The 69,125-nt window shown below is 40.5% G+C and overlaps 2 protein-coding genes across 2 annotated transcripts; one reads left to right on the top strand and one right to left on the bottom strand.

The window, feature by feature from the left end:
- The first annotated feature begins 9,027 nt into the window (after nt 1–9,027).
- Nucleotides 9,028–60,685, top strand: adcy2b (adenylate cyclase 2b (brain)). Its single transcript, XM_073463002.1, has 25 exons — nt 9,028–9,735; nt 18,989–19,186; nt 25,919–26,080; nt 27,116–27,265; nt 32,227–32,375; nt 33,327–33,438; nt 36,442–36,569; nt 38,165–38,323; nt 39,808–39,936; nt 43,192–43,372; nt 43,458–43,498; nt 43,591–43,671; nt 44,320–44,389; nt 44,671–44,768; nt 45,467–45,551; nt 47,731–47,871; nt 48,577–48,729; nt 49,443–49,627; nt 52,448–52,532; nt 54,522–54,680; nt 56,395–56,541; nt 56,740–56,847; nt 59,361–59,475; nt 59,589–59,713; nt 59,798–60,685. The coding sequence occupies exons 1-25, from the start codon at nt 9,472–9,474 to the stop codon at nt 59,948–59,950; spliced, it is 3,378 nt and encodes a 1,125-aa protein (XP_073319103.1). The 5' UTR covers nt 9,028–9,471; the 3' UTR covers nt 59,951–60,685.
- Nucleotides 60,686–62,763: 2,078 nt separating this feature from the next.
- On the bottom strand, nt 62,764–68,186 carry cfap90 (cilia and flagella associated protein 90). The gene is made up of 3 exons (XM_073463584.1): nt 68,014–68,186; nt 67,168–67,284; nt 62,764–63,641 (listed from the first exon to the last, which is right to left on the bottom strand). Exons 1-3 carry the CDS (start codon nt 68,128–68,130, stop codon nt 63,462–63,464), a joined length of 414 nt encoding a protein of 137 aa, XP_073319685.1. The 5' UTR covers nt 68,131–68,186; the 3' UTR covers nt 62,764–63,461.
- Nucleotides 68,187–69,125: the final 939 nt, after the last annotated feature.

Raw genomic sequence — 69,125 nt, 5'->3', positions numbered from 1 at the left:
TGCTAGAATCCAATCGTAATGCTCTCTGTTCTTCCTGAGCTCACGCTGCTTTCTATTTAAAAAAGTGACAAGCTGCAGATTTCTCTCAGCAGGCCTGCCAGCAGCGTGCATCCTAATTATTTGATTACCCAAGACAAGCTAAAAAAAAATAAAAAATTGATTCTTAAACACAGAAGAAATGTCTTGGAGCCAGTCATTAAAACAACACAGTGACAGGCGCATGTGCAGCAGAGCAGAACATACAAATACAATTTATCTCCATCACAATGCACATGTGCAGGTCAGATGTCGCTGTCATTTTGCTCCTCAGGCTTCACTGTTTTTCTTCCTGTTCCCTTTCTATAAATAAAACTTGTTACTGTCAGCAGGCATTTTCAATTTGGAATAGACCATTACCATGACCACTACACCGTATCCATCATGGATCCTGTGACAGTCATTCTTTGTATTTCTGTTTTGATGCAACAATGAAGAGTTTCTTTCTTTCTTTCTTTCTTTGTTTTTTGCAAATAGTTAGTTAGTTTCGGCACTAGGTAGAGAAAAAAAATTGTTAAATGTTAAATGCATTGTTAAATGCCAGGTTTAAATAAATGTAACCTTGTAAAACCGACTGCTCACTACATGTCCAGTCCTGGTTTGTCAACATAGTGGAGCTTTTAGCAGCTAAAGAGCCTGCTCTTTAATACAGGAGTTGGTGGAGACCAAAACAGAGCCAAAAGAAGAGGGAATATTACAATCATCGGTTATTCAGAAACACAATTTCAAATAAATGATAACATGAGTTTGTGTCTGCTGAATGTGTAAATCATGGATGTTTAATGAGAACTTGATAGAGCAGTGATGGTGGGCCCTGTTCAGTCCCATAAAAGCTGCTCAGTGGTGCATGAAGCCACAAAAGTTTGGATTTATCTAAATCATTGGTTTCTTCAAGACTTCAAGAGTTATTTTGTGGGGGGTTACAGCTGCTTCTTTCACAATGTAAGCCTGTAGGGAAAAAGTCGCTTTGGTCCGCTGCGCATCACGTGAAAAATGACACTATGTCAAATTGGCTTCAAAAGCTCTTCCCGGGGGCTTGGTGTAAATAGGCAACTGTTACTATAGCTTACATGCCAGCATAACTCATAAGCAGATGCCATATATGTGGACAAAATCTATGCTTTCTATAAAAATATTTGCTGACTTTATCTGAAAATTTTCATAGAATATTGTTTTAGCAGTTAACAGCTAGCATACAGGTGATATGGACTAAAAATATAAATCATTCATGCGTTACTGCCAAAAGAACTTTTTTTTTATTTCAAAGATATACCAATAAAACTTAATCAGGTGATAATATGTAAGATTGTGTTTTCAGTTTGTTCAAGTGCCCCCCAATTGTCCAAAAAAATGTATAAATGCACCTTTAACAAAAATGTGTTTTGTCTAGGTAGGAAATTCTCAGAAACAGTAGTAGTAGCAGTAAAGATATTCACAGTCTTAACCTTTAAATGAGTATTTGCCACTATATTAAGGGGTTATCTCATAGTTGCAGTATTTCCCGCAGCACGTGAAGGCAGCATAGCTCCATCGTCCTCTCTCCATCTGCTTCCTCGTCTTCTACCCTGACACCGTGCCTCTGTCTGTATGTGGGAGGGTGTTGATGCAGAATTAGTGTGTTAAGGCCACTCTTCCTCAATGTGCTCTCATTCTGTCACCGCCTTTAGCGCTGGGTGTGTGTGTGTGTGTGTGTGCTCGTGTGGAGTGGGTAGCAGGTGGTCAACACAACCACACCTGTTGTTAATGTGATGGAGTATCAGAGCTTATATAGAATACTCCATTTATAGCACATCGGACACACACATGGATGATGAATGGGATGTGGTTTGACAACATGACACAAACAGGCGTTGTTTGTCTGTGGCTGTCTGTGTCTCGCACACACTTGCTCATATCCGCCGGTCAGTGTGTGAGTGTGTGTATGTGTGTGTGTGTTTTTGTTTTTGTGTGTGATATCTTTGGGGGTTGTTTCCTCAAGTTTTATCTCCCACCTCCTCTTCCTCCCCTCGCAGTCTAAGTTACACTTAACAGATTAGTTCCACAGTGACGCTCCCCCCACATGGGGAAGGTTGTGTGTGTGTGTGTGTGTGTGTGTGTGTGTGTGTGTGTGTGTGTGTGTGTGTGTGTGTGTGTGTGTGTGTGTGTTGATCTTGGTAAATACTGGGATTCCCCTAAATTTGAGTTACAAGGACTCATGAAAAACAACATTTATCAGACTGATCGAAAGACAAGTTGAATTAAGGAAAATAGCTCACAGTTCAAGCACACACACGCACACACACACACACACACACACACACACACACACACACACACACACACACTCCTAAACTATCATGGGGGTTATGTGTGTGTTTGTATGCAAGGAGCTCAGCTCAGTTCATTAATCTTTCTTTGTTGTGTCAAGGCAGACCTAATTAGATTACATTACACACACTTATTCAAGGCAACCAAGCAGGAAACATATGAAATGTTGCAATATGGTTTGAGCACACACACACACACACACACACACACACACACACACACACACACACACACACACACACACACACACACACACACACACACACACACACACAGACACAGACACCAAACACTGCAGATTTAGACTTCATCACTCGTTTGTCAAATGCCTCTGTTACCACCAGAAGGGTGATTTGATGTGACAATGAAACACAGATTCGCACCAATTTCCGCGGGGTCAAAAAGCCGCTGCGGCGACGACGCAGACTGGCAGTCACAGGAGGCAGAATGAGCAACACTGAATGGCTGTAAATACATCACACTTCATGTCATACAGCTATCAGCTTGTCAGGGGGAATCTGGGTTATTGCGATGCGTGACTCCTGGCGTCAGTCATTCCTTCTTCTATCTCGCTGCCGTCTTTCCTGTTACTAAAATAAATATTTGGGCTTCGGCTGTTCCAGAAGGCCTCATCTTTCTGCTGTCTTTGACAGCAGAGCCCTGCTTTACATTCAGGAGGTTACTGACACTGAGAACTTGATCCTCTTCTGAGCAACCACTGGAGCATCTGAAGTTCAGACTATTTAGTGTCATTTTGAGACTGCAGTTAGTGGTGGTGTTGAAATGGAGTCAGGGTTTTAAAACCTCTGTGGAATAATTCTGCACAATTAATTTGAACTTTTGCAGAATATGTTTTTATCATTACTCCATTACTTAAACTATTAATTATATTGTAGCCATGCAACACTTAAACTCAGGGGTCTCTCAAACAAAACAAAACAAAAGATGTAAGTAGCGTAGGATAATGGGAGTTGTGCACAATGTTAGTGCACAACTCAACAGAATGCACAGCAATGGTCTAGTTGTTTTTGCCTCAGACTAGTTGTAGTTTCAAACCAGTGTTGTTTTAGAGGGAAAACAGCCTGAAACAGCAAATTTGGGTGTGTTTTAATGTTTTGTCATTGATTAATTAAAGATTATTCAAAGAGTGATGTAGGCCACTTATTACCTGCAGCCCAAAGTGACTGTAACACTTTAAAAGTCCTACATTATGCTCATTTTGGGTTTTTAATGTTCAAAAAACCCATCATATTTGTCATACTGTCCTACCTGCAGCCTCTTAATTCACCCTCTTTCTGAAAGCCTCATTTTAGTGCCTGTCTCTTTAAGGCTCCCCCTCCCGAAAAGCTCACTCTGCTCTGATTGGTTACCTCTCACAGGCCTGAGCCGGCACCTGTTATCCTGTTTCTGCTTCCATTCTGCCTTTGTTTTTACAACCACCATGAGGGCAGTAACTGTATAGCTTTGACATCACATCAGGTCCTGACAGCTTGTTTGAAGACACAGTTTCTGAATATGGTCTGTGTGAAATGTCACATTCTATAATATGGGCCCTTTAAAAGTCAAGAATTACAATGTGATAGTATGATAAAAAACATTTTTACAAAATGCATAATTTTAATAAAAAAAATAGATATTTTTATTAATTTAGATCTGCATTAAATTATATTCTTTATATTAACACTGAATTAAGCCCACTGAGAATTAACAGCCGACTGCCTCATTGAGTCTCAAGGTTCTCATTAACTCCACTATAAACAGATGGCGGCCATTTTCTCACACATACTTGCCATCCTGCCCAGCAGCAGAAGAGAGAGTGAGCTGGAGTAAATGACTAGTGGGTGAAGAAAGTTGGACACCTACCAAGCCAAAGACCAGATATCGTTCTGAGGGACTGGCTGAGACTAAAAACGGAGCTAAAAGGTGAGTGTTATTGTTGTCAGTTGGCTAAAAGTCAAAGCTAAGCTAATGATGCTGTGTGGTAGCTAACAGGTTCTGTAAGAGGGCAACTGGCAACTGTTTGCACGTAGCAAAATGCTTATTCTATAAAGTAAACACCGAGTCCATGTACAATTTTTAGAGTGTACTGCCTTGGCAGTTAACATCTAACATCCAAAACAAAACATTAACAGAGGGAGGGATAGTAAGTAATACTGGGGCACTGACATGCTAATGTTAACGTTGCTGCTAAAGTAAAATGTGCACTCATAAGAAATAAACTGTTGGCCCAAAGATTGCTTTTATTTTCTGTTTGTGTAAATGTTTTTCTGGATCCTTCTCAACAACTAATTTATCTTTTACACCAGCGAGTAGCTGCTTATATCTCTGTGTATATTCCCTTGTGTAACAGCACAGCTTTTAATGGCAGACATTTTTTACTCTAAATACATAGTGAAAAAAGCACAGGTGCAGCTAAGAGCCATAAATCAGGCACACCTGAATGGAAATAAATAGTGTCGTTAGAGCCAGCTGTGTCGTTCCTGTTGTGGCTTGTCAAAATATCTGCCCTGAAAAAGCTCCACAGTATCCATCAACAGCTCAACACCCATACTGACACTTTTCAGTATGATTAATATTGCCATTTTCGCTATATAAATATGTTACATTCACACTCGTGCACTTAAGCCACTGTGGACAAAAGGTAGACTCAGTATTGAATATTTTATTAGACATTATTGTATTTGAATTTTTTTTTATGCAGCCTTGGTTAAAGGTATGTTGTTCGATCAAAATCAACTAGTAAACGGCACCGACAGCATTTTAATCAAGGCAGTTGATCATTTGTTATTGATCTGCATGGAGGTTTGTTTTTGTACAGTACAATATGACTGAAGTGGGAGAATCTTCCTTTTAAAAGGTCACTTATCTGACAAAACATGTAGATGATCAATACGTTGAGTTTGAGGGTTAATGTACAGCAGGACATGATGATAATGTCATTAGCATTATTTCTGTCACTATTGTCATTACCCAACTAGATTGTGATTCTTTATGCATTTTTCACCCTGCCCTTTTCTCTACAGTGATTGATTTGCCTGCTCTGCACTTTTATGAAAATTGATGTTAAAGGTTCTCTTTCTTGGCGTCTTTTTCTTTCTCCAGTCAGACGAACATTGAACGGTCACAGCCGCTTTGAGCTCAGCACACTGGATTTCCAGCTGTTTGTACTGCTGTTGGACCAAAAACTGAAGTTCCATATACTCCATAATCTCCAAGAGTACGAAGCTATGAATCCTGAGTAAGTCCATTCATGTGTCTATCTCTTATATACTAAATTCTCACATATTGCTAATCAGGTTTTTATAACACACTCACTGTTGCATTCTGGGATTTTCAAAGTTGGACTGAATGTCTGAAGGGGGTGGACAGTTGAAATAAGATGAAATATGGTGAACCCAGGTGTCCTTGTTGTAATGATCTGCCCTCAGGACCTTTGCATTTATGTACTGACTGTATCATGTGCACAATCAATCAAAACAAGACAACACAAATGCTGTAAATAGACTGTCACATTGCATTTGTGTTGCCAAGCTAGCAGCAGGGTTCTATGTATTGTTCTGTTGTGTTGGTTTTGTGATTGTTAAGACCAAATGTCATAACAATTGCCATGAAAATGTGTACATATGCTGAGACAGCGTGCCCCAATGACATTTGTTTTTTTTGTTTTTTTTTAAAAACTAAAACTAAAACAAGCACAATACTCAGGATGCAGTGATGTTGCCCCTGCCAAATAATGCTGGGGTGAACTTGTTTTGCATGTGGGAAAGCGAGCCCTGGCACTTAACTGGCTAAATCCCCACAAAAGAAAAAGTAAACGCTGCTAGCCCTTTTAGTTTCCTACCATTAGGTTAAGGTTAGGACAGCTTGCCATTTTCAGCGTGTAGGTTACTAGCCTGGAGGCTTTTGTTGTTCTTTTTCATAGCAATTTAAAAAAATGGTAACAAGCAGAGGGCAGAAGGGGAAGAGAATTTTGATTAAAAGATTCTCTCAATGGCAGGTTTGTACCAACAGTCTCCATCCGATGATTCAGACTACCACAAGGTTGACATTTTGGTTTTGTAATGAAAGTCTCAACAACAGCTAGATCGATTGTCAGGAAATTTGGTGCAGACATTCAAGGTCCCCTGAGAAATAATCCTTTTGAGCGGGTTAAAGATTTCACCTGTTAGTACGGTTCATCAGTAATGATTGCCTGATTGTCCCGAGCAAGTCAAATGCCACACCAGGGTGATAAATCTTGCAACTCACCTGCCTGATTCTGCAAGTTGTAAAAAAAATAAAAAAATTTAAAAAAAATTAAACACAGATTTTTTTCCCCAGAGTTGATGATGGAAGTTGTGAAGGAGTGAGCCACCTCACTTTCTTGTCATCTCTTTTTAGAAAATGGCATGAGAAAACGGTTCAGCATTGATGATGATGATGATAATAATAATAAAAAAATATATATTTTATTTATATAGCGCTTTTCATGATACTCAAAGAAACTTTGCAAAATTACATTTAAAAAGTGCATTATAAAGGAAACCAACACTTTAAAAACATATAGAAAAACAGCATCATCACACATAAAAAGCAGTTCTGAAAAAATGTGTTTTGATGTGGTCAGGTTGGTGCAGTGTCAGGAGAGAGAGGTCCAGAGGGAGGGGGCAGCTATGGAGAAGGCTTTGTTAATTTAGTTAATGTTGAACCCTGGCTAGATATGTCAGTCAGTTGAGTACAGTCTTTCAGGTTCCCTTCAGAATGAACTGGGATGATTCCCAGACTTTTCATCTCATGCAGTTTAGCAAAAAGCCCATTAGCCCCTTTACTCACTCTGATTGGCTGTTCAGCTAAAGGGGAAAGCCCCTCGAACCTTTCACTGTAGTTTCCATTCATTTGATCCTTTTAGCATGGTTTTCCCCCTTTTTTCCTCCTCTGCCTCTTTGCCAGTGCCATTTGCAACTTTTTAACAGATGTATTCTCCATTAGGAGTGGCTATATTTGCAAGAGTGGTGTCAAAACATAATGCTTAATCATTACAACGGTTTGTATATCAGCAGAGAGGTATTTCCTTTCATGCAGGTGCAGAACATATGAGCTTGTTGGCCACCAGCTGTAGTCGTTGCAATGTGTTCAAGTGCAGCTTTTTGGCTGAGACACAGGAGACATGAGGCGACACAAGAGTCAGCCTTCTGTGCAGCTAGTTCTTTTATGTCAGTTTTGTATATAGGGGCCTGAACACGCTAAACTAAGATAGTAAGCGTGGTTAACATTTGCAGGTAAATATTGCTATTTTAACACACTTATTGTAAGAATTTTAGCAGGCCAATTTTAGAGCACAGCCCCACAGAGCTGCTTGCATGTCTGTACAGTCTGTTCCATCTGTATAAGTTGGTAACAGTTTGCCACAGGCTGGGTGCATTATTCACTGGGGATGAGATGTTTGTTGCTTCATTTATGGCTGCTTGTAATTTTGTGTGCTCTGGGACGGAGGTTTATTCTGTTGCCTTCACTTTCACACTGGATAAGTTCAACACTCAGCTGTTATCTGACGACGTGACGCCTATTTCTAAAGATGACCTTCAATTCTATGGACAGTATTTATCATTATCAGAAACACTACATGCTTTGCCTTAGCGTACACACTCTTTCTCTCTCTCTTGCTCTCTGGTTAGCATGCTTCAGAGGCAACTGTGGGTTTGACACATCGAAGTGGCATGGCCGTTTTCACACTTCACAGATCATCACATGTAGCATGGCAAGAGCTGAGAGAGGAAGCCCGCCATGGCAGAATGCGAGTGGAGATGAAAGAGAGAAATGAAAGCTGGGAGGAGGAGGAGAGGAATATTTGGATTTTGGTTTGTCAGATCTTATTTTACTCTCACCAAGACGGCACACACAGACACACACTGTCGCTCTAAAACTTTCACTCATTACCAGCTCTCTCTTCCCTCTCCTTCCCCCCCGTTTGAAGCACCAATCTCTCTTCCTCCCACACTCTCTCTGTCTCTGGAGGTTTTTCCTTCCTGACTTTGTTTCTTCTTCCTCTTCCTCCCCGTCCTTCCCCCTTCTGTGTGTGTTTTTCTTGCCCGTCTTTTTATCTCGTCACCGGCTGCTGGATGGCATTTTATTCTCTTTCCCTCCACACTCTGCTGCTCTTCTTGGTTTGGCACAGCTGTTACAACCCTTCTCACTCACTCACTTTCACTCTGCTTTTTACACACGCATGCGCACACACGCACACACACACACACACACACACACACACACACACACACACACACACACACACACACACACACAGTTCTTCTTCCTCTCTTCTCTTCTGCCAACCTTACACTGTCTTCTGTTTCTCTCTTATGTAAATGTCTAACTCTTCTCTTTTCTGCACCTTGCAAACACACACACACACAGTCTTGAGTCATATACCAGTTCTCTCCACATTAGCTAATCTCACACATCACCATTCTCACATTTCCACTCGCTCTGATAGGTACAGCACACACACACACACACACACACACACACACACACACACACACACACACACACACACACACACACACTCTTTTACCCACTAGCTCTCCCCACCACACACATTGGTACACACCCTCTCTCCTCTTGCTCTCTCTTCTCCCTCCCAGTTATACACATTCTCTCTCTCCCTCAGTCCTCATCTGCACCTCAGCAGAGTTACATGTTGCCTCGTCGCAGCCAGAGAGCAGAGCGGCGAGCAGAGACTGCCTGACCAAACATCAAGAAGGAGAAGCAAGGAAGGGAAGTCTCTCTTTCTCCTCTCCGGTGTCCAACCACCTTTTCTGAGAGGAAGAGGAGGAGGTGGAGGAGAAGGAGGAAGAGCAGTTTTCACACTGTCCTGACTCAGTTTGTCGCCTCGAGCGGAGGGAGCGGTAGAGGATGCAAGGCAAACCGGAGGAGCTGAAAAGTTGGCTCTCTCTCACTCCACTGTCCATCCATCCCACACGACTGATCAAACTTTTTTAAACCAGGAGGAGGAGGAGGAGGAGGTGGAGGTGGACTTTTGAGGGTGAGGAGGAAGGGGAGAGAAAGCATCTCTCACACTGTTCACTTTTGTGCACACGTGTTTCGGTCGGTCAGCAAGCAGGACCGTCCTTCCAGAGGCAGCTACCCATGTGGCAGGAGGCTCTGTGGACCCGAGGACGCTACCTGCTGGAGAAGAGCGATGGCGGCGAGGGCGGCGAGGGCCCCGAGATCCTGGGAGACGGGTGTCCAGGGTTTCAGGGTGAGGTGTGCGTGGAGGGCGAGAAGCCCCAGGACTGGCTGTACGAGTCCTACTACAGAATGAGCCAGCAGCATCCGCTGATCGTGTTCCTGCTGTTGATCGTCATGGGAACCTGCCTCGCACTGCTGGCCGTGTTCTTTGCTTCAGGACTGGTGAGTGAGTGTGTGTTTACAGTGTGTGTGTGTGTGTGTGCAGAGGTGAGTGTTTAGACAGGTGTTTATTGGTGTGGGTAAGTTTATCCATCCAGAAGGAAGAGGTTATTGTAGCTTGATGTGAAATATAAAAGCAGCACATCGGCGCCAATAAACAGTGACAATTTCAAAATTTTGTCACATTTTGCAATCACTTCTTCAGGGTTTTAAGAATAAATAGAAGAAGACCTTTGTAGTTAAAGGAATAGTTGCACATTTTGGAAAATGTCCTTATTTGCTTTTATCCAGAGAGCTACTAAGAGACGGATACTGCTCAATCATCATAAAGGTGGAGCAGGCATACAGTAAGCTTAGCATAAAGACTGAAAACAAGAGGAAGCAGTTAGCCTGTCTTTGTCCAAAACATACAAAATTCCCCTTTTCAGCACGTCGACAAGTTCTATAATTGCACATTTCATATTTTTTACACATATTTATTCAATCTCTATGCACGGGATGTTAGTAAACTGTTTGTAGTCCAATTAGTATTGGCTTATCACAACTGAGAGGGCTTTGATTGCATGCAGGTAAAAGGTAGAATGCATTGGCCGAAATGCATTCTCGGAAACCCTTGGCTATTGTCTCATGACAACAGTTTGAGTTTTTTGAAGAAATTATGTGCATTAGTCATATGCAGACATCTATTTATAGAGATTAGTCATCTCTCAACTCCAACTCCATTCTCATATTTTAAGTTGCTAATTGGACTATAAACAATGACCGGCACACAGAAGATGTATTCTTGGCCCAGATATCCATTCTCTGTAATCCAGGTATCTGCTGGCCGTTCCCCAGACAATAGCCGGTGGGTTCCAAGATTGGTATTTATTTAACATGAGCTGCAATAACCAGCAAAAAGAAAAGCATACCACCCACAGAAACTCAAACAAGTGGACATGACAGTAATGCATACACTGAGTAAGAGATGATACCTGGGAAATGTAGTGTAAAAATTTGTGTTTGAACCTTCCACCGAAAACATTTTTTTTTGCCTCGTTCCTCTTTGCTTCTCTCTATTACAAGTGATCATCAGAATTGCAGTCATAGAGCAAGACCATAGTAAAATTTGTTTTTATAATGAACCTCCATTGATCAAAAAAAAAAAAATCAAAGTGCACTTCAAAAAAGTCAGAATAAAGGTCAGCGTGTGTTTTAAATGTGGTGGAATGCTGCACTCTTCATTACATTACCATAAAAGATTCTGCAACATGGCTACATCAAGCTGTATATTCCATTAGATAGAAATGTTCTCGTTACAATCACAGATAAGTGTTATATAGAATAATAGAAGAAGAGTTTCTGTTAAAGCATGAGACTGAATGAGACAGGGAGGCCCATGTGCATGTGTATGAATATGTGTGACAAGATAAGTGGCCGTGAAGCGGCACTTTAATTGCGACACCGGGTTTGCAGAGTGGATCAAGAGCGGGATGAGAGTTTAGTTCGCAGCTGTGTGGGTGTTGGTGCTTTTGTCAAGTGAAAAGTGTTGTTTTGGCCACAAACACTCCACCACAAACACAAGCTATTGTTTCTCAAGTACTGCTTTTGTGTTTTTATGAAATAGCTGTACAAAAGGAAGCCCACTCGTTGCTGTGGTTGTTGTTTCAAAATGATTGTTTTGCTGCTATATGTTCCACGGGATCTACAGACTTGCCGTGCTTTTCTCTCTGTGTGCGTCATGTACGCTCAGAGAAGCACATGGAGGTCAAGGGTGAAACCATCAGTCAGACATCGGGGGGTAGGTGGAATCCTCAAAAACAATACAAAAAAGAATAGATACATTTGTGAGTGAGAGTGATCAGCTGTACATGATGCGTTGCTGTTGTGTTCTCTGGTTAACATGTAAACGAATATGAACATGGAGGAGTTCACTGACCCTTATGGAATTGGAAAATTTCCTTCTTCTTTTTTTTTAGCTTTTGGAGGCATTTAATGACTGGCCATGATGACAAATCCGGGGGGGATAGATTTCCATTTTTCATATTCTGGGAGTGGGGGGACGTGAACCCCTGCCTCCACCCCTCGTTCCCGTTCCTTGCTTGCTTACTGGAGGCTCTGAAGTCCTGATACATTCAATTAAACTCCCTAACAGGGTCGTTCCCGGGGGAACCTCCACCTAAATCGATCCCTTTACTCGTATTTAAGACAAATCAATAGCTCTTATTGCCCCAGCCAGTCGATTTAATTCTCCAGGTTCTTCTCTTCTTCTCGGGCTGTGTTCACAGGTTACATTACAATCTCCTCTAATAATTTCCCATCATTCATAATTTTAATCTTTTTTTTTCCCAATGTGTTCCTATTAGATGAAAGATATACCTGTCTATAGTTATGGAGTGGTTGTTCAGTGAGCCGTGTGTATTTATTGCTGCTGGAAGAAGAAGAATGGCAGGAATAAATAGAGGGTAGGTTTGGAGCTGGGGGCTGGGCAGCAGAGGGAGAGGAGGATGTTGTTCTAAGTGTACTGGCTTTATCAGTGAGCCGGCAGAAACCCGACCAAAGCAGCACTAATGCTCCTAAAATTACAGCAGACTTTTATCTTTCTCCTCAGATCGGGCCTGGAGTGGGTGAATGTGGTGTTTCTAAGGCTCCTCCACCCATATTATACAGTATGTGTGTGTGTGTGTGTGTGTGTGTGTGTGTGTGCTTGTGTGTATTGCTACGTACATGTATGTGCTTGCATGCATGTTAATTTTGTGACCGTGGGTGTTGTTTGGGTGTGTTTGTCTGAGGAAGTCTCTCATTTCCTTAGGCTTATCTGAAATTTTTAGAGAAAATAATTCCTGTTTGTTCTTGTTGGCTTGAAGTTGTATTGATTGGAAAGTGTGTAGGTATATATGTGTATGCGTGTGTATTTTTATGCTCAAATGTCTGTACAGTACCAGCAATTACATGTCAGTATGTTAACCGAAAGACATTTGACAGTTTTAATAGAGATCAATATTATTATCTGTTAATGAAACGTCGGAAATCTTTAAATCGGACAAAGGAGTTCCCTTTCTTTTAATGATTTATAGCAATTGATTACATCAGTACATGTTCAATTATTGATTTCAACGATTGTTACAGTTCTTGTTTTTACAGTTTATTGTCATTTTCAACACATTTTTAGTCTTTGCATTTCAAGAAGTTGTTGATATTATATAAATAGCATTTGCAAACACTTATTCCGCACCACCTTTCTGAGTTTGATTGATGCAGGGCAGTGAGAGCAGGGTGTTTTTGTAATGATGGATCACATATCCATTACTTGGGGGCAGGAAGGTGAATGAATGAGGCGAAATATATGTTGTGACATCACTGACTGACCCACCAAAACATTTTGAGTTTAATCTGGAAAAAATGGGACATCTTGTTAGTTTTCCACAATTCTGTTCTCATGATTTTATTCTAATTTAAATTTTTAGATAAATCTTTAGTTTGTGGTGCTCTTTTAACAGCCAAGTTCATTTGTTTTACTGCTTGGAGAACAGTTTTTTATGTGATGGTTACCTCAGATTAAAAAAGCCAAACAACAAGTCCTCTGCAATTAGATGGCAAATCGAAATCCCAAAAATCCCCCTGTCCCCTGTCAGCAGAACAACATAATTTCTCTGCGCCTCACTGAACCATAACAAATCACTTTTGAAAAGTTAAGCATGGTTTGGGCAAAGTAAGTACTACTTTGTTGAATTTGAAGGGACCTTTGTTACAAAAATAAACACATGGTTAAGGTTAGATTTGTCTGACTCTGATTTAAGCTTTCAAGCTAACATTCAGATTTCTGTAAAAGTCTTACCATTGATAGAATACCCACTTTCTCAGTTACAGTTTCACAGCAATGTTACCATTTTCTCATGGCCTATCTTTAGTTAATCATTATTTGGCTTGGTTTTTGCTTGTATGATTGCGTTTCATACTGGTTCGATCCACTCAGCAGCTTGGTGCCCCTGCTGTCCCCTCAGGCATCTTTTTTGTCTGGTTATGAAACCAGCATTTCTTCATCCTGTGCTGATGAAGTCCCCCCCCCAGCAGAGCTGTCTAACTTTAGCCCTCCGCTAACTTGAATGGGGATGAAAGCTTTAATCGTGTGGCTCTTCTAGACTTACGAAATACGGTTATCAGACCAAATAGAATAAATTATGATAATCAAACAAGTCATTTCATAGGGGTTGTGATGCTTAAAAAATGTATCCACTGTTTTACAGTCGCTTCTTTCACAATGTAAGCTCATGTGAAAAAGTCTTTTCAGACTTCTGTTCATCACATGCCGTTGTAATTACACGATGGCCACTATGTCAAATTGGGTTGAGAGCCAGGGGGCTTGATTCTGACGTTTATTCAATGGTATCAGTCAAGCTCCTTAAAGGTTAACTACTACACTTCCCATGATAGATATCATTTGCGTCTTTTTTGTTTGAAGCTGCCTGTCCGGTAAACAGCCATGACTTTCTAACTGAAGCCTCAGCTTGTAACACAGACTGTCTTTTAAGTCTTTATTATACAAATTTCCCCCAGAGCAACACAACCATGTTCACAGGGCGAGTCCTACTTCCCATGACAACTAAACTGTCTTTGATGTGTGAAATATGTAGAGTGTCTCTTTTTAGGTTGCAAAATAGTTTCAGAGTTCCACATGATCGTGACTTTTAGTTCAGGAGTCATTTCTCTTGCTTTGTATTAGTGCTGATTAACCCTTTAAGCCTTCAGGTTAAATTGTAGATTTCCCCAACATTTTTATTGTTCATAGAATACCCACGTCAGTTACAATGTCACAAGTGACCATGTAACCATTCGCCCATGGCCTGTCCTCACATATGTGTCACATATGTTATTTATTATTTGGCTGGTGGGGATCTTTGCTTGTATGAATGTGATTCAAACAAATGTCACTGCTGTGACCGCTGACATCTTTCATCTCTGAAATACAAATAACCACAATTCATGATAAGCAAGTTTGTATTTTGAAATATTACATATTCAATTTACTCACATTTTAGGGCTGATATAAAAACTGTATCACAGATTTTACCACTTGAACTTTTTTTTTTTAGAACTTTTTATTTAAACATTTTAATCATTTTACATAACATTTTAAAAAACATTTCCTGACATATGACTTCATATAACAAAATTGAGTGACAGGCAGTATAGCAGTATTAATAATAGTAACAATACCAATAACAATGACAGGCAGAGGAGCAATATATCCTTAGACAGTGGCTAAGCAAGATTTTCCAAAGAGGAATTAGATAGGCATCTCTTCCCAACAGTATTCCATCACATCTTCCCATCCGTCAAACACCCAGGTACCTTGAAATACCAGTCCATCTTTGCACAAAAGTGTCCCTAGTCAGCTACAGACAAGTGCTGCAGACACTTGAACTTTTATTTGCACTTTTAGCACTTGAAGTAGTATCAAACTGTTCCTTTCATAACAGTGAGTTCTCTGTAAAAGTTATTTGGCTTCTGAATTCACTTCAGAGTAAATCTTATATTGATTTCATAATCTTTTGGGTCAAACATTGGACGCTCTGCAACCTTTGACCTGTTTTAACTGAATGCATCAACGCTCCTCTACACTGCAAATGGAGCGCTTGAGGAAAGGTTTGTTGATTATTGATGATTTTTCTCACCAATCTGAGAGCAGAGTGAAGAAATCTGCCATGAGTGCTGCTTTATCAGGCAGGATACATTTTAAACCAGAACATGGAAAGTGCATACACTGGCATGATTTCAACATAAGCATTTGTACCACGTCTCCCCTTCTCTTCACTTTTTGAATTTTTTTTTATGTGTATTTGGTGTGTTTGTGTCATTTCATTGCTGAATAATTAGATTACTGCATCACTCTGTCTCTTTCTGCTGCTGCTGCTGCTGCTGCTGCTGCTGCTGCCACGTCTCCCTGTTCCCCCCTTTTTCCTCCCAGTATAATAGCTGGATAAGCCAGACTGGGCTAAAAAAGGAAATAATTGTTCTGGATGACAATGCAGTATATTATGGCAGGCAGGCACTACTCCCGCCCTCTATGCCATGTCGAGGGAAATGGCATTAAATGGGTTCAAAAGGGTTTTAACAGGATTAGATGGCCTACAATCAGAAATGTGCAAAGTGCAAATGCTTCTTTTTTTCTTACCACAAATACATGAAAACACAGAGCAGCCTCATCCCTCTGTAACCTGTGTGTACATGGTTGTGTGTGAGCATACAGCCAAAGGAAGGGTCTTTGTCCACTCAGGTATCCCTGCGGTGTTTAGAGTTTGCAGCCTTGCTTACATCCTCATTGGGATTCAATCTGCGCTCCAGGCTGACTGTATAGTTGGCATGGCGTCAGTAGCTGGATCCCATGGGATCCAAGCACTAGACCCTGACTCACACCACCTCTGCAACACTGTGCTGCTACACTAATACACAGCAAAAAGCTCTCTTCCTGCACTCTGGCCAAATAGCTTCTGCTATACTCAACAAGTCAACAAACTGTCAAATCAGCCACAAATTCAAGCTTGAGTGTGTTGCATGTTTTCATTCTGTTACATAAAACCTGCTCCAGTGAAGAGAATCCAACACATCTATATGCCCACTCTGATGTTTGGTGACATCTAATCACACAGTGGCTTGCTAATTTAACATTTACAGCTGCTGGACCTGTCAGTGCAATCATGACTTTGGAATAACTTAATATGGTTTACGTGGGTGTCGGGCAGGAAAGTGCGCTCAGTGTGTGGAAGCTCTCAGTCCTCTCCTTGAGCAAATGATGGTGATTTGGCTGCTGTTCCATAATTTACACAGCATGTAGAGGGCAAAAGGGCGTAGAGAGTGTTTTATTCTCACCATCAAACACATTTGTGTGTGTGTGTGTGTGTGTGTGTGTGTGTGTGTGTGTGTGTGTGTGTGTGTGTGTGTGTGTGTGTTGGTGGGTTGTGCTTGTGTGTGCTGTTTTTTTTTTTGCATGATTGCAAGTATTTTTTCTGTCAAAATCAGAAGAGGTACTTTGGTCACAGAATGTATGATTAGAAATGTTCCGAGCACACACACATGCAGAGGTTATGGACAGGTCAAAGGGATGTAAGTGCTCAGGTTGAGCTAACACAAATAATTTATCTCAAAGACACAGATGAATCTATCTTACTTGAATGTTGGCACAAATTATGGGTCATATTGTGTCCATATTTCCGACATTTCATTGACCCACGAAATATGTATATATATATGTATATAATATATAGAAATATGGTTTAAGCTGTAAAAAGCTTTCACTAGTCATTTTGTCTGATGTGAAGTCATTTTTTCCTGGAACAAATGAAAAACTCTATGTGAGATCATTTGCACTTGATTCTGGTCATTTAAAAAGGAACAAGAATATCTTCACCAGCTAGAGTGAAGCAGATAATGGCACCAAGATATGACAAAATCCTTGAAAAAAGCTGAAATCTGCCTCGTGAGGAAAAACTACCACCAGCTTTATGTCTTTTTTTAAGAGGACTGACCTGTTAGGATGAACAGTTTTGTTGTGCAAGTCCTTCTGACCTGTAAACATTACAAAGTGTGAGTGGCGAAGAGGCAGTAGAGGTTGAGGAGGTGGGTGAGGGAGGTCTGCTCAGTGACAAAGAGATCAAGATTGTGAGCGTGCATGTGTTGACAGCGTTTAAATGCTGACTTTGACTGTGTGAGTGCAGAAGTGATGCAGTAGCACATTCTCTGGGCTCAGACTGTCTGTCTGCCAATCTGTGTGCTGTCTGTTCGTGTGTGTGTGTGTGTGTGTGTGTGTGTGTGTGTGTGTGTGTGCGCGCGCACACACATCTGCACCTCTATCCTTACCAGGACTGTGAGTGTCCTCACTAGTACACAGCAATCATATTATTTCTGTATTAATATGCCAGCTAAAATTATCAACAGAGTGTGAGGAAATATGGAAGCCCTAAAGGGCCATGCATTCATACATTTTATTTCCTCCGTTTTCCCGTGATAACGAGTTAATTTCATTTGTTTTCTCGAGATCTCGAGTATTTATCTCGAAATAACTGCCATTTTCCCGAGATAACAGGATAATTTTCTCGAGATAACGAAACTTTGTTTTCCTGAGATAACAATATAATTAATTCGAGATCTCGAGATAATGACTGTCATATGATAGGCCTGAGATTATTGAGACGCCCGGGACCTCGTAGCTGGTCAGCTATGTAGTTAACGACAACATCAGGCTCGCTTAGATTGCGCTGCTGATATAGCTGAAGCTTTGCTAACCGTCTTTTCAGATTACGCACACTAATGTGTATATTATCTGTAATAGCAAGGCATAATGCTATTTCAGCCTGTGTCAGGCCTTGATTGAAAAGATATGTGACGCGTTGATCGATATGCTCATGCTCCTCTGACATTGCTACACTGAATGATGTTTCCTGCAATGATTTAATATACTACACTATCGTTTTGTTTTCTCAAGATCACGAATTAATTATATCGTTATCTCGGGAAAACAAAGTTTCGTTATCTCGAGAAAATGATCCTGTTATCTCGGGAAAACACAGTTGTTATTTCGAGATAATAACTTGAGATCTCGAGAAAACAAATGAAATTAACTCGTTATCACAGGAAAACAGAGGAAATAAAATGTACGAATGCATGGCCCTTTAGGGCTTCCGTAAGGAAACAACAGGGCAGATGTTGTGTCAAATACTATTGTGTCTATGTATTGTGTTGAAGAGATGTCTGCTGAAGTTAGCGTGCTAACCAGCTAGCCTTGTGCCTGAAAATTTCATTCTACCAGTGGTCCAAAGGTCCTGTGCTAGCAGTGTAAACACCAACACTCCCCTGAAGTCCAGCTAGATACATGGCTAACTGAGCTAACAAGCTAATGGTAGCTAAAGTCAAGGATGTATAGACAAAAGTTAGCAGCAGTTAGCAGTCCCCTATTTGTTGGAATGAATTCAAGGAGCCCAATTCTTATGTACTGCACATTTAAAGCATACTCAGAACTCCAAGTGTCTTTGGTAGATCTTTCTGTGGTCCTCCATGCTAACTCTGGAGCGTACACAGTGCTGAGGTCCTGCAGAGTTCATAACTTTATAGAGTTGCTAGATGTTTCCACAGTCATACCAAGTGTATATGTGTGTGCGAGTTGCCTACCGAATACCGAATATGCAAAATGCACATCAGTATGTTTGTGTTCAGCCAAACTCACCAACCCTGAAATTGTATAAACCAATAATCTTATCTCTCTCTGTCTCTCTCTCCCCAGAATACAGAGGACCACTTGACGTTCTTGATCACGGTTCCCGCTGCTCTCTTCCTCTTCCTGTCCATCTTCATCCTTGTCTGCATTGAGTCAGTCTTCAAGCGGATGCTCGGCCTCTTCTCACTCCTTATATGGGCCTGTCTGGTCACCATGGGTTACCTGTTCATGTTCTCAGGAGGGTTACTCAGCCCCTGGGACCAGGTAGATAAATCTGTGTGTTTGTTTTATATATATATATATATATATATATATATATATATATATATATATATATATATATATACATATGTGTGTGTGTGTGTGTGTGTGTGTGTGTCTAAAAGCCAACAAGTCTAAAAGAACATGCAGACTGTGCCATACTGTATATACAAAAGCAATATTGTATGTCTGCAATCAATATGATTGATTTTTTCTTTTAGCTCCACCCCCCCTTAGTTACAGTTGTCAAGCTTTATGCTGAATACAATGATAACAGTGATGACAGACTGACCATTGAAATTCTTATTCATTTCTCAAACAATGGGTTTTTGATTTCAGACAGTGGAAAACAAAAGCAGGCTTTATATTTCTAGCTAGCGACCGTCAGATTTGCTCTCTGAAATGACAAGTGTTGCTGGACAATTTTGGCGATTTTATAGCCAATTAAGTTAATGACATCATCGCCAGCTTTTTTTTTAACATTTCTGTCTGACTCGTTCTGGCTCACTGGATGGCTACACGCAGCCTATCATGGTATTATGAAAGGCCAGGGCTAAAGCTGCATGTTCCATTTCAAAAGTCAGCCTCCTCGCAATGTACATTGTGCAATGGAGAGCATGATAGCCTTAGTATCATGAGTATGATGAGGATAAACTTAAGATCAGACTGTTATCTCAGGCTGCTGTGTTCATATTTTCCGAATTTGGTTTGGGGTTGCTGCAGTGTAAAGTCCCCCAAATATAAGGAGAAGTGGGACAAGTCACTAAAAATTGACGACAGCACAATAAATTTGGTACCTTGAGACATATAGAGCTCCTGTGACTAAACACATTCAAAAGCTCTTTGAGAAGAAGAAGGATGTGCTAAAAATCAAGCTAGCCAGGGCAGACAAGCCAACGTTAGCTCTGAAAAGCGACTGCTGGACAGCTCTCACAAAAAAATGTAACTTCGCAACTACATGTAACTTCATCAGTGCTGACTGGAAGATTCAGTCCAGTGTGCTCCTTTCTCCTGTGCTGACAAGGCGAAAATTATTTTTCCTGGAAATTGGTCCAGCTATGTGAGACTGTGCTCCTCACTCAGAGCTCTCCATCTGGCACAGGTCAGACAGCCTCGCCGAGAAGTTGACGCAGTGCGAGGGAGCTCATTGAGTCAGTGGAGCGCCAGACTAAAAGGAAAGCGCCTTTTGTATTTCAAGTCTTCTTGCGTTTTTGTTTTTCTTAATAATGGACCTGTTAGTTACCGGTTAATGGATGTCTGGCTCTTTAAAGAAAGATGAACCAGAACTGACATCTCTGCTAGATACGGTTACTGCTTTGATTAAACAATCACTGTTCAAGGTATGAGGGTGAGCAAATAGTCAGGTAATAGTCAGAGAAAAGTTATGAACCACAGCGTAGAGTGAGGCAATTCACCAGTCAAAATAAATGCAAGGACCAAGCCAACAAAATGACTGTGCATACATACTGAATGAGTGTTAATGTGCATAGGTGTGTGTGTGTGTGTGTGTGTGTGTGTGTGTGTGTGTGTGTGTGTGTGTGTGTGTGTGTGTGTGTGTGTGTGTGTGATTTTTGTTACACTTCTGTCCATCAGTGCCTTTTGTATATGTGGGCATGGTTGTGTATGTGTATGTGTGCAACTGTGCTTGCACGCGCTCAGGTGTGCAAGCACACGTGTGACAAGTGTTAATGAGGCCTGATGAAAGCTGGAGGTGAGCAGATCAGCAGACAGACACATTAGTTTTCGGTGCCAGACTCCTTCTCTCTCTGTCTCAGGAATCCTATTTTCTCATGCTACCGCCCTGTCTCCCCCAATTCATCAAATCCCATTTTCTCTACCCGACTTCTCCACCTGCCCCCTCCTCTCCTGTTAAGACCTCCCCTCTTTGTACCCCATCCACTCCTTCCCTCCTTCCTCTGCGGTGGAGATATTTTTACCATCAGCCACCTGTGAGAGCATAATCATTCTGCATTATTAATCCCGCTCTTCTGTTCCCATGACTCTCCCACTTATCTATCTATCTATCTATCTATCTATCTATCTATCTATCTATCTATCTATCTATCTATCTATCTATCTATCTATCTATCTATCTATCTATCTGTCTACATAGAGAAGGAAAGAAAGAAAGAAAGAAAGAAAGAAAGAAACTTGTACTTGTAGGGAAGCAGAAATCCGGTGAAAAGAGAACAGCTGGAAATGCAGCTTGCTCTCAGTGGGTTGGATTGATTGTGATTACTGAGAGAACAGCGTGTCTGATGGAGCACACAGAGCTAATAACAGCGAGAGCCTAAAAAACAGAGGGAGGCAGGGAGACAGAGAAAGGGAGAGAAACTGTTTCTCTGCTTGGTCATTCACTTTTAACCCCTCCACCCTCCCCAAAGGCTTTTTGTACACACGCACCCAAAAATATCTTGTCCTCATTCAGAAAAAGCCATGTCTGCCACCATCTAGCTGCATTACCCTATTAGTCTGGCCTTTATTCAATTCCTCTGAAGGCCACGGCACTCTCCAGAAGGCAGATTGAACACACCTGGTACCCCAGAATCAAGACTGACCTGTGTTTGAGTGTGTGTTGGCACAAACATGCAAAAGACGAGGGTGTGCTTGCATCCAAAAATGCTGCTTACACTCATAAATGCTAAAATGAGCGTAGAGCAAAACATTTTTGATGCGGGTATTCAAGCGTGCATATGTGCGCATCTGTGTGTGTTTGGAGGCAACTGAGCGTGTGCTGCTTCCATCTGAAACACAGAGGAGGGATGAGCACTGGGAACAAGGCAGAGAGAGGGGAAAAAAAGTCATCGAAGAAGTGAGATGATTGCAGGCGCTCCCATCTGGAGGTGTTTGAGGGTGTATTAGGATTCAGGCCAGAGTGCTGTGGAGATGGAGTGTGTCTGGCTGCCTGCGTAGCAGACAGAAGCAGGTGACGCACCTGAAATTGGACTGCCATATTCTATTCTCACAGCCACCCAAACAGACCTGACGTCACACACACCAACTGCCCTATGTCCTCCTTTTTTTTTCCCAAAGGTGGGAGTTCGGGTCAGCGGTTGAAGGTTATGGCTAAATATACAAGACCTTCAAAACACCATATCTACTCCGATGATCAGCATCCTTCCCTATAATGGTTCCCTTAGCAACACAAGTCAAGTCTAAGCCTACACAAAACACCTCTCTCTCTGCCCTCTCTGTTCAGGTCTTCTATTAGAAGGAACTTCTCCAGCGAACAATCACTTACGTACATCCAATGTTCTAGTCTTGATATGTATGAAACCTGTGTTTTTGCTTGATAACACACTACATGTCAGTGGCAGGAGTAATAATATCTTCTTAACGCGTCACTGAGTACCCTGTCACTTCGAATAATGTGCTTGCTCAACTTGCTCAAAGGAAGCAAAGGACTTAAAAAAGTAAGACAAAAGTATTTCAATTAACATCTATTTTTTGAATTTTATGTGTATAATACAGCCTGTTCTCACTCAAATACAGCAGCTTGATCAGCCACTCAACACTTTAAACTATGACGCAGTAAGTCCTCTCCAGCACCATTTCTGAAGGCGCCCCTCTAGTGAAGTAGTAGAAAGAGCCAGAAAAGATAATTCTAGGAAGAGGCTGGGTGGGTCAAACACAGGGCTTTCATTCAGGAAACCTCAGTTCAAGTACTGTGTGTAACTAAAAGTCGATGTTGACTGACTTTTAAGCAGAGACGTGGACTGAAGTCACTGTAACTTGAGACTCAAATCAACTCAAGTCACTGTTTTGATGACTTGCAACTTAAAGGCTCGGTAGGCAGGAATCCTAGAAAAAAGGTGATCATTGAGTCTACACGGGTCTCATCTCCTCAGCTCTGACCCGAGCTCCTCCCATCAGACAAGCACGGGCATCTGATGCACGCGCTTCATACACGCAACCGACAGTCCCTGCCCGAGGCAATCGCCAACTAGCCAAAGCTTTTTTTTTTACGTTATCATATGTTCACCTGTATGAGTATGCTTACGTGTCACTCATTTCAATCGTCCCGATCATGATTGCGATTTTTAAAATTATAGAAGGGAATTTACTGTCACTCTTAGCAAACTTGTAGGTATGTGAAGACGTTTGAGGTGGAATAGTATGATTCGGGACTCTAACGTAGCAACATAAACTTGATCTTGTATTAGCAGCAGCCGTATGCCTTTGGCTACGGTTAGCAGAAGGCTAACATATTAGCAACTTCCGACAATGCGTTATCGGTAGCCGCTGTCACCTGGCTGTTTACATGGTAAATCAGCCCACACAACCTAACCACCATCACAGCAACTGTAGTTGTTAGAGGAAAAATAATTTAGCAGTTTACCTGTCCAAGAGAAGAACAGCGAGCTCCGAGTCCAACTTCAAACCAATGTTACCCCGAACTTCTCTCAATCTTTGAAACGCAACGCCGATATTGATACGCGTTTTATTGCATTTGTTGTCAGACTGTCTTTTAGACTCCCTTTTTGACGAATCCGTCTTCCTCTTCTTAGATTGTTTTGCACTGAAAGCGGGTGTTTCCAACCGTGGAATCGCAATCTTTCCTGTCCGGTCATCCGCCATTGCTGCAGACTGGGTTTCCACCGAAGAGACGTGAACGCGCATCTGCTTTAGTAGAACAGCCAATCACAGGGCTCGCTCTCTCAGCTGCTCTGTGATTGGTCAAAGTCTTCCGTCACGGGGCAGATTCTTTGCAGGCTGAAAACAGAGACTAGAGGAGGTGCAGAGGTCTGCTCTTCTCTCACATCACTTCATTTACATTATCCCCAAGGTTATTATGGAAGTTTTGCCCAATATTGCCAAAAATAAGCTGCCTACCGAGCCTTTAAGTGACTTGAGATTTGACTTGGACTTGGATGTTAAAGACACTTGACTTCACTTGAGACTTAACAACAGTTTTCAGTTTGGTTTTTTAGTTTAGGTTTTAGTCTGGCTGTCTCACATCACTGCCTGCCAGGTTTAAAAGTGTCCCACATGTCCATAATTTAGCTGTGTTCAGCCTCAGAACCATACAACTAAGTTAACTGGCTAGCTATACTGAGGATGCTAAGCTAAGAAAACACAACGGCACGATTCAGAGAATTAACAGAAAAGAAACACCGCTGCCACCAATGTAATTAAGCGTCTTGGGTTTGCCTAACTGAGCTGGTTTAACAAGAAAATAATAAACGGGACAGGGAGATGTGAGATTAGTGCATTGAGCAGCAACACATTTCTGTCTCCCACATGTCACAAATGCCAACAATTCCTGCCTGACAGCAACTTTAAAGGGACACGCTATGTTTATGTGCTGTCTGTTTTAAATCACAATTTTACGATGGTACAAGACTCAGAAGCTAATGACCTTCAGCCATCTGCAATAGACGATAACATCTTCTATTGGCTCAGCCCTATTACATACTTATTTTAACCCAAACTACGATCTTTTATGGAATCTAACCAAGCAGTTTTGACCACAATGTTGACATATTTTTCAAGTCTAACCGTGCGTTACATCTTTATTATTTCTAAAATGACCGTGCAGCTCTGCACCTGCAAAGCTGACATTACAGGGGTCCCTACAGTGTGATATTTTGAAGCATAGGGCCACAAACCAAGGCTGCTGTAGTTGATATAGCTGGGAATGTGGTCCAGGTATGAGCAACATCAGTTCCTGTCAAAGTTTGTCTTCTGATTCGCTCCAAGCTGTCACTCTCAGTGGACTCTCTGAACCTGAAAGACACAGGAAATAAACAGACAGGCAGGAAGGTCAGAGTTCATCTGGTGTCCCAGTTGAAACTGTGACCCACTCGCACTGGTCGCCACCATAACAGGAAGGGGTGGACTCACAGCAGGGGAAGTGGACAGGGACGAAGCAGGAGGTCGTGGCGCAAGGTATCAATTAACAAAGGAAACACCCGCACAGGAACGTGCACGCACACACACGTCCACAGTCAAATCAGATTGGAGGTCAGAGTTGGAGGCTTTGATGGAAACCTGGAAAGAGCAGGCATGGGTTACAGTAAACAAGCAGGAAACACCATCTAAATATGTGTCACAGTACTACACTGTCTTATTAAAAAGAAACCTTTGAACAGTCATTGTATTATACATCAGTGTTTGTGTGATGCTGTGATGTGTTGTGCTTAATCTTGAAGGCAGGTTTTAGTTTTTTGTAATGCCGAGTGTGCAGCCCCCTCATCTCTCATAATTTATTGTAGGATCAACAGTTAAACGTTGGATCTGTTCGCAAAGAAGATTGGGATGCCCACTTAAATCATAAAAACTCTATTCTGTATTTATACAAAAGGCAGATACAGAGAGAAGATACAGAACATAAATCTCTGCAGGCATTTTTATGATCTATATTTGGATGGTTCTGTGGTAATTTTGGCACTGCTGTTGCACTGTATGACTGTGCATATCAGCCCAGAATTGACAGACATGTGATGCTGACTTAGATAATGTTAAGGAATATTTTTACTGTCCACTTACTGTGCTCACATTTCTTTAAACCAGACTACTGCTTAACAAACGTTTTTTTGCCTGTATATCTCTCAAACAGCTGCCAAATTATTTAATGTTTCTCTCTGTTTACTTGGGTTTTCAGACCTAAGAAGCTACAAACATGAGAGAAGTCTAAAAAGTTTCCAGAGTGTATTTCAAAACATTGAGGTCTGGTTTCTTTTGGAAAAATCTGCCCCTTTTACCTATCTACATCTTCCTGTTTCCTGTGTCCAGGTGTCCTTCTTCCTGTTCATCGTGTTTGTTGTGTACACCATGCTGCCCTTCTCCATGAGAGGGGCCATTATCGCCAGCGCCATCACCTGCTCCTCACACACCGTCACCCTCAGCATCTGTCTGGCCTCCAAAGTGTCAGAACTGGAACCTTTAGTCTGGCAGGTAAGACAGATAATTGTTCATGTTGACACACAAACTTTTGAACACACAACTCAATATGGAACAGTTGAAGTCGACAATTTACACAACTTCCGCAGATTCAGCAGATGAGCTTCCCTTTTTATTTTTCTGGAGGCCTAAATGATTGCCTCACCTGATTTAGTGTCTAAAAAAAAGAAATTGGTAAGGCTGTTCCACACGCTATTAAAAATGATGAGGTACAATATTTTGATAAGGACTGGGTTGTAAAACAGTGAACCTGTCCTGTATCACGATGACACGGCACATTCAGCAGAGTCCCCAGAGTCAAATGAACTTCCTTTTAATGTACTCAGCTCAACACTGGCTCGAAATGAATGGACTCTTGATACAGCAGCACAAAGCAGTCTCACCACAAAACAGAGAACTCATAGTGCTTCAATGACGGCACCAAACAACAAACATCACACAGCAATAAGATAAGCAAAAAATCTGTCAGATTGTTTATAGAATTGATTTTTGCACCACATGCAAGTCTGAGGCTGACACACACACTCACTCACACACACACGCACGAGCACACACACACACACACACACACACGTATGCACCCTTGGTGACTCTTTCTAATTGCCCACCAAAGTAAACACAATGATAACACTCAAACCATGATGCCCTCTTCTCACTCACACACACACACACACACACACACACACACACACACACACACACACACACACACACACACACGCTCAGTGGAAAAGCACACCAACAATAAAATATGAGATATAAGACATTCATTGCCCTTGGATACAGCACGAAGGACAACCTATTGATATGCAAGGACGCATTTTAAAGAGCCCGAGGTTGACATGGTGTTGTAAAAGCGCAGTCCAAGTGTGTGCTGTGGTCTGCTTTTACGAGGTAATAATGTAGACTTAAGTGGAAGCAGGCAGATAGTGGGGTGATTACACGTACAGGCATATCTGGAACATGCGTCACCTCCTGACATTATTTTAATGCCTTATTATTTGTGTGTGCATGTGGTGTATGTGGCAGATCTTAGCCAATGTGATCATCTTCACCTGTGGAAACCTTGCCGGGGCATACCACAAACACCTGATGGACCTGGCTCTCAAACAGACTTATCAGGACACCTGCAACTGCATCAAGTCCCCCATTAAACTGGAGTTTGAGAAGCACCAACAGGTACACACACAACCAGACTGATCTGAATCTAGCCAATGACAATCTTAACACCTTAGTTAGAACTGTATGTGACGTTCGATTACCAATGCGTCTGTGTACTCAGTGCAAACACTCCATTGTTCTTTAGCTCTCAGGATGGCTTTGGTCTTGACTGAAATGAATCAATAACTAATAGATGGATTGCTTTAAAATTTGGTAAAGGTGTCCCCCAGAAAGAAGTGAGGAACTGACTCCTCATGTAGCACTATCTCCAGGTCCTCAAGTATTTCATTTTCAATAAAAACCTGAAACCTGCTATTGATAGTGTTAGCATAGTCAGTGTGAGTATGTTACCATGCTAACACACTAAACTATGTTGAACAAACATTTTTTGTAGTGTTAGCCTGGTCATTGTGAGTAAGTTAGCATGTAGACATTAGCAGTTAGCATAAAGCACAGTTGTACAACCCAAAGGCTGTACATAAAGATGGAAGATGTGTCTTCATTTTCTGGATAAGAGCGCTGCTGTCGATGCGATGGTGATGCCATTTGGAGCCAGAGTATGGGTAGTAGTGATTGGGTGTTTGAGCCTTGGTGTCGAAACTCCCGCCCATACATTAGCATCAAATAGAGATTTAAAACCAAACCTATTAGAAGAATGAACACTAAAGAATACATGAGCATGACAAGAATGACCTAAAATGACAGAAAGCATCATAGGGAATAATTTATTTGAGTTTTTAGTTTGGCCCATGTCCCTTCTGCTAACACAGAGGGCGTAGGGTTTATGGCCTACACTGCACCCAGCCACCAGGGGGCGATAGAGATATTTTGGTTTCACTTTTGAGGAATCAAATCATCCATCTTTATCATGCATGAATTATAGATTCATCACAATTTAAAGTCTGAGCAGAGCAGAGCAGGAACTCGTGAGCAGAACAAATTTTGAAAACTTTTTTGAGTGTACGCCCCGGTTGAGCTATTCTCATTGGACTGAATGAGCGCCATCTTTGGGTTCACTATATTGTTATATTTAAAATCTATTATCTTTATATACAGTCAGAGGTACAGCCTGACAGAACAACTAGCTTGGCTGTAGACTCATCTTGTTCCACCTCTCTCTCAGAGCCTGGATAGAACTGGATATGAGCCTGAATGAAATTCACACTCATTCTGTTTTATTGCCAAAATATTTAACTTATCAGTTTTGTCAGGGATGAGGAGTTGGTAAGTCAGTCATGTCTAAAGAGGCATTATGCAGTGACATTTGCTTGACATTAGCGTCTTTGCCCTGACATTAACCATTCTTTTCGACTAGGCAAATGGCACGAAATTTCACATTAATAAATAATTGTCTACTCAGTGGGTATTAGCTATAATTATTTTTGAATTGTGAAATTTGAAGTATTACCTTGCCAATGGTGAAACGCATAATTTATCATTTTTAATTGAATGTCTGTTGAAATATTACAAATACTCTGTTACATGCAAATATACATATTTAGAATGTATTATTATCTCAGAAATTAATGTTAGTATGTACATCATTTATTCTACAGGTTGGCATAACAATCTGATACGTGACAAATATATGTTTATCTGACGTTATCTGAACAATATGTGAGTTGTAGATTTGACCAACAGAAAATGTTTACTTATAGCAACAATTTTCATGTTGGATATGTTCAGTGGTGAATGTTTCTCAGCACCTGCACCGGTCTTTGTGTGTGTGTGTGTCACGATGCTTTCAAATGCCAGTGCATACTAAACAATGCCAAATCTCAGTCAATAGCCAAATACAGATCACTTGAGTTTATTAATCAAAAACATGATTAATAAACCCACATCTCTCCAGGCTATTATAACCCCTGTGCACGCTCACAGTGGAGTGTTCATATTGCTTCTGTGCTGAATAAGTAAATAAGTGCGGGTGGTGTGGGTTACTATTTTTAGTGCAACCCAACCCCACCCCCCCAACTCCTCTCTCTACTTAATTTGCTGCTGTGTTTTAGGAAATGAGCCCGTGGTGTGTGAACAATGTAATGACCCTCTCTGCTGTGAGCCGCATTTATGAGTCACACCCCCTCAGGCAGCTAGTCACTCTGTCTAATATGCACACACACACACCCACACACAAGCCCAAACACTCAGGCACACACACGCAAACCAAAATCGCCCTCAAACAATGCTCTGTCCAGTGAATGGTGCTAAATTAAAACCCACAAAAACCCACAATATGCATGGTTACACAACAGCTATGTGTGATGGATAGTGCATCTCTGGTTCTCCATTTTTGTTATCCCTCCAGCTAACTGACCATATTATACAATGGCATGGTTCAGATATTCCCACTGCTGCTATACCATCAGTGAACTTAGTGAACAGCTTTCTGAAACATTCACAGCAACCATCAAACTTTGATGTCACATTTTACAGCAACAAGGGTGGACTACAAAAAGAGAGGGAAATCAACTAAGGTAGACATGTTAAAGAGACTATTTGCTGCATACAGCCGCCTCAGTGTGTTTCAACCACGAGAAATTTCACTTTTTAAGGACGAGACGTTCCTGTAGATGGAGATGTGCAGCAGTGTTTACAAACTGGTTATCTTGTCCGCTGGGTTCAAATCAAATCACATCAAATTGATTGTATTTATATAGCCCAAAATCATAATCACATTGCCTCAGTGGGCTTTACAATCTGTACAGTAAATATCATCCACTGTCCTTAGACCCATGATTTGAGTGAGGAAAAACTTGCCATATTGGAAGAAAACCCTTTTGGCAGGGGTAAAAAAGATGGAAGAAACCTCAGGAAGAGCCACAGAGGAGGGATCCCGCTCCTAGGACGGACAGACATGCAATAGATGTCGTCTGTACAGAACAGAACAACTAAATCACAGTTTACAGATTTCATTGACAGCGTATCCGATACAAGTAAATGATGAAATACTGGTTATACGCCCATTTTTGAAAGCAACATTTGTTCATCACCTCTGCAAGTGGTTAAAAGGATAAAATGCAAATTGCAAACTGAAGTATCGTGAGGCAGGTTGAGAACACCAGTAAAAAGTTTACAACACTACACTTCACGGGGCTCAACATCAGAAATTGTTTTTTTGTAAATGTTCCTAACAAGAATGTTTTCTTTAAGTTTAACATGTAGGCTCACAGGATCTACATATTTACAGCACTTGCTCTATTTCTTCCCTCTGCATTACTTCAAATTTGAAAATGAAGAAAATGTATCTGCCTCAATCACTCTAATGTACTTTAGCTTACTCATTGCTGAGAAATGAGCCCCAATGAACCATCATTAATGGGATGTAAAAAATCAATTTACTAGGTTAAATATTAGCCGCGCACAACAGTGGTTATATGATATAACGTATTAGAGAACAGAACAGAATGGATTATATAAGTATAGATCAGAACAGGACAGAATAACCTGGATTTTTGCTGCTCAAAATAACATCTTACAAAGCTCTACATATAGCCCAACAAATAGTTTGAACGTGCAAAAGCATTTCCTAATATTTGGAGAATTGCAGTCATAATAAGTGAAGAAGTAAGCAAGTAAGAAAATTATTAATTGGATGAGCCTCAGTTGTTCTTTATTGAAATATATAAATTTAATTTAAACACATTTCGGTCGACAGTGAAGATCTTGGCACAGCATGTGTACATGGACACAGGCACACTAAAAGCTCAAAGTAACATTTCTTCCCTATGTCAACACACAAATTAAACATTCGTTTGAGTCACAGAGCCAAACAATCTTCCATGATCATAAATTTCTCCCACATAAGTATATTGTGAGTCTTGCTCATAGCTCCCTTGCTGTTTGATACTAATTAACTCGTGAATCAGTTCTGAGCAAGACGTCATATTGAGTGAGAATATTCTGAATTAGAAAGACTTCACTGAGAGTTATTTGCACATTACTAACACTTGTAGTTTTGTGTTTTGTTATGTAAGAATAGACTAAATTTATTAAGTGTTATTTAGAGAGAATGACTACCACCTTATAAGGTCCACGCTGAGCAAAGCATATTTAGATCGTAATTCGTGTACAACAACTTCCTTACTCACAGTCAATAAGCAGTAATTAGGAGGTGATTGGGGGAAAACTCTTGGTTAATGGCCTAGTCATTGTAGAACATGGTCTCGCAGAATAGGGCATTAATAACTAATATGTGTCACAAGTACACAGAAAAAACCCAAACGCAAGACACACTGGCAGGCAGGTAGTAAAATAAAAGGCAAACTTTACTTAGCTGAAATCCAAAATCTAAAAGTGCAAACAATAAAATGGCAAGCGACACAAACTGGCAAACAAAAAGGCAGGCAAGGGAAAATACAAAAGCAGAAAACCATTAAGAACAAATCAAGAACGCAGGGGATGCACAAGGACCGGGGAACAGGCACAGGAGCACAGGCGACGTGTAGACAAAAACAGGATAACAACAGGACTGTCGCGAGGATAAGAACAAACGAACCAACACAGAGTGAGGGAACAACACAGGCTTAAATACAAACTAGCCAATGAGGGGATGAGGTGCAGGTGGAGAGACACTGGGAACAGGGCACTGCTAACGAGGCTTATGTGGGGGACAATCAGGCTGGGGAGGAGCACAGGAGGGAAACTGAACACTGTGAACACAGCTGGGCAGGAAGTAGAAAGAGACAACAAAATACAGGAGGATATAACTACAAAATAAAAACAGGATATAACTGACCAAAAACCAAAACCATGACAATATGCATATTAAAAAGCAGCTGGTTAATGGTTAATATGTGTTCCCTTATATCAAGTGTTACCCAAAAACATAGCTCAGCTTGCCTGTTAGTTCAAAGATTCATTCATTTTTCTAATGTTTTCAACACGGCCACATAGTTGTCTCTCAGTCTTACATCCGAGTTTCTTGACTCCTCCCAGTCTTGGCCCTCATCCCTTCCTTTACCCCCTCTCTCTGTCTCCAGGAGCGATTACTCTTATCCTTACTGCCGGCTCACATAGCCAGGGTGATGAAAGCTGAGATCATCCAGAGGTTGCAGGGACCCAACTTTGGTCGAACTGAGAGCACCAACAACTTCCACAACCTCTATGTGCAACGGCACACTAATGTCAGGTGAGAATCCTTTATCTGTGCCTTCCTCCACTTTATAAAGGTTATTATTTTCCCCTCTAATCTTAGCGTTTGATTGCTCCTATACCATCCTGTCCGCCCCTCATCTTCTTTTCTCCTCCCCTCTCTGCCTGCTCTCACATTTGCTCCTATAGTATAGGATTGCTCCTATACTTTTCATCCTCTGTCATCACCCATTTTTCTTTTTCTACCCTCCTCCTCTTTTTCACTTCATCATCTCTACATCCCGTCTTCTTATTCCCTTTCATTACCATGGCCAAATTCAATTGAGATTTAATCCACCTCCTTTGTGCTCTGAGGTCACTTTGCCAAACGATGAGGAGTCTTTGTCCTCTGTTCTCGATGGCACCCTCCTCTATACTGGTGATAATCATAGTCACAAATCCAGGCTAACCATAAGAGCCTCTCCATAGATTGTCCTCGAAAAACCCATTATGCTGGAGCTTCACAGGAGAAAATGTGTCTCTGCTATACAGGCACCAGGTGTGTGTGTGGGTGAGTGTGTGCATATGTGTGTGTTCTCATGTTGATCTGCCTATTATCCTTCCAATAATAACAAATTCTCACATTGTCTCGCTCACCGTGAAGAGGACAATCTCTCCAGAACAAAGAGCTGACACCCAAGGACAGGTGGCATTTGCCCTGTTTACAGCTGACATTAAAGGTCCTCTTTGTCTCATTCCCAACTCAAATACTGATGTTTTTTGATGGCAGCCAAACTGACCTACAATCACAAAGTGTCATTTAGTGTCAAATACCGAAGTACTCAATATCCATACTTTACCAATAAAATGGTCCTAATAAAAACTTTATTTCTCTCCTCATACAGTACAACTGCAAAACTCATTTTGACAGTGAATCGGTCAATTGATTTGTTTATTCAGGAATACAATATGAATGGTGTTTTTCGCTGTTTCTTCTCGTTTTCTGCAGCATTTTGTACGCAGACATTGTCGGCTTCACCAGGCTGGCCAGCGACTGCTCCCCAGGTGAACTTGTGCACATGCTGAATGAGCTCTTCGGCAAATTTGACCAGATTGCAAAGGTAATTCAAAACAAGTAAATTCATTCATTCATTCATTCATTTGTATATCACATTACATGCACAAGGACACTCTGTGTGCTTCAGATGAAAACAATCACAGCAGAAATGAATAGAAATGTGGAAAAACCAGAAGGGCCCTAGAGAGGATGCCCATTCTCCAAAAAATGATAATAGTCTTGAAAAATGCCTCTGTGTTAGAGAGGTGTTGATAAGAGAAGTCAATGATTTTTTTATTTTTAACAGAGCTGATAATGGGGGCTCCTACTAATTAAAACACACACACACCCATAAACACCTGCCAGAGGACATTTTTGCAGAACGCCTTATACCAAAAATGTATAATAAAAACTATATCTGTAGTCATGTCTGCCCTAAAATATTTTATTCAAGCATTGGCTTGGTCTAGGAATGTATTTTCAGCAGCACAGACGCTACTAATTGATTCAAGATCCAAGACGAAACTCACAGAAGGGCTGGACTGAAAAAGAACAATAAATCCGCCTGTTATTTAAGCACCAAGGACAGTGCCATGGATTTCTCAATACACAGCACAGTTGAGCAACTTATAATTCAGAGCCACGGTCCGGACCGTTGATTCTAACTTGCACAAACTTCAGTCGGATAGAGGATCAATGAGTCAGGTAGACTAGACTAACATATTCAACTAAACAACCCTTCTGCTCCTTCACTCTCTGGGCTACTACTGGGGGGATGCATTTTGGTCACTTTGCTGACAAGGGGGATAGGGTCCTCTCTAGGGGTGGGCTTTATGACCTAAGATTTATATCATTGTACTTTTAATTTATTTTTTCGGTGACAGCATTATATGACTTTATTACAAAAATAAAAAGAATACTTCTCCCAAACAAATGCAATGTTGGGTTCCTAAACAAGCTGTAGGTCTAGTTGCTGTTGCACTAAACAAAGGACTGATGCATATTATATGTATTATGTCACTATTTATTGTATTATTTTAGGATGATGTGTACTGGTTGTGTTGACTACTGCAAACCAAATTGCCCCTCTGGGACAATAAAGACTTCCCAATCCAATCCAATCGAACATGAAATTAATGACATTGAAAACGTATGTGTTTATTGGCTTCAAAAATGAATAAAAATTAGATGTGTATTAGAAGGAGTAGCCTGCCAATAATTTGATTCATTCTCAGGGTTAGACTGGGGGTAGGATTAGGTATCTCAACAGCATTTGTAGAAAACTAAAAAAATATTTAAAGTACAATAGTTAGTGTAACGCAGGGCATGTTGACAAGGATATGAGAACTTTCGTGTTACGTCAACAACAGAACCACCTGAGCTTGTGTTACAGGATTCAGTTCCACAAAGAGCAACATGACAAACAGTTCTCCACATACAACATGCCACTCTGGTTGTTTAATCAGCTTAATGTTAACTCAGTTTCTCTTGACTGTCCCTTAAAAGTAACCACATTAACTATGGAATGTGCGAACATGCTTACATTAACAGTAAACTCAAACAATGGCAAAACTCACAGGTTCCAAGTTTGAACGCAGTAATGATCCATCCGTGAGCTTGAGTTTTGAAGTGTATCTTTTTGACATTGCTATCCAGTTGTTGTGGGGACATTTCCATCCAAATTAAAGTTACTCCACAGGCTCCCCTTCCTCTAATGGTGGTAGTAGATGAAGACGTTTGTGTTGGGTTTTGCAGACAGCAACAGAGAAATTGGGTGCTTTGTTTACCCTCCACTTGTGTAACCGAAGTCAGCATTAGTGAGGAAAACAGTAGTTGTTGGACTAAACTTTAGTTGCACGAGTACTTGTTAAGCCCCTTAATTGCATGTTATCACAGCCACAGTGAAACACTTTATTTTAAATATGCTAGAACACTTGTCTTGACACCGGTGACGAAACCGATAAATCCACCACCTCTAGTAATCCCTCATACTCCCTACTGTGTATTAGGCTGTATTTTCTTGTGGTCATATATTGGATGGAGATATACTGTGCTGTACATTGTTTATATTCCTCCCTGTAGAGGATGTGACTGGCAGAGACAAAATATTGGAAATACTTTCCTGTATAATGCAGTCAAATACCGCACCAAGACAAGATACAGCTTCGCATTTAATTAAAATTTCAGGGAGGCCACAATTGCCATTTAAACTACCTTAAATTAAACTTTTTTTCACATTAAGGTTTTGAGAGGAAGCTTGGTGTCTTGTGAGGCTCAGTGTGATTCCATTCCATAGATTTGGGATAAGTAAACCACTTGTGACTGTCGAAGCCATACAGAACATGCATCATACTGAAATTACAGTACTGCATCAAGAATTCATTTGGTTTTAAGGCATGAATTAATGATGTTCAGGACATAAAATTATGTGATTTGATTCACAAATAGTGCTCTCAGCTGATGTAACCTGATGTCTATTACAGTCTAATTCTAATTTGAATACTGTGCACAGTTTGGTTAATTACAAAATAACCAAGAAGAGTCAACTGTCTTTCTTGTGCTGTCAATCAGATGAAGCACGGCCTTGAAATGAATGTTTTCTGTGTCCTGCGGCCGGTGTCGGCCTTCGTACCTTACCTTCCCAGAGTGCCGTGCTTGTTAACAGCTTCAGGTTGTAGCCGTGTGGGCTGGTCGGAGTGTACCTCGCAGTCTCATGGGTGCTCTACTAAACAGTTGAGTCAGGCTCTCTCAGCTCCGTGTCCAGCAGCTCTGTCCTTCCGCCTGACGAAGCTGCCGTTACATAAACCCTATCCAACGATGAGCTGTTACACATCCCACATGTGGAATAAGAGCTAATGTGTCAGGTGTGTGGGTGTATGGTTTTGGGCTTGATGGATGTGGTTGTGTGTATGTGTGCCTGAGGGTTGTGTTGAGGTGACACAGAGCACTGGAACAGGCATTTTATAAATTAAATAGTTAACTGTTAGTACAGATATTGATGAATGCGGACAGATTATGGAGGTTGGTGATAAATGTTTCACTTAATCCCCCTCTCTCTCTCTTTTAGGAAAATGAATGTATGCGAATCAAGATCCTAGGAGATTGTTACTACTGTGTGTCTGGTCTGCCTGAGTCGCTGCCTCACCACGCCAGGAACTGCGTGAAGATGGGCTTGGATATGTGTGAGGCCATCAAGTAAAATACCAGATCTCTCTCTCTTCCTCTCTCTCCCTCTGTCTCTCTCTCACACGCACGCACGCACACACACACACACACACACACGCACTCACAAACACAAACACAAACAAACACACGCCTGTCAAACAGATTGAGCAGAAGGAATGCCAGACTCGATTTCAGCTCTGTTTGAACTCGAGAGTAAACACAATGTGAATTTAATATGATAAGCCTCCCAACTGAACAAATAAAAATTTCAAACAAATGAAAAAGTATTCCCTTTCAGCCCCCCCCCCCCCCCCCCCCCCCCCCACCCTCCCCTTCCTTCTCTCTGCCTCGATGTCTTTCACTCATGCATGAACACACACACATTTACAGGCCTTTATGTTTGCTTGCCGGGACTGACCTTTAATCACAATCAGATTAAAGATGCTATCCAGTGTCGTCCACCTCCGACATGATGAAACGGAGTCTGTATTCCAGTGCTGTTCTGGAGGAAATACTGAATCATTTTGGCATCTGTAGCAAAATACATTACTGGTTGCTGATGGCAGTCTATGAATGGATAAAAACTAGAGAATATTAGTTTTAAAAACTTAAATGTTCAACATTTTGGTGGTTTTGCTTGATTTGTTAAGAAATAGTTCCTGCTTGTAACTCCACCTAAAACCCTAAACTGTCATTCTTAGATCGGTTTGTGTACAAATAAATGAAACGTGAGGAAAAGTTCTCCCAAAAAAGAAAATTCAGTCATTATCTACTCACCCCCATGCCAAAGTAAAGTCAGGTGAAGTTTCATAGTCGATACAACATTTTCGGGGCTTCACAGCAAAACAGCCTCTCAGCATTCTTGTAAACAGCTGAAGTAGATGGGTACTTGTTTTTCAAAGGTAAAAAACAACTGGAAAAAAAAACATAAAATGGCTCCATACAGCTTGTCCACAGTAATTCAAGTCTCCAGAACCCCCGAGTTCCCAAACTGATTTGAAAAGACATTATTTATTACCTTGATGTGTGGTCGAGTCCGTGCACCCACTTTAGACGCTTTTAGCTTAGCAGCTGCAGTGACAATTTTGGCTTTTAAAAGGGTCTAAGTAAAGTCTTTTCAAATCAGTTTGCCTTGCATTACACTGGATGAGCTTATGGAGCCATTTTATATTTTTATTTCAGTTGTTTTTTTACGTTTTAAAACAAGTCCCCATCTACTTCAGTTGTTTTGGAGAATGTTGAAACGCTGTTTTGCTGTGAAGCTCCAGAAAGTTTTTGACCTATAAAACTTCACCTGACAATTATGACTGAATTTTCATTTGCGGGTGAACTCATCCTTTAATTATAATGGGACCAACTTGAAAAGGAGATGATCTCAAGGGTGTCATCCTGTTGTATGTCTAATTTTTGAGCTTTCGAGGAGTCCAGAAGTATTTTAGCTTTGGAAACATACAGGCTAGCTGTTTCCCTCTGCTGTCAGTCTTTATGCTGTGCTAAGCTAACTACATACCAAATCCAGCTCTATGCTCAACAATTTCACTCTTGTTATAAAAGTAAATGAGCACATTCTCCACATTGGTTAACTTCTCCTTTTAAAGATGAATTCTGCTCTGTTCTCTTCACAGGAAGGTCCGAGATGCCACTGGAGTCGATATCAACATGCGTGTTGGTGTTCATTCTGGGAATGTCCTGTGTGGTGTGATTGGCCTACGGAAGTGGCAGTACGATGTGTGGTCACATGATGTAACACTAGCCAACCATATGGAGGCAGGAGGTTTGCCAGGGTAAATCGAATAATCAATTCTATTCATATAGCCCAAATCACAATCACATTCCCAGTGAGCAAAAAGTGGTCTAGATCACCTCTTTTAGACGTCATTTATTGACATCCAAGACATCTAAAAGACGTCCTCTAGGGAGCCAGAATGAAAGTTTTTTATATGTCTTTTCTGGACGTTGTATAGATGTTTATATGTCGTTTGTCAACTAATTCTGGCTGTCCGTGGATGTCCAGATCATGGCCTGGCCCGACGAACGTGATATCAACCTGTTTTTGGATATCCACAGATGTTGCCTGCTCAGTGGGTTGCCTCAGTCGGCTTTACAATCTGTTCAGTGGTATGATATAACCAACATTGCAAAGAATGATTCACTTGATCTCACTGCTGTTGCAATGCTGGTGTGCAAATACTTCTGATTATTTTGCAGTTTGCAAACTGGAGGGATGTACCTGCAAGGTTGCCAGTTTTAGTTGGTAAAGCAGACAGGGAGTTATGCCTTGGGAATCCACTAACACATTCTGCTATCTCTGTGATTAATGTTGAGTTGCACTTTAGCAAGTCAGTGAATTCCCATCTGCTCTGCTGCAGTTCCATGAAGTAGAAGTGAACATGTCCCAGAGGCCAGCAGTATCATAGCAGCATTATCTTGAGTTTCAGTGAAGGGGTCCGTGTATCAGTCAGGCATTTTCACCCTTAAAAGAATGAAATTCAATACTTTTTGCTCTTTTAACTTCTGGGGTGTGAAATTGTTAGCTTTATAAGTACCCGGCATTAAATATCATATACCAGTTCAACCTAAAAAAAATATACATATCCGTATCGAGAATCAATGTTTGCTGAACCCTAGTACACCACCCCCTTAAAACCAAATACACCTGAGGGAACAACATATTGATGTGTTGCAGCAGCACCAAGAACAAGCACATACACCACACTCAGCTGAAAATATTTATATACAAGTGCACTATATGAATCACTTCTTCCTTCTCCATTACCAACTTGTTTTGCATCCGGAAAAGCACAAGTTTCCACTCTGACACAGAACATTGGATACATTCGTTCTAATTCTTCTCAATTATAATTTTAGACAATTACAGCCACCTCATTTGACCGATCAGCTCCAAATTTGTTATGTGGCCATTAGGTTTGCCATCCCAGCACTGTAACAAGCATGGGAAAATTGGCTGGTGGATATATGTGTTGTGTGCTACACTGAAAATAAGCTCTCCAGGGCCCCAACGTTGTCTCGCTGGGCTGCTAATGGTTTGTCTCCTCTTATGGTGCTGAAAGGTATCTGAAAAATATGCCCACTGAAAAAAAAAAACACATTCTCATCCCCATCACTCATCAGTCACTGTTTGTAAGGTAACAACAAAGGAGAATTGCAGGTTAGTGTTGTTATAGACCTGGAAAGTAAATAATATGTTTAATGAACCTGTTGATACCACAATGACGCACGTTCTTAACCTCTCATTATCTGTCCTCAGGAGGGTCCACATCTCCTCAGTGACGTTGGAGCACTTGAAGGGCTCATATAAGGTGGAGCCTGGCAACGGACAGAGCCGAGACTCCTACCTGAAGGAGCATGGAGTGGTCACCTTCCTCGTCATCAACCCAAGGTGAGATACCATCACTGGCATGGTTTTACACATTCACATACAGTCAGAAAGCATCGTTGAACAGGATGTTTGAATGCAAGAATAAGCAGAGGATGTGGGCGCTTCTCACTTAGAGGGTAAATATAAAAAGTATTTTATAGGCTACTCAGTTTTTAGCCAAGTGGTGTCGCTTTATATATGCAATGTTGGTTGGTCAGTCCACCATTTTGATCCAGACTGAAGTATCTCAGTATCTATTTTCAGGAAATTTTGTGCAGACATTCATGGTCACCAGACGAAGAAACCTACTGACCTAGATGATCGTTGAATTTTCATGTAGCCCCACCATGAGTTTGTTGTTTTGAATGAAACATTTAAACAAAAAATGTGTAAGACGTGTGCCTTTTCAATGCGAGCCTGCTGATGTTAGCATTTCAAAGAACCACTGTGTCTAAACTATGAGTGTCACGACATTGATTTTAAATTGAAAAATTATCAATTCTAAATCGAAAATTGAATCCAATTTTGACCTTAAAATTGAAGTTAAATCAAGTTGTGGATTTAGAGAATCGTGACACCCCCTATTCTAAACAGCCTCACAGACTCACTAGCCTGGCTGCAGGCTTTTTTGATGGCACGTTGATATATTTTTTGTTGAATTGTTTTTTTTTCATTCAAAGTTCTTTGTTGCACTCAGACTGCCCATACTGTTAAAAGTTATTGTTATAATTCTTCAGTACTGTCTCACAGCAGCAACGTACACATGAAGTTGGTCGAGGAATATAAAAAAATCAAGTGAAGTGCATTCAAGCGTAACAGCAGAGACACAGTATGAAATAAAATAACATTAAAACAAAAACAAGACTTGATACGTGGACCACACTTCAGTAACTTCATGAGACACTAAACCAAACAAACAAGTCCTCGCCATGTTCACCACTCTTTAGTGTCCTGCTGTCATCTGCGCTACTTACAGCGTATTCGGTTATGTTTCTGTATTTGCTGCCTTTTTCTAAATGTCGCGCGTGTGTTGTTGTATTGATGAAGTATCTGCTTACAGTGTGTGTGTTTGGGGTCATGATGATATAATGAGCGTAGATGTAAAAATGTGAAAGTCTATTTTCAGCACCACAGCTCTGCAAACTTTTCGATGTGCAGGGCAGGTTTACTCAAAAAAATCCCACACCACCTTTTCATCCTGCCAGGAGCACAGTAGGCAGCTAAACAACTTTAACAATGTCAAGTATCCGAAAACAATATGATTGTTTGGTGAACCAATGACAGTGTATTATCAAATGAACAACATCTGGGCTGGTGTTCAGTCAATCGCTCCAATGAGAGAAGATCCCTTTTCCCTGCTCGAGGTGTTGTTAGTGGCCTGAGACGTAGTGCAGCTCCTCCTGTCAAACCAGGTTATAAAGGACAGCTTCACGACCTTTATGAGATCTGCCTCTTCTGTGAACTTTCTGCCGAGAAAGTCTTTATATAGAATATGTTGTTGGCATCCAGGATGTGCTCAGTGTTTTTGGCTTGGCAAACAAAAAACACCCCTCTGCCTTCCTAATCCCTCCATGACTTGGCTAAGATGCACCCTCCTCCTTAAATATCTGCACTAAGACCTTCTTCCTTCAGGCATCCTGCATTCACTATCTGCTTGCTTCATAGACTTCAGGGTTGTCGGTGGCATCTCTCTTCTGAAGAATGAAGGCCTTCAGTGCATCTTTTTAAAATGCCATCAGTAACAAACATGCAGAGCCACAGTGTCTTTTCAGCTTTGATTCCTCCAAATCCAGTCCTTTGGCTCCGTTTCATCTTCTTGTTTCCCTCTGATTCCTCTTGACTAAGGATTGGTAGCTTCCCCTTAAAGTCACCACGTCACTTTAAACACTCTCACTCTTCTCAGAGTGCAGATTCCCAACTCAGTAGCAGCATATTGCTGTGGTGGACTGTGCAAGAAAAACACAATGAAACAAAACAATTCACCTCGCCTTCGTAGAAGTTGCTAATGTAAATTTTTGAGCATGTTTAGTTTGATTCTGTTGTGATTATTGTCATCTGTCAGAATGTGAAATGAAGAAGAAGTCATCTACTGACCAAAAAAACATCAAATATAACATATTTCGACACACTTTCTCAGCAGGCGACATGTTTTCACAATCTGCTGTTGTAACTCTACCAGATGAGAGGTTATTTGGGCAATCATACAAGCATATAATCAGCTGCCTCTCTTCAGCTGACTTTTTCCTGATTTTTATGGTATCTCATTTGTGTATGCAGAGTAGCAACACTTGAGTAGAGAGATCTAATTTAGTCTGACTCCAGGCAGCCCAACAGTAATTAACTAAACCACCAGTTCTAGACCTAAGCTGAGCCTCTGGGTATATAAACTGTGGTAACTTGTTTTCTTACTGTATAACATTATGACCTTATAGGAATTGTCTACAACATATGACAGGTTGCTGCTCTGTCTCCTCTATTTACTGTAATGAAGATAGTTTTTCAATGGCTTATCAGATATTGGAAAAAGGCTGTGGGTGCTCACTGACATTTTCAAGAATCCCCTGAGTGGATCAAGGCCAAATATGGAGCATGGGTCGCAGGAGGTGTCATCTTCACTGTCATTGTCATTGATTGTCACTGTCAGAGCTGTTCAGTGCAGCCATGGGAAATGAACACCGCCTTTATCGACAGTTTCTTTTCCAATTCTGATAGGCTTATGTGCCATGTTCTTTGAATACCTGAAATCAATCACCAGAGGAACATGATGTGAAAAATCCTCCAAGGTTTAAAAAAAAAACTTTGATTGTCACTGCTGTACAGTTCAGTGCAGGGTAGTATTTCTGTCAGCAGTAAAGTGGTGTTTCTCAGAGAGAAGCACTCGGCGTACAAGGCGAAATAAAGGGAGAGTTGCATCACTCGCTGAAAGTGGTTAAAGTAGCTTAAAACAATGACTGGAAGGTCACAGATGTCAAGAGCTGTCAACTGACCACTCTTACCAGAGAATCCAGTCCTTTTACTTTAACACATACTCTGTGAGTGTGAGCATGAACTACTGTTCAGCTTGGTCAGAAATAAAAGTTTGCAGATGTAATGTTTGGAGTTAGTTATGTACACCAACTTAATATGTTCAAAATAGTTACTTACGTGGTCCTTCTTTTGGTCCAAGTGCTACTATATCACATTATTGTCAGATATGACCGCAGTGGCTGCTGTTCAGCAAACGTACATACAGTAATTTCACTATGCTGAGTTTCTCTGTTCCTGTTGGTTTTCCAAGACTGAGAGGCACAGCCCTCTGTTGGGCGTGCGCTCTCGCCCCTCTCTAGACGGCGGGAAGATGAGAGCGTCTGTCAGAATGACACGATACCTGGAGTCCTGGGGCGCTGCCAAGCCCTTCGCTAACCTCCACCATCGAGACAGCATGACCACAGACAATGGGAAGATCAACACAACTGTGAGTACAATGCAGCGCTCTCTGTCTTTCAAACATACACACAGATATTAGTCATTAAGAGATGAGGGTCTGAATCCTGTTTCAGGACGTTCCAATGGGGCAGTACCACTTCCAGAGACGAGAAAGGTGAGCTAGGAGTAATAATGCATTTGTAAACAATCTATTGTCATAACATGTCTTCGCTTTTTAAATCTGTCCTCCCCTCTCTTCCACTCCAGGTCCAAATCTCAAAGGAGGAGGTTTGAAGAAGAACTCAATGAGCGAATGATTCGCACCATCGATGGCATCAACTCACAGAAGTAAGCATTATATCACTCTTCAAAATCACAGGTCATGCACTTCAGATAAAGGTCCATTGAATAGTAGATACATCAAGTTGGAAGAAGCATCTTCAAAAGGTCAGCCTGTCAAAAAAGATAATGTTGTACAAATGTGTTTTAAGTCAAGAGTCACAGATTAATGTAGCCCAAAATCCATTTGTTGTATCTTGTTTTATAGATGTGTTAATTTTATCAACTGCTTATTAACAAAATGAGTAAATTACAGTCATTTCCTTTGCTGTCCTTAGCATTTCATGGTACATTTTACATAAGAAATAGCAAAAATAATTTTCACAGTGCAAAGTTTTTCAGTGTAATTCACCCCAAATGAGTTAGAACGGGCAGCCATCTACTTTGTTATTAATGACACAAGAAAAAGCTCTCTGGCTTTACTTCACTAAAAATTAGGCGTTTTCTTTGCTCATTTAATAAAATCGTAAAATAGGGGCAAGTTTAAGAAATAGAAGATTAAAATCAGTAATGTTACGTTTCAGTTGGTACAATAACATTTGGTTCATTACGGCACCATGAAGGGTAATAGAATAGTTTTCAGATACCATAATGACACAACCCAGAGCCTGGTGCCTCTGTATTTTCTGAATCTGTCTGCTTGGCTTGTGTCTCCAGACAGTGGCTCAAGTCTGAGGACATCCAGAGGATCTCATTGTTCTTTCACAACAAAGCTCTTGAGAAAGAGGTAGGCGAATGCATACAAACCACCAGCCAGCATTTTTCACAGGAGAAACAAATCAATGGGATTGTATAGTTGTCAGTGAAACAAGAGGCTGAACAACCTTATCAGGCACAGATTGTCTTGTTTGACTGCTTCATTTCACATAGAAGTCTGGTATATTTTTACATGCTGCATGCTCAGTGTTAATTTCACTTTGCCTAATCATGTTTTCTTGTTGCTACACTGCACATCCCCATGAGGTTGTCCCCAGTTTTCTAATGTTTTTCCTTCTCTTCTCTCAACAGTACAGATCCACAACATTGCCAGCCTTCAAGTACTACGTCACCTGCGCCTGCCTCATATTCTGCTGTATATTCATAGTGCAGGTCCTCGTCTTGCCCAAGTAAGTCTGCAGCCCTTCACAGGATTCACACTGCACAGTCCCCATAGCATCAGCAAACTCCAGCTGTGGCAAGCGGGTTGATGTGAAAAAGCCATTTGACGCCAGCTGTCTCATCAACAGGACGGTGCTGAAATGAAAGAGGCAGGGGGGCAAGAGGCAGAATGCTAAAGAGCAGATGGAGATGAAAGGGCACCATGTCTGCTAGTGATTATAGATCAGGTGAATCAAAGTGTGTCGTCTCTTTAATGGCGAGGAGAGAAATTCACAGTCATGCTAATTTACTGCCACTGGGAGCCAAATGTGTAATTCAGCATCTGAGAGGCCATTGATTGTCTGATTCACCTCTCCCTCTCTCCCTCTCTTTATCTTTGCTCTGTTTGTCGCGGCATTGCTCCGCACATTTAGACGTGACATCATCTGTTTTATTGCAGGGATCCTTAAATCAGCCATACTCTGTTCCTCCTTAGGAAAAGTGATACATGAACATAACTGCATTACGAGGCACACACAGTATGCTGCTGTACAGTCCACAGTTCTGCTTCTTAATGTAAATGGATTGCAGGTCTGAGGTAGAATACATTAGAACCTTCATTACATTTATTGCTCTGGATGGCACTGCAGAGGTCCGAGAGGTGCCAAGAGGGTTTAGAATAATGTGTGTGTGTGTGTGTGTGTGCGTGTGTGTGTGTGTGTTTCAGAACTGCTGTGCTGGGGATCTCCTTTGGCCTGGCATTCCTGCTATTGGCTTTGATCCTGCTGCTTTGCTTTGCTGGTCATATTCTGGTGGGTTTGTATGATTTTATCATTGATAAACACACACATGTGCTTGCACACGCCTTCGCCAAATCTGTGTTAGAGATAACACAACGGAAAGCACCTTTTCTTATTCTTTTAATATAGAAATCCTGTACGCACATGGTCCTGTGATACACTAATGCTGACGAAACAATAATTTTCCTCAAGGTTGATGTCATGAACAAACACTCTTCTGAACACTTCATAAAGTTTCCTGCAGAACTTCCTGCAACTTTGACCTGCATTGCAGGTCTGTAGTCTCCCCCTTCTGCAGTCTGAGTGGTTAAACACGCTGTTTACAAGCTTATGACTGTGTATCTGATATTGTTGGGTTGGTGTTGTTCCTAAAATATCATAATTAATGTTGCTCCAGGACCATCATTTTTAATTACAGAACATGGTTAATTGGGTTCAATATAGGACTTTCACTCAGGAGACTAAGGTTTGGATCCTGTCTGGAAAATATGATCATGTTCACTTATTATGTTCCATTTTGTTTTTTTGTTTTTTTCTGTTGCTGTTTGGTTAGGCTTAGGCAACAAAAATACTTGGTAGGATTTAGGAAGACAATGAAACAATAGCTTCTCCTATGTGTGTATTTTTACCCGAGTCTAAGCTATGACATTGCAAAAACATGATTGGTCAATTTCAGTGATCCTGGTCCTTGAGCAACAGCAGTTATGATGTTCCAGGAACAACACCAACACCATGTCAGATTGTGTTGCTCATGAAGCCAAACATTTTGCTCCTATTTGCTCTATTGCTGAGGCTGCTCCCTCCTTCACCTCTCGCAAAGGAGTCATTGTTGGTTGATATACCGGTGCCCCAGTGTGGGAAAGTCACCACAGACTCAACAAAATTGTATGTATTCCCAGTCTGCAGACAGTAGCCATGTAACAAAAAAAAACATGCAAAAACTCTGTTGGGTATACACGATTAAATAAGGAACTATAGATGGTGATTCTACTAAATTCATTCAGAATCTCTACATTTACAGCAATAAGCAGTGTTCCAGTACATGAATTTATGCAAATCTCTTTGACGAGGTTCCATAACTGAGAGGATGTAGAGTGAGGGAATCAAGACTGTCCTTTCTTTCACATTAATTATTTTTGTCTACCATTAGTGTTTTAAATTACGTTTTTCAAGCATTTTTCTTCCTTTTGCTTTCGTTTGGTTGTATAAGCCGTCACCAAGTGACTCTGCCACTGTCTGCATCTTTACTAGCAGACAGGACCCCTTCTTTCTGGAGTTCTCTGTCTGGACTGGTTCTTCTGTACCGGCAACACAACTCAACAATGACATGTCTCATAGGAGCCTAGCAGCCGCTCTATAGGAGGTTTATATGAGATGATTTACCATTTATTCTCCTTCATCCATCAATTCACTGCTGTTGCTTGTTATCCGGCACAAGAGGAGGGATGGGTGTTATTTACAAGCTTCCTGTCACATGTGTTTTATGGACAGTCAATAACAGATTGCACCCCTAAGAGCCCTTTTTCTTCCTTATTGCTTCTCAAGAGAGTGTCATCACCCAGTAAGTGGGTCACTTCTGATAACGGAGAGTTAGCAATAAAACTGACCCAGATATCAGATTCATACACTGCTTCAATAAGAACAGAGAGACAGTGATCATGTTTGTACTAAACAGTTATTTTACGGTGAATAATAAAAGCTGCTGTGGTCACTGTTAAAGGGCACTCAATTTAGAGATAAACCATGAGCCATGTTTAACATGTTCAATGTGTGTGTGTGTGTGTGTGTGTGTGTGTGTGTGTGTGTGTGCGTGTGCGTGTGTGTGTGTGTGTGTGTGTGTGGTGTGTGTGTGTGTGCACTTGACCTCCAGGTGCTGGGTTTGTGTTATCAGTTATTATTAATGGAGCATATTATAGTTAAACGATGTTCTCTGTTCATCTGTGAAAGTGCATTAGATTGTTATCATTATGAAACTCGTTTCTTGGAAAATCTCTTTTCAAGATGAAATGTGCTTAGCTGTTGCTAAGGAGAAAGCACCACCGCAACCATCAAGCAGGAAATTTCTGTGTATGTTGTTATAAATATAAAGTCATATATACAGAATAGTTGTATCACATTTTTTGCTCCTTGGGTCTACCCACTGCTTCTTTGTCCTGTTCTAATCACTCCTTCTATCTCTTTGCATCCTCAGCAGGGAAGGAAGGGCTCCTTCTGCTCTCTGACCTGGTTCCCCACTTCCTCTCGCATCATTGTCACCAATAATCCCTGGCTGCGATTGGTCCTCACCATGACGACCACTGCTCTCATACTGGTGATGGCCGTCTTCAATATGGTGAGAAACCTGTTGCAGGTTAAGATGTTGTGGTTGTGGTTATAACAAGGCTTTAAAACTATGTCATACTTTGCAAGGATGAGTCGAACTCTTTTTAATAATTGCATGAGACATGATAAAGTCTCCTGGCTGTGGTGGTGCCACCATGGGTACCACACTAAGACAATGATTTAGTGTTGTGAGGTATCCTGTTACAATGCCCAAACAGTAGTATATTCACATTATATTTAGAGGCCTATATGTTCAATGTCATCAACATTTGTTCCCTATTGCTTGTCCTTGTCACGTCTTACATACTTGTGATACTAATAGATTCACATGCATCGACTGGGTAACATGTATAAAAGAGCAGACCACTGAACTTTATAAACAGTCAATTTAGCTGACATCAAATCAGATGTCCCCAAGAAAAGTTAACTGTATCAAAAGTTCATTTGATATCCACAACTCATGTGGTTTAGTTGTAAATATTTTATTTGCGTCAAAAATGGAAAGTAATCACTTAACGAGTGTATGGCTGAACCACATTTAACTTTTCTTATTTCTCCACATTATCAAACATCATTTCACAGTTTTAAGTCTCACACTGGTGAACTAATTACCATATCTACTAGGAAAATGTAATGTTTCTCAGTTCTTCCTGCCGTAACAGATGAGCCATCGCTTAAACTTTTTGCCCTCCATCCTCTCTGTTCTGCTTGTTAGTTCTTCGTGGAGGATCCTGGAGGATCCACAGAGGACAGCCGAACAACTGCTCCACCTGAAGTCCTGATAACTACTCCACCTGTGAATCTAACTAACGACAGCCTGTTGGACTTCGAGGAAGAAAACACAGGAGTGGACAAGTTTTATCTGCCAGTAAGTACAGTAGGATGAGATCAGTAAGCATGGGCTGGAAGGAGGGTAAATATGTTGTCATGTATGTCAAATATTTGAATAAGTCAAATTACCGACCACCAGTATCCAAAATAACAGGTTAAATGACATGTACAACAGCATTCTTTAACTTTAAATAGACATATTATGCTCACATGTTGGTGTAAACACAGAACTGAAACCCACTGCTGTGCAAGTGTCTCTTTCCTATAAAAGAAAAATTATTCAAAGAGGCACTCCAGTTTTAAAATAAAACTTTGGTAAAGCTGTTTCAGATCTAGTAAGCTCGTAACATTTTTTTTTTTAAAGTCACTCCAGAGAAACCAAGATTCTTCCATTTGTCAGACATACTATATGGGGGAATTGTTAAAGCTCAAAGCTTTCATTCATTGCCCTGTTTATTCATAACAAGCATGGAGGCCTAACAGAACCATTTTGAATGATTCTTTGGTTTAACATAAACAAAATATGTGTTGTATAGGAATACTGGCAGTTTCTCATGTCAGTAAACAATCTCAAGTTCTGTTCTTGTTTCCTAACGACACAGTATGTTGGCTGACTCACCACTGTCAGAGCTGCACATTTACTCAGAAATAAAGCTGCATTTTTATCTCTTTTCTTTTGATCAATTCATCAGGCGTGACACAAATTTAATAAGTGTTAAAGTCTCTGTTTCTCACTCTGTCTGTCTCCAGTACTTTATCTATTGCTGTATACTGGGCCTGGTGTCGTGCTCTGTGTTCCTGAGGATCAACTATGAGCTGAAGATGGTGGTGATGCTGGTTGCCGTAGTGATCTACAACATCATCATCCTCCAGACGCACGCCTCCCTGCTTGACGGATTTAGCAAAGCGCTGTACCCCACCGATACACTGGATAGGTACCTGTAAACTCACACACACACTCTCTCCTCTCTATATGAGGCATTAATGGAAGAACTATTAAGCCTACTTAAGGTCAATACTATCTGTTTGAAAAGAGTCCGCCCCCCTCTGACCCTGCAGCCTGCTTGCATCAGTTGAGCAGAACCTATTAAAATGACTAATGAGACTGGACCCTGGTCTTGAGGGAGGGAGTATCGTTGAGGTAGCAATATCCCACATGACTGTCGCTCAAGTGTAACCCCTGGAGAGGAGGATGATGTGTGGCAGAATGAGATACAGCAGGTTGTGATGGTGGAGCTGAATTCATTTCTCACATTTGAGTGACAGCAGGAGTCTCACTGCTGAAAAAATCCCATTACACAAAAAGATTTCAGAGAAAAGCTGGTGAAGCAAATACTTTTTCCATCTCTCATATTTCTCTCTTTATTTCTCTTTTTCACCTTGACTTCATTAGCATGAGGAGTATATTATTGTTTCCAAAGCACTGAGACATATGAATAAGAATATAGTTATACATTATTAAATGAAAATAAAATAGACCAGGACTGGCTAATAAATCAATTTTGTTTCTTGCAGTGCACCTATTTACACTTCATTAACTTGAAAGACATCTTGGCATGGCATTAAGTGGCTCACAACAGCTTGGTTAACTGATTTTACATTGGTTCATTCTCCAATGTACACCAGTAAAAGAAAGTTGATGCATGCCGACATATGATCTACTGAAACAGTACAAAACGAATACAAAGAAATCATCTTTTAGTCTTACATGTATAGGTAATAAAGAAGATTTTTTTCAACCCCTCTTGTAATTTGAATGGGACATTTATTGTTTTGAAGGTGTTTGTCCTAAAATACAGGAAGACATTTAATTATGTCCAATTTAAATACAGTGCAGAGTAGCAATCTGTCCCAGTAAACATTATGTCTGCTTGAGTGTCGTCATACACAGTTCTTTATGGCAATGATGCTCTGCCTTTTTAATGACCCCACAGCCTCACACAGCAATTGACAGAAATAAAATCTGTTAAGATGTTATCTTGAAAAGTCCATGTTCTCTTATTGTTTTCAATTATGTTTGAAATTAAAGGCTGTCGGGGAAGGCTTAAAATATCATAGCTATATTTTTCTCAAGTAAACGAGCCAGAGAAATATCAAAACAGTGTGTTAGTCGGTCTCTTAATACTTTTTGACTTCTCTTCCCCATCTGTGGCACTCAGACCCAAGCTCAATTTGTCACACTGAAAAAACATGAAGGTGAATCCTAATGCAAGAGACGGCAGGCCAGCAGATCCGTTGCGGACCGTTATTCAAAGTAAACAACGGGAACCAGATAATTGGACAGCAGGATCAGGCAAAACACAACAAATGACTCGACAAAGACTGAAATGAATACTGGACTTTAATACAAACTAAACTAACAAGGGGATGAGGTGCAGGAGGAGAGAGGCAGAGAAACAGGTGAGGGTAATGCGTAGAGGATAAGGGAAGGAGCTGATATCTGGGAAGAACACTGGAAACAGGGCTGGGCTGTTGAAGGTGATGCAGAGCAGGTGTTGAGGGAAGCAGACTGGGGAGGAACACAGGAGGGAAACAGGGCAAAAGACAACACAAAACCCAGAAAACACAATCAAAACAAGACAGAAATGACAGGACCATGACTCTTTATATGGAAGGAAGACATTATGACATAATGATGTGCTTTAATTGTGTCAAATATGTAAATAATGATTTATGAAATAATTAAAGTTTACTTTCAGCCAATCACATGTCCCTTGCCTCTTACCTAGCAAGCTCAATAAGCTCATGCCATAGATATATACATATCTACCCATCTAGAAAGCTAACTAGAGCAACAACAATGCCAAAATACCTTTGAATCACCCAGCTAAAAGCACTTGTAAATAAACACAGTACACCGACAGACAAACTTGCATCTCCTTTTATTTATTGAGCTTAACACAGCTGCTGATCCTAGGATGACTCTGTTTAGCTAACAGAAGCTAACTGGCTAACTTTTGGTATCAGGGGACACGTGATTGGCTGAAAAGTGACTTTATTAAATAAAACGTGTAATGAAATAAAAGTTTTATGGAGGGAAATGCCACTATGCAAAAAGAAAATAATGAAAATAATACATATCCAAACGTGATGAATACAAGGTGCTGGGAAGAAGTACAGGAAATGTGAAAAACTAGATGTGCATGCTAGATAGTGCTCCCATGAAAATCCATGTCTAAAACATGCCATTATGAAATAAAACTATGTATAATGAATTGATGATTATACATGTAATGTGTTTTTTATTTATCGAACAATTTGGGTTTCCATTCAATTATTTATCTTTAAAAGGATCACAGGTATGACATCATTTTCATTTTCAAAATTTCCCCATTTACGGGACTAATAAAGGAATTTCTGATTTCTGATTTTCCATCACAGCTGGGAACTGTAATTTTTTAGCAAATGTTACTCAAAAAGAGCTTTTTTCAGCTGTGAATTGATTCACATTTGATACACTAGTGAGTATTCATGGCACCAAGATAGTATACATCTGTTTGACTCGAGATAAACTACAACAACCATGTAATAGTGTGGCTCATTTATCTGATTTTAGTGGTTTCTGGTCAACGATGGAGCTCAGTGGAACCAGCAAATAAGATATATCAGGCTTTGGCTACACAGATAATACCTGTTAGTAGATGCTATCATTGTTGGTTCTGTTTTATCATTGGATTTGTTCATTCTACAATATGACCAGACTTTCACACTTGACAATTAACATTGTGATAATTGTATTGTCTCTCTCTGTGCAGACCAGGAGTACTGAAAGATCTGAAGACGATGGGCTCTGTGTCTCTTTTCATCTTCTTCATCACTTTACTGGTGTTAGCCAGGCAGGTCGGTAAACTTACACTAGCCACCACAATGACATCACAAGACGTCAGTACTTAACAGCGATATATGATTATAACTTTATGTAACTTTACTCTCTTATCTTATCTTGTTTTACTGAAAAATTTCTGTATGAGGAGGTTTTTTTAATGACACTTGATACCAGTGCATTTGATTGTCACAAAGCAAGTGAATCCATGTTTTAGGATTTAGTTCAGTGTGCTCACAGATCAAAACACTTGTTCAGAGGGACATTCCTGCAGTGATGAAGCAGTCAGTCAGGCCGACTGCTTCCATCTCCTCTGTTTCCGCCACCCTCACTTCACATGCAAACCAAACTCGGCTGACACACATTTTAGTGTGCATGTTTTATCTTTTTCGGGGTGCAATCCATCAGCTCTGACCCCAGAGCAGATGTTCAGGACAGAAAGACTCCCAGAAGAGTTTCTGTACCAGAAACTGGGGCTCCCCTGAGAGTCGCAGTTGGACCAAACAGCTCCATGTGTTGTTCTCATTCTGGGTCACTGTCACCAGGAGGGAGGGGAGCATTTGTTATGGAAACATAACTTTGTTGTGGTAAACTCTTTGTAACTGTCATATCTTATTATGGCCGGCACTTTTATCAAGGTCTTTGAGGATTAATTGGGTTCATCCTGCCGGATGTGGTTTGGGTATAAATTAGTGAGGTAAAATGCTTCCTCAATTATTGTGAAAATAATTCTGGAAACAGGTCAAAAGGTGTTCAGAGTGGCGTCATCTGCGGCTATTGACGCAGAAGTACATAAATCTGTGCTGGACATGAGTGCAAAAGGCCTCCATTTTACATGCTTTTAGTCTGCTATCAACACATTTGCCTTGCAAGCATTTCAATCGTCAACCCTAATGAGGCAATTTCAAACCATTTAGTCAGAGGGAGGAGAAAGCAGGTTAGGAGAACGAAGGCATCTGTAATTCATCCCTTAAGAACAGATGCACGATGGAGCTCATTTACAGGCTTGTTAGCTGGTTTCTCAATGGCATCTGGAATGAGCTGCGTTTCTTCTGGCCTACTTTCTGGACTCCTGGAGGTACCAATCCTCTCTCTGTACATACACATATGTGTACATACACAAATGGTTCCTTAGAAGACTGGAAGTCTATATTTCTATATCAGCCTCAAGCAATCAACACTGTAGCACCAGATCTCAGCACAGAGCAGCATGGGCCTACACTGTTGGAAGCTTCTAAATTGGCACTGTACTTTAATCTCGAGGGGGAAAGTATTCAGTGCGCACATACATCATGCAGACTGCTGACTACATACATGACATATCTCATAGGAGACTGAAAACAAGCCCACACACACACAAACATCCACTCACACAGTGTAGGGGTTGGCCCACAGGTAGTTTGGAGCTTTTCAAATATATACGAGCATCATTATGGTGAGTTCAGGGGACCCTGTCTGAGGCACAAACAGGCACTCCTGGGATGTAGAAAGAAAAGTCCTTCTAGCATTAATAACCAAAACATGAAAAAAGAAGAAGCAGCGGCTATCTTTCATGCAAAACACTTCTGCCTGCTTACTGTTTCCTTGAGCAGTGAGAGCAGAGCTTCTCACACTGTTTTATTGTTGTGTTATTGGGACATTAATTTTCTATGAATATCAAGCAAGCCCTTCACTTTCACTTGGTTATGTTTGCAGAAATCCTGCACGATTTAGTGGCAAAGATTAGAGCAGAATGCCAGCAGTCTATCTGTAAGAAAAGCTCGGCTATCAGGACAAATGTCTGTAGCTACAGGACTTCTGCACAGGAGGCTGACTCACTTCTCTGATCAACCTCCAGTCTGAAGCAAATGTCAAAATTTATCTATTTATTCATGGAAATTACAACTTTCCAGTCAGTATCTCTTCTTGATGTATTTGGTTTCTTCTGTGGCCTGTAGCTTTGGAGCAGAGTGCTGCTGGGTTTGAATGACGCAGGTGTCTCTTTACTCTGTGTCCTCCTGTAACAGAATGAATATTACTGTAGGTTGGACTTTCTATGGAGGGACAAGTTCAAGAGGGAGTGCGAGGAGATCGAAACCATGGAGAACCTCAACCGGGTTCTGCTGGAGAATGTTTTACCCGCACATGTCGCTGAACACTTCCTGGGACGCAACTGGAAAAATGAGGTGAATTCAAGTTGAGCTGTGGAACTCACCTTTTATGCGTTATTCATAGGTCCTGTATGACAGAAAAGGGAGATTTCCTGTCTTTCTTATTATAAAGCAGGTCTGGGTGCTATTGTGATGTCAGCGTTGCCCCCAGTATGGCTATGGTTACAAAAACACTGGCAGAGATGATGCAGAATCACGTTGGTTAGTGCCTGCTCAGGCCTGTAAGAGCTGACTAATCAGAGCAGACTGGGCTTTTAAGTAGGGGGACTACAAAGAGACAGGAGCTAAATTGGAGCGTTCAGACAGAGGGTGAATAGAGGTGCTGCAGCAATGGACAGTGTAAGAAAAAATATTTGTTTTCTTAATATTGAACCATGAAAAGATTCTGTAGTAGACACCCAAAACAAAATTATGAACCTGTAATTGAGGATATTATGGGTTCTTTAAATTTATATGTTAAAGGAAAAGTTCAACATTTTAGAAAATATGCTTGTTGTTGTTGATTGTACGTAGTAGCTGAAGCCGGTTAACTTAGCTGAGCATATAGACCGGATTAGGAAGAATCAGGAGCATTTTTGTCATCACCCTGATGTTACAACCAGCAGAGATTCTAGAAAGTCCATAGTGGACTTCTTTAGGAAGTTTTATCATGAAGCTTTTTGGGTGTTTATTTTATTATTTTATTTTATTTATTATCTGCTCTAGCTTTTTCAACTTTTTGCACACAAATATGGTAAATAATGGTCTAAAATGATGTTAAATTGCATGTTTTTTAATTGGAAATGTTACATTTTCTTAGGGGAGGAACGAAAATCCCCTGCCAAACATGTGTACCTAAGCCTTCAACAAGCATAGGGAAAACAGTGACATGATTACTGTGTTAGATTTTGTTACCTTTGGACAGAGCCAGGTTAGCTGTTTCTCCGTGTTGGTGCTAAGCTAAGCTAAATGGCTGCTGTGGTATTGACCTTCTCATTTAAAGGTCCAGTGTGTAGGATTTAGTGGCATCGAGCAGTGTGTGGTTGCAGATTGCAACCAACTGAACACCCCTCGCCTCACCCTTCCCTATGGTGGCTGTGAATAATGCAAAAGGCCTTCTCTATAGTCAGTGTTTAGCTTGTTCTTTCTGGGCTACTGTAGAAACAGATAATACACATAAAATATGATTATGAATATTATGTTTCATTGCTGCCCTCCACTGTCTGCAGGAAACAAATGTGTGTATATGAATTAAATATAAATGTCAGCATGTCTTTTGTCAGCATATCCTTTTGTTTCTCGACTGCTACATGTTGAATGCATAATTTTATTTCACTCTTCATGCTCTGCTGCTGTTGCATGTTGTCCCTGCACACATGCTGTAATTGATGTAGCCTACTTGCCTAACACACTTTCCATTCCTGTATTTCTCCTTAATTCGTTCCAGTGCTGTACGTTTTCATTCACACTCGGTACCCTCATTTCCTCCACTATTCCATCTGTCTTCCGCTCTTTCTGTCCTATGATGAATGCTGTTACTATTTTGCGGTTGCGCTGACCCCTCGCAGAGATGATTAAAGTTTCATTTTATATATTTAAAGAGTCAGTGTCATTGTTCAGAATTCAGTATTCAGCTCATAGATCTTCTCTCCACAGACCATCCATTTCTTTTCTTTTTTAACTTTCCTTCCCCAGTGCCTGATCAATACAACACATCCAGCTGTTATATCTTCTTTTTGCTTGTTATCAGGACCTTTATCATCAGTCATACGAGTCAGTGTGTGTGATGTTCGCCTCCATCCCAGACTTCAAAGAATTTTATACAGAGTCTGATGTCAATAAGGAAGGACTGGAGTGCCTCCGTCTTCTCAACGAGATCATAGCGGACTTTGATGAGGTAAACTCCTCTCACATTGATAATCCCTGCTGTCTGAAGATGTGAAAAAATAATGTCCGACTGATTTTTTGAGAAGCAGCCACACTGGAAGGTTATGCTCTAAAATAGCAGCAAAAGTATTGCCAGTACTTGGCAGAGAGCTGGTGTTATTTCCTGCTCCTGTGTATGTTACATTCTGTATCCTTCATGTGTCCTCAGCTGCTGTCCAAACCGAAGTTCAGCGGCGTGGAGAAGATAAAGACCATCGGTAGCACCTACATGGCTGCTACTGGACTCAATGTGACACTGGGACCAGAGTGCACACAGGCACGCTTTTTACACACATGCACTTATTTTTCACACACTTGCACACACACAAGCAGAACAGCTACACAGTGTTTAATGTCTCCTTCACATTGGACACAAAGTGACAAACTGACTATTAGAGCTCATATCTGATAATCAAAAATCCGGCAAAAAACAAGAGTCTTCTCACCTCATTTCAGAATGCCAGAGCAGTTTTGGCAGCCTGAGCTCATTTTCAATCAACTTGTCATTTTTCATCAATGTTAATAAAACAGGATGAAGCTTCAGTATCAAAGTATTTATCTCTGTCCAAATACATTTGGACATTTGTGTGGGTTGTGTCGTAAAATGTGCCACACGTAGCATTCAGGCATCAGTGATTCATTACTACAGTGGTTTGAATACATCCCCGGAAGCAAAAGCAATTGTCACTCAGACATGTGGCAGCACATTGTTTCAAAAAATAACAGCCTCGATTGGTAGAAAATCTGCTTAATTGACCGTTTGCTAAACCTCACTCCCTTTAGCTACTGTTCCTACACCTCATGCCTAACACTGTAGCCCACGACTCAAAACTTTAATATCAGTGTCTAAACTCAGTGATTTTTGTAGCAATGGGCATAGGTGTCATTTCCACTGGAGACTCTGGGAACATGTCTCCACCACTTTTTGAAATAGGAAATTTTGCCCTCTTCGCTTTATAAAAGCATAATTGTTAAAAGTGTTCTGAAAATGCGTTGCTCTTCATCAGCACCTGTAGTTGAAACTGGCAATCACAAATAGATATTTCCATCTTATGATCAGAATGAGTCATGATTGGTTGAACTTGACTCATGAACTCTTGTGAACTTAATTATGTAATGTTATAAAAGTATGCTGCTTAATATCTAGAGGGAAGGTCAGAGGTGGGAAGCAGCCAAGTACAAATACTCCGTTACTGTACTTCAGTAGATTTTTCAGGTATCTGCTTGTACAACTTCAACTTCTACTATCTGTACTTTCTACTCCTTACATTTTCAGAACAGGCTTGTTAGTTTAGTTTTGCTGTGCTCAGGATGCTTTACCAACACAAACTGTCAGTATTTGACATCCTGGGGATGAGACTCAACCATCAACTATCTTTCTGGTGTGGTCAAGAACAGCTTGGGACAAAACCAACCGATTCTACCTTTAAATTTAATAATCTTGGATTTATATTAATATGATGTGAGGTTCAGTTAGCCTTGCACAGAAATGGCCATTAGAAATTTCCTTCAGAGTGATACTTTTTACTTTGACACTTGACTACATTTCAGAGCCTGTACTTGAAGGTGAATCAGTACTTCTACTTCTTGCTAGTCTTTTTTACACAATGTCTGTACATCTACTTGAGTAAGAAATGTGTGTACGTTTACCACTTCTGGGTGGGGTTGATTTATTGTCTTCAGCTAACATTGTTGACACTATTCCTTTAGTTGTTTCTTTTTTGTCAGTATTTAGGCCAGTAATGTTGAATACACATGGTTATCAAGGGGCTGACTGAAATGCACTGGTGCTCTGTAGTAGATGTGATATTAGCATTATTCAGATGACATGGTGCTAGCTGTGGATGTGATGCATATAGACAGTCAACGTTTTATGCTGAGTATTTTGGTATTATCGACTCTGTAGTAGCCTTGATTACAGCCTTTTGTAACCTTGTTATGCAATTTTAATTATCTACTCTGACCTCACACGATCCTTCCAGTACATTGCCTAAAACGGCACTTGTTGAAAACCATTAAAGAAATGATTATTCATCCAAGCTCTCTCGTCCCCACCACTTTCCAACACAAAGTGACACCCTTAGCAATGTGTGTTTGATTTTACACAGAAGCAGTTTTCTCATTCATCCATTTTGTAATCTGAAATGACAGCTTTCACAGGCAGATTTATTTTAATGCTAACTCTGGTTTTAAAAAAACTTGGTAAAGTTACACAGGACTGAGATTGTTGCCTAATTTGCCATATTTTAAGACACAATTTTTTTCATAAGAAAAAAGGTTGTAATGAATTTAGGAAATGCAGCACGCTCTTATTTGCTCGAGTCCAAATCCAATAAGAGCAGGACAGACAGGACATGATAACAAGAATACACAAACTTCCAAAATCTTTAAATGCTGTGTCACTTCACTTCAACATGTGAAGAGATCCAAAGCCTCACAGGTCTGTCAGGGTCTATTATGGTTGCTCAACCATGAAAATTGTATTGATTTGCAGCACAAAACTGAAAAGACACAATGTTCTTCTCAGTGCATTCAAAGCTATAAATATACAGCTCCAAAGTTTTTTTTTTCTTCAGTGAAGCCAGAGAGAGGACTTGATTAAAGATGCAACAAGATGCAAGTTTAAATTCTGAAAGATACAAGCAATAATAATAATAATAATGCATGAAATTGAGATTGTTAATCATGGTGATCAGAGTCACCCCAAGTTATTGCTTTTAATATGACATATATAAACATGTGTCAGATAGCTCCTTTAACTTTTTTCCTCCCACCTTGCATTTCCCTCAGGAACATGACAGACAGTACATGCACATCGGCACTATGGTGGAGTTTGCCTTTGCTCTTGTGGGGAAGCTGGATGTCATCAACAAACACTCCTTCAACGACTTCAGGCTCAGAATCGGTGAGAACATTTCCTCACAGCACAAATATGAGCAATAATACGATTCAAAGAGCTGAAGTTAAAGCCATGTGATTTGTGATTTGGTGGGGGGTTTTTTTGGGGTTTTTTTTTAGGGATAAACCATGGGCCAGTTATTGCAGGAGTTATTGGTGCCCAGAAACCTCAGTATGACATTTGGGGAAACAGTGTGAACGTGGCCAGCAGGATGGAGACCACTGGGGTGCTGGGAAAAATACAGGTGAGATGTCTTACAAAACTACAGGTGAATGACTTCCAGCGTGCCTGTAAACTTCTTACTCTACTCCTGTTTTTTTCTGTCCAGGTAACAGAGGAGACGAGTTGTATTTTATCAACACTAGGGTACATGTGTTCATGTCGTGGCATCATCAATGTGAAGGGCAAAGGAGACCTGAAGACCTACTTTGTCCACACAGAGATGACCCGATCTCTGTCACAAGGGACCGTGATGCCTTGAGCATGCAACACTAATGAACAAATAAGACTTGAGAACACAATCACACACACAGAAGTGGCCGTAGAAGTGATTCGTCATGCTCCGTAACTAAAACCCATTACCAGAAGCCAGCAGTAGACAATTGTGGAAAACCAGTTTTGTCCTAACAACAAAACGAAGAGGAGAGCCGAGGCGCCGCGCCACAGTCCTTCAACACTCACATCAAGTGTAACAAGGACTTTACTCTGAGGAGTCTCTTCACTGTCTGAAGGAGTGCCTGACTAAAGAGAGGTCTTACTAAATTGGTGCAGCTCTCAAGGACTGCAGTCACCCGTCTGTACAATAGTAGTGGTGTGGAGCTAATTAACCATGCCAGTGTTGCAGTGCTTCAGAGCCTTACACTTGAGCAAACTGAGCTGCCTGTCGAGCTTTTTTCTATCTGCCTGGTTGGCACCGTGAGCCGGTTTGTTCCATTTTATTCTAAATGGATGTTACAATAGTTTATTGTCATATAGAGCAGTCGACGCCAACAAATCGCTAGCGTGATGGGTAGTTTGCCAAAACCTGTGAATTGTATTTATAGCTTTAGAGCTGCGTTTGTGTCCCACCCAAGAGAAGGAGGACTCAGGCACAGTATTCAAGAGGAAAAGTAGAGGTTTGTTTTTTATAATTCATCTGGAAGCAGACCATCAGCAATGTGTGTAAATGTTCACTGCCATCTTTTTGTTATTCATTAAACATTTGTATATAAAATGACCTCATCTGTCTTTGTGTGTTTGTTTTAGTGCTGTAAACATAAGTGCACCAGAGGCTGGTCACAGTATAAACACTGACAGGATGTGCTCACAATTGAGTTGAAGGCTTGTACGATCATTAGTTTGAATGATTGGAGACAATACAGGTTTTCATGTGGCAGATTTATTGTAGTCATCAGACATGGTGAATGCTTTAGTAATCCTGGTCTCTATCTTACAGTAGCCCCAGTGTATATATAGTCGTGTGATGTGTAGGAGAGTTAGATGAGAAGATTAATACCACTCTTATTTCACTCTGTTAAATATAAATCTACAGCCATCACTCGGTTAGCTGAGCTTAGCACAAAGACTGGAAAATATCTTGCCTAAAGTGGCCTATTATCCCTTTATAGCTTTTGAATTGTGTACAGATTAAACTTACTAGCTGTAACAAGTTAAAGGGAATTCCAGCATGTAAAAGCCTGGGCCCTATTTACATGTTCTGGTGTGTAAATGATTCATACTTAACAAAGGTTTTGGAATAAGTCCAGTCCAGCTGGCAGCTGTGACACAGCTTCATTGGCTGAGCCATAATCCTTTGGGGCAATTGCAACTGTCAAAGTTAGGTCCATTAAAAGTGCTAGTTTTGTCCCTGACAGGCTGAGTTTGTTACACTAAGCTTCTGTCTACATTAAAGAAACGATTCACACAGAGATAGACCTTCTTGTTAAATAATAACATCCTTTTTGTAACCAGAAACAATTCTTGCTCAAGGAGAAGTCTCACTGTGAAGTCTTGCGAGAGATGAGTAGCTGCAGGAAGATGACAGTGGAAATGTGAGTCAGAGTTGGAGAGACGAGTATGGAGTTTATCCAAAGGAACTGCCAGCAAGAAGTGGTTACCCCTCCTCGCAAGATTTCGGAGTGAGACTTCTCCTTGAGCAAGACTTGTGATTCTGGTTACAGGAATGATGAACATAACTTTGACAGTTGGAGTTGTCCCAAAGGATTACGTTGCATCTGTGTTGTGGCTGCCAGCTGAGGCAATCGATGGGACCGATTCCGAAACTTTTGGTTAGTATGAACCATTTACACACCAACACATGTAAATATAGGGCCCAAGTTTAAAATCAATGGAACCTTCAAATGAAATGGCACTGATTTTGTTAGCTTTGGACAGAGCCAGGATAAGCATTTCCTCCGTTTCCAGTCTTTATGCTAAGCTAAACTATTTGACTGCTGGCTGTAGCTTTATCTTCAATGGCTAAATATGATCATCTTTTCATCTAACACTCCACCAGAAGGGGACTAAGTGTGTCAGAATGTGAAACTATAACATGATGGCATGTTAGTATCTGTGTAACTATCACATTTACAAATATATCCTCTGGCTTACAAATACCAGCTGTTACCGTCACTACATTGTATTTCCAGTATGAATATTACTATAAATACCTTATCCGAGTACATCAGCTTTGTTTTTTCTTTGAGAATACTTCCACAGCTGCCCAGAATGTACAAACTAACTGACCGACTATAAAGAGGACTTTAATGTTTTTCTCATTTTTAGCAGCCTCCATAGGGGAGGGGGAGGGGTGTTCATTCGGTTGCAATCTGCGACCTCACTTGTAGAAGGACTAAATCCTATACACTGGTCCTTTTAATATGAATATTTAGAAATGATATGTACAGCCAATACTTGAGTGATAATAAAGGCTTCCTGGGTCAAATGCAATATGATGCAATAAGGTACGTTTACAGCAGAAATCTCTGAGGATGAATCTGTTTTTAAAGGCTTCTCTGGCCAAATACCAATTTCACCATTTTCATTTTACTCATCTATTTTCTACTTTGGAAACACAGCCTAATGTATTAGCTTCTAATCCTCCTTTATAAACACTGCATTTCTAACAGCACACAGATTCAAATACTGTATCATTGCTAAGAATAAAGATTCTATTTCTGCCACAGTACAAAGGCTGAAGCAAATGAGAGGAATGAGAGATGTCTGTGCTCAAAAGCATCCTATTATGTAGGAGGTCGCTCTCAGCTGTGTGGGTTCAGAATTTAAACTAAAAAAATAATGCAAGAAACTTGTAAATCAGAGAGGTTAGTGATGCACGAACAGAGCTGTGTTTACATAAAGCAAGTGTGCATGAGAGAAAACAGAGGAGATCAAATACAGGCAAGGTATAGTGGTAAATATAGATATGAATGCGCTAACTGTAAGTTTGGTTGAAGCGATTCTTTTTAACTTCTTTAGTTTGTGTGAATGAATCCAAAATTAGCCCATCTTTCAGGAGTAAGTGGCATCCGTAATGGAGAAATCCTCTCAGAGTAAGAAATCACATTGTGCCTGTCATCCAGGACATTCAGTCTCATCATAAAAACAGCCATTACACTGAAGTCTGAGCACCAACACCCCAATCTTTGACATTAAGCGCAATATTGAGCTACAATAACTGGAAGACATTTTGTGATTTATCGACTGTCTGCACCAGCAGAACCTGTAAATGACACTCATACTGATGGAGCGACTTCAGCCTCAAACGAGAAAACTTGAGCTTCTTAGAAAATCTCACTGTCTTCAAAGTCGTTTTGACATGAAATATATACTGAAAATAACTATTTGAATTGCTAATCACCAGCATACAATACAACTATATGTGATATGTGTTTTTATGTTAACTATGAACCTATCAAATAAGCTACAAATCTACCCTACAACACTGGTTTATTAGTAAATGCTTCCACAGCGAGAACAAACACTTGGATCTCATGCTGTGATGCTTCAGGCTTTCAAACAGGGGCCACTGATCCGTATCCTTCAGCCACATTCCAGATGATCCCGTTTTTCATGAAAAATTCTGCTTTTGTGCAAGCCACGCGAGCGTACTGCCGGCCTGGTTGGTACGAGATGGGAACAGGACGATGACCGTACTCTGAAGAGGAGCGCACAGGAACAGCTCGGGACTTTTCCTGAGGTCGAGGAGGACAACAAGGCAGAGAGATTCAGGATTAATACCAAAAATGATTAATTATTATAACAGTAAGGTGTGTCAGCTCTGGGGTGGTTTGTTTTCTCTTCTCTGCTGTGAAAAAGCATTTTTATTATTTCTGACCAATATGGCCGATCAATTAATTTCTACACAGCATGAAACTTTCCAATTTTATTAATTAATGTATTAATTTTAAATGTATTTATTTATTTATGTACTTATTTATGACACACCTTGAATGGCAGCACCCTTGTTAGCATAATGAAGCAGAAATGCATTGTTTGGGAGAAATCAATAGGCGTAAAATGCAAACGCTAATGAAATAAAGACATAAATAAAAACATTTAAAAACAAGTAAAATAAATACAAATGCAAAGTAACGGTAAAGTAAATAATATGGGGAACTGATACAAAGGTGTCACATTTTTTTAAATCCATGTCTACATGTCTTTTATATTATTTTTGTGCATTTAATGGCATTTTAATTCATTTATTGAGTAATTTATTTTTGTATTTATTTTTTATTTTGGCAACTTTGGTCCTCCATTGATACAGCTTGCATTTAGCTTATTCATTTTCCAGTTCACTTTACATGTACGTGCACAATGAAAACATTGTGTAGTAGCAAGACGTTGTGGAGGAGTGTCCATGTGCGTACGTGCACATAGGGAAGTGTGGCGTTAGCGGCACATAAAAGCACGAAAAAACAATTAATGTACAGAAAATATTCACATTGGGCATTATCGAGCTTCAGGTGCTGTATTCTGTGCTTGCACTGAACTTTTCTGATGCATTGCTGTGGTAAAATACATAATACACTGGCAACATGTGATTTTGTAAAGCCATAATCACTGCAGTTGAAGCACTCTGTCAGCACTGAGGTGAAGAGATGATTGTTACTCCGTCTCTGCCTTAAGTTTCATGATGTCTGTTTATTGCCAGTACCTGCTAATGAAACCATTAGCTACACACCATGATGTTTTATTAGGAAAACTGTGTTGCTACAAAATGTGTTACCTTAGGCAGCAGTGTGTGTCAGCGTGAGCTCTTTCAACAGATTTTTGACTTCAGGGAGGTCAGACTGACTATCTGCAGAACAGACGGTACCTGCTCCTGGCTGTGGCAGATTCACTGGCGGGTTTATATTTGCATAAGCTTTAGTGGAAATGAACAAAAAACAACACATTGCCATTACCGTCTCAACACTTATACAATAAAAACTTTTAAATTCATATTCAAATGTGAATTCCCCCAACAGAGACGTCCTAATTCGGCGAGAGCTGTCAGCCGAACGCTCAGCTAGCAGTAATTACAAGCTCAGCAGCGTGTGTGGCTGCTTTGTTCACCACCCTCTCTGCTTTCAGTGACCCAGAAACTCACTGCGAGCTACTTTTCTTGACATGAATAATTGCTCTGTGGAGACGAAGTGGCTTCAAAATGAGCCATAAACAAATGGCATAAAACTTGGGAGATATACGTCAGCCACCGCATGGATAAAAAAGATGTTAACAGCATATAAATATGGAACAGTTTGAAATGTATGCTCTTTTGGAATTAATTCTCATAATACACTGACATTTACATTTATGAAACACTCCAAAAGCCTTACTGCCAAAATCATCTAGAGCTTGGAAGTTGTGTGTTGAGGAAACACCAGGCAGGAGAAGGTGTTATTAGATGAGAAAAGCTGTAATGTTTATAATGTACACTGGTCTGAGTGCCAAGTGTGTAGGTGGTCAGTGCTTTAAGGCAATGTCCACTGATGTCATGAGTGCAAGAGAAGCAAATAACTGTAATGAATTAGTTCATTTACTCATTACATTAGTTTTGCTTCACATCTCACTGAATAACAGCTGTGTAATGTTTACTTGTGCTTGTCGTCATGTGCACTCAACATGTAAATTAACCTTTCGCCAACAGATGACCCCAACATGACCTCACTTCTAAGAATGGAACAAGAGCTGCAATGATTAGTTAATTAATCAATTAGTCAGTCGAAAGAAATTAAATGTTTGAGAGATTTTTCAAGGATAATGTCAAACATTTGCTGGTACCATATTATTATTCATTTTAAGGTTCATACTTGTATTTTTGAAAGCTATTCAAACTCTAACTTTACAAATTGTAGATTTGATCAATTTAAAGTAAAGTGTGTATAGTATAATGTAGTAAAATGGTGGTGACGTTGAAGTCATGCAACCGCGATGTAATTAGTTTATAATGTAACATTAACTTTTCAATTCTGGCAATTTAATTTAGGCTTCAAAATTCATAAAAATGGTGTTCATCTGTGAAGATTATATTCCTAAACAAAACATGTAAATATCATAAAGTTGTGTAATCCAAAATCCAATTGAGAACTCCCATAGACTTTTTGTCAAGGGAACCAGCAATGGTAACTCTGATTGGTCAGCTCTCACAGGCCTGAGCAGGCACCGCCCACCATGTTCTCGTATAGTATAGTATATAGTTGTGACATCTCAGTTTTACACAAGTACCGACAGCCCGTTAACAGGCACAGTTTCTGCATCCGGGCTGTGTGCATTTCTTCATGGATTGAGCATTTTGATACTTTCACATTATTCACACAGCACCTTGACCTACTTTGTAATAAAAAAGAAAATACATGGGCATCTTACTTTCTACAATATGGGACCTAACATGTCAGGATTTGCTGCTTTTCTTTGTCATTTATGAGTAAATAAGGAGTCTTTGGGTTTTGGACTGTTGGTGGGACAAAAGAAGCAATTTGGAGAGGTCAATTTGGGCTCTGGGAAATTGTGATGAGCATTTTCCCCACCTTTTTTTACATTTTATTGAATAAAAAATTAATTCAATAATGAAGATAAGTACTGGGACATTGTTCCTGACTTGACTACAGAAAAAGTGATAAAAATAATGCAGTCCTTTTCAGCCTGTTACCGCCAGCGGGTAATATATTATGAAAGTCATCCCTGATAGCATAGCAATTCAATAGTGAGTGAACTCAAAAGGAAGGAATGATTTGAAGCATGTCTGTGTCCATGAAAATCAATATGTCGGATTAATTTAAGAAATTAGTCACATTTAGATGTGTTAATATGACGAGCCTATAATTTCTGTAATTGATTTAAAGATACACAATGTCTTCAAACAAGTTTGGCCCTTTGGTCACATTAGCCAACATGTGACAAGAGGATCTGCTCTGCACGCAACTGTCCTACAAGGGAGAAACTGTACATTTAAAGCAGCTCAAGGGCTTTAACTAATGAATAGCCAGGTTTGTTTAGTGCAGTGGCTCTCAAAATGACGGTGTTCTACGTGGTCCACAGCAAAAAAGGGGATCAATTCATTTTCACTATTTTGGTGAATAGTATATTTTCATATACTTGCTTCAATAAAACATCTAAATAAATATTATACCCTAATCCAGATTTGTATAACTCAAGTTTGAGCTCATCAGCAGCTAAAAGAGTTTTAGATGAGATGTTTGAGAACTCAAACAGTCAATAAATTATGTTCATTACCTCTTCGTATATTTCTAATCCTCTTCCTTTATGGTGTTTTCTGTCATCTCGGTGCAGTCTCATATCATAACCCTCGGCCTGGTGGAACACTTGGTCATACATGGAGACCTCTGGGACCTGCCGATGGAGAGGCAACAAACAGGTGTTTATCATTCAAAGCCTGTGCTCAAACAGAGGGGGGTCATTTTGTTCCACTTTAGGCAAGGTGCCTGCAGGTAGAGGTGGAACCAAAGCCAACAATCAAAGCAATCTCTTCTTAAAATTGGTTCGAGTTACAGCAAAACAAACAGCACTCAGTCACCAGTGGTATTTCAATTAGCAGTTTAAGAGAAACCCTCAAATGGTATTAAGAGGAATATCAAAGGTTCCGTTTGTGTTGTGTTAAGATTTATCATTGCTCCCAGACCTTTCATCACTCAGGTTTATTGATGACTAACTTGACTTACAATTGGGTTTGCTGTGAAGGGAAAACATTTGCAAATCATTATCTTAATGGAAGTGAACAAAGTTGTTAATCAGTGACAATATTCTCTAGCCTGTAGCATATAGCCTGCCTGGTGCCTGTATTCTAGTGACACATTTGTATCTAAGCTACATTTCTTTCATAAATAAGGCAGCTATGTTTAGCTTTAGCTTAATTCTGTGACTTCAGCACCTTTCCAAATATTGCCAGCAGTATGTGGAGACTCAAACTTGCTCTCTGTTGTGATTTTGTCACAGTACCATGATGAATTCAAATATGTCCCATGAGCTACTTAGCTAACTGTCTAGTTTTATTAGCGGTGGCATTAGCTTAGCATGCGTGGCAACAAAGTTCTACGCTAACTGCTAACTCCGACAGCTCACCCTTGAGTCTTTGTTGAAGATTGATATTTCTTTTGGTTCCTTCCGTCGTGGTGGAATGTAACTGAATGAGGACAATGTAGCCAGCGGCCTTTTTTGTGCCTCGAGTGTCACGTCCATCTTAAAAGCTAAAAAGCACACTTTTAAAGCTAAAAAAAACTTTAGAGTGGTAAACATCCAGCTGGACGACGCAGAGCAGCTCGCGTCTGTGGTTGCTAGGATACTGATTGCTCCAGCTGATATGCTGCCTTCAGGGGCTCTGTGTTTGTCTGTTCTTCGGAGTTTCAAAATGCCAGACGTGGCGTTTCACAGAGCTACATGTCACCTAACTCAAGGGCTTCTGCTTTTAGGGACACATAATGAGTGCTGATCCTCCAAATAAAGTTATTGTATATGTTGATATAGTGGGAAATACTAATAACTGCAGCAGGACATTTAGTTTTTCCACTGTGACACATTTTGATGCACGTTTTTGCAAACTTCGTGGGAGCCTGAGTCTATTTCTGTGCTTTTAGGCTTTGAGTACATTTCCTTTTTTCAACATTTGCTCTCCTTTATTATTGGAAATCAAATTTCAATAGATTTAGCCAAAAGCCACATTTTTTGACCCGGCTGGAAATCATTGCTAATGTACCCTTTTTGTTGAGTCACATAACAATTGACAAGGAGGAAATCCACAGGTGAGGACTATATAGTTTATTTTCATAATTGTTCTGCCTCAATTTTATTATAATTTGTTGAGAAAACTTCCATTCTATTCATTATTTAATAACCCTGATGGCTGACAGCATGCAAAATTATCCCTGTTATACACCCACTACCAGTCTGATAGTGGGTGTATTTATGCAGATGTAATAGTTATAGAATTACGCAGTGTAGTTATAGAATGCTGATATTCAAAAGGGAAATACCAATTAAAATTGTCTGTTTGTCTGATTCACTTTTAAATCATTGCTTTAGGATTGTCACAGTCAACAGCGGACCACAAAAATAAAGTGATAACACATCCTTGCACAGTTGCCCCAGTATGTTCCTTTATGCTAATAACTCTTGTCCCCTCAAGGTCCTGCGAAGGTCTCTCACTGCATCTGCTGTGTGACTCTGGCAGCAGAATC

Source organism: Pagrus major, chromosome 3 (genome assembly GCF_040436345.1).
Source record: "Pagrus major chromosome 3, Pma_NU_1.0".
NCBI lineage: Eukaryota > Metazoa > Chordata > Actinopteri > Spariformes > Sparidae > Pagrus > Pagrus major.
Note: the sequence above shows the minus strand (reverse complement) of the source record. Positions and strands in the feature narration are given on the sequence as shown.

Coding starts and splice junctions, on each gene's coding strand:
- adcy2b (XM_073463002.1), top strand. CDS start 9,472: ATGTGGCAGGAGGCTCTGTGGACCCGAGGACGCTACCTGCTGGAGAAG. Junction 27,266..32,226: donor AGTTTGAGAAGCACCAACAG/GTACACACACAA, acceptor CTCTGTCTCCAG/GAGCGATTACTCTTATCCTT. Junction 32,376..33,326: donor CAACGGCACACTAATGTCAG/GTGAGAATCCTT, acceptor CGTTTTCTGCAG/CATTTTGTACGCAGACATTG.
- cfap90 (XM_073463584.1), bottom strand. CDS start 68,130: ATGGACGTGACACTCGAGGCACAAAAAAGGCCGCTGGCTACATTGTCC. Junction 67,285..68,013: donor TCTTCAACAAAGACTCAAGG/GTGAGCTGTCGG, acceptor CTCCATCGGCAG/GTCCCAGAGGTCTCCATGTA. Junction 63,642..67,167: donor GATTAGAAATATACGAAGAG/GTAATGAACATA, acceptor CCTCGACCTCAG/GAAAAGTCCCGAGCTGTTCC.